General features: G+C 57.5%; 6 protein-coding genes across 15 annotated transcripts; 5 read left to right on the top strand and 1 right to left on the bottom strand.

Moving 5' to 3' along the window:
- The first annotated feature begins 4,881 nt into the window (after positions 1–4,881).
- On the top strand, positions 4,882–9,442 carry TUBB4A (tubulin beta 4A class IVa). Its single transcript, XM_042977953.1, has 4 exons — positions 4,882–5,014; positions 5,569–5,677; positions 5,791–5,901; positions 8,356–9,442. Exons 1-4 carry the CDS (start codon positions 4,958–4,960, stop codon positions 9,411–9,413), a joined length of 1,335 nt encoding a protein of 444 aa, XP_042833887.1. The 5' UTR covers positions 4,882–4,957; the 3' UTR covers positions 9,414–9,442.
- Positions 9,443–14,759: 5,317 nt separating this feature from the next.
- Positions 14,760–23,784, top strand: DENND1C (DENN domain containing 1C). Of its 3 annotated transcripts, none has more exons than XM_042977950.1 (24): positions 14,760–14,791; positions 15,030–15,138; positions 16,240–16,304; positions 16,386–16,429; positions 16,554–16,603; positions 16,835–16,954; positions 17,042–17,111; positions 17,292–17,366; positions 17,461–17,526; positions 17,622–17,675; positions 17,787–17,897; positions 18,642–18,742; positions 18,837–18,882; positions 19,010–19,111; positions 19,205–19,330; positions 20,165–20,269; positions 21,066–21,156; positions 21,248–21,288; positions 21,505–21,576; positions 22,182–22,226; positions 22,299–22,406; positions 22,596–22,663; positions 22,788–22,995; positions 23,106–23,784. In XM_042977950.1, exons 2-24 carry the CDS (start codon positions 15,122–15,124, stop codon positions 23,727–23,729), a joined length of 2,409 nt encoding a protein of 802 aa, XP_042833884.1. In that variant the 5' UTR covers positions 14,760–14,791; positions 15,030–15,121; the 3' UTR covers positions 23,730–23,784. The 3 variants fall into 3 exon arrangements, with proteins under 3 accessions (XP_042833884.1, XP_042833886.1, XP_042833885.1); XM_042977951.1 differs by lacking the exon at positions 14,760–14,791 and adding an exon at positions 14,804–14,828; XM_042977952.1 differs by lacking the exon at positions 15,030–15,138 and having other exon boundaries at positions 14,761–14,791.
- Positions 23,785–24,122: 338 nt separating this feature from the next.
- Positions 24,123–28,107, bottom strand: CRB3 (crumbs cell polarity complex component 3). 2 transcript variants are annotated; one of them, XM_042977272.1, is made up of 7 exons: positions 27,657–28,107; positions 27,224–27,319; positions 26,366–27,053; positions 25,955–26,130; positions 25,143–25,216; positions 24,700–24,843; positions 24,123–24,349 (listed from the first exon to the last, which is right to left on the bottom strand). In XM_042977272.1, exons 4-7 carry the CDS (start codon positions 26,034–26,036, stop codon positions 24,278–24,280), a joined length of 372 nt encoding a protein of 123 aa, XP_042833206.1. In that variant the 5' UTR covers positions 26,037–26,130; positions 26,366–27,053; positions 27,224–27,319; positions 27,657–28,107; the 3' UTR covers positions 24,123–24,277. The 2 variants fall into 2 exon arrangements, with proteins under 2 accessions (XP_042833206.1, XP_042833208.1); XM_042977274.1 differs by having other exon boundaries at positions 26,366–26,855.
- Positions 28,108–28,656: 549 nt separating this feature from the next.
- Positions 28,657–41,786, top strand: SLC25A23 (solute carrier family 25 member 23). 4 transcript variants are annotated; one of them, XM_042977948.1, is made up of 11 exons: positions 28,657–28,954; positions 30,072–30,198; positions 30,763–30,850; positions 31,145–31,256; positions 32,305–32,463; positions 32,554–32,706; positions 32,851–32,958; positions 33,956–34,123; positions 37,599–37,749; positions 38,741–38,921; positions 41,390–41,786. In XM_042977948.1, the coding sequence occupies exons 1-11, from the start codon at positions 28,799–28,801 to the stop codon at positions 41,433–41,435; spliced, it is 1,449 nt and encodes a 482-aa protein (XP_042833882.1). In that variant the 5' UTR covers positions 28,657–28,798; the 3' UTR covers positions 41,436–41,786. The 4 variants fall into 4 exon arrangements, with proteins under 4 accessions (XP_042833882.1, XP_042833880.1, XP_042833883.1 ...); XM_042977946.1 differs by lacking the exon at positions 41,390–41,786 and adding an exon at positions 39,282–40,616; XM_042977949.1 differs by lacking the exon at positions 41,390–41,786 and adding an exon at positions 39,183–39,373.
- Positions 41,787–43,480: 1,694 nt separating this feature from the next.
- On the top strand, positions 43,481–50,336 carry SLC25A41 (solute carrier family 25 member 41). 2 transcript variants are annotated; one of them, XM_007075135.3, is made up of 7 exons: positions 43,481–44,918; positions 45,158–45,313; positions 45,744–45,896; positions 46,075–46,182; positions 48,682–48,849; positions 48,941–49,088; positions 49,887–50,336. In XM_007075135.3, the coding sequence occupies exons 1-7, from the start codon at positions 44,718–44,720 to the stop codon at positions 50,057–50,059; spliced, it is 1,107 nt and encodes a 368-aa protein (XP_007075197.1). In that variant the 5' UTR covers positions 43,481–44,717; the 3' UTR covers positions 50,060–50,336. The 2 variants fall into 2 exon arrangements, with proteins under 2 accessions (XP_007075197.1, XP_042833879.1); XM_042977945.1 differs by having other exon boundaries at positions 44,897–44,918; positions 45,129–45,313.
- A 1,384-nt stretch (positions 50,337–51,720) lies between these two features.
- On the top strand, positions 51,721–62,979 carry LOC102969804 (KH-type splicing regulatory protein). 3 transcript variants are annotated; one of them, XM_042977939.1, is made up of 20 exons: positions 52,369–52,603; positions 53,678–53,774; positions 54,388–54,426; positions 54,785–54,824; positions 55,744–55,793; positions 56,040–56,111; positions 56,988–57,045; positions 57,341–57,515; positions 57,702–57,800; positions 58,130–58,228; positions 58,342–58,444; positions 59,132–59,232; positions 59,360–59,504; positions 59,592–59,752; positions 59,849–59,958; positions 60,342–60,430; positions 60,538–60,735; positions 60,840–60,917; positions 61,009–61,169; positions 62,329–62,979. In XM_042977939.1, the coding sequence occupies exons 1-20, from the start codon at positions 52,595–52,597 to the stop codon at positions 62,335–62,337; spliced, it is 1,893 nt and encodes a 630-aa protein (XP_042833873.1). In that variant the 5' UTR covers positions 52,369–52,594; the 3' UTR covers positions 62,338–62,979. The 3 variants fall into 3 exon arrangements, with proteins under 3 accessions (XP_042833872.1, XP_042833873.1, XP_042833871.1); XM_042977938.1 differs by lacking the exons at positions 52,369–52,603; positions 62,329–62,979 and adding an exon at positions 51,721–52,077 and having other exon boundaries at positions 61,009–61,778; XM_042977937.1 differs by lacking the exon at positions 62,329–62,979 and having other exon boundaries at positions 52,370–52,603; positions 61,009–61,778.
- The last annotated feature ends 1,950 nt before the right edge of the window (positions 62,980–64,929 follow it).

Genomic DNA, 64,929 nt, shown 5'->3' with positions numbered 1-64,929 from the left:
AACTATGAGAGCAGCTACATCGCCGACACCTGCACCAGGCACCCCGAGAATGTCCTCGATGCCAGGCGAGCGGGGGGGCATTGAGGGGAACCCAGGAAGCAGCCCCTGCCACACCCCAGCCCCATCTGAGGTCAGCAGGTGTCAGCCCTCCTCCGCCCCTCCCCCACCAGTCTCCCAGAAAATCCTTCTATTCTGAGCACGCCTCCTCGGGGATGTACTCCAAGGCGTATCTGGCGGCGAGTGTTAGTGGGAGGCGGGCCATCCACCGGGCAAGGCCAGAGAATGCTCCGTTGTCCCCCACCCCCACCAGCGCCAGGCACGGCTTCCACAGAGCTGGTGTATGCCCCTGGACTTGGGAGGGCTAGAACGGGGAGGGCCTATCTCCTCTTAAGGCTCATTCAGCATCCCTGTCCTGCAACAGCAATTTCCAGAACTCTCCGTCTCCCCCTCTCTGCAGCTGGAGAGGGCCCGTGCCAGGCTGGGTTCATGCCCAGGGCTGGACTCCGCCAGGGGCAGGGGGAAGGGAATTCGGGCCCAGTGGAGGTGGAGGTCTAAGGTCTGGGCGGAGGGGTGACAGGAGGAGCTGGGGAGAAGGGAAACCTCCGGAAAGGAGTCAATGACCCAGGGGACAAAGAGAGCACAGACTTGGGTGGTGGCATGAGATCTCGCACAGCGGAGCCAGCCCACAGCACTCAGGGAGCATGGTGGGCAGACACAATGGCACAGACAGAGGCCAGGCCACGGAGCACATGACAGTCACACGGCTCACACCAGCTACCGGTCACACCGGCAACATTTTCCTCCTGAAAGACGCCCATTCGACTGACAGCCTTCCCCTCCCCCCCTTTTTTTAAAGACCAAGTAACAAAATAACTACCACCTCCCACAGTGATAAAAGATCAGGGGCTCGGGACCCGGAATGTATGGACTTTATTCCCAGCCTCAACTGTGTGTGAAATCCTCAACCTCCCAGGGCCTCCATTTCCCCACCTGTGAAATGGGCATATAAACAGCATCTGCCTCCTAGGGTTGTGGTTTCACGAGCTAAAGCACAAATGAGCTGACACACTCAAAGCACTTAGAACAGGATCTGGCTAAAATATCACCATTATCATTAATAATAGGCAAAACAGACTCCACCCCCGCCCCGAGGTGGACTGGGAGTCGGGGTGCGTGTCAATGCCTTGAGACTCACAGATGGGGTGGCAGTGTGGCCCCCACACGGTGGACAGATCACACACAATTAGAAGGCAGGCCTTTCCTGGGTTTTGCAGACCTCAGAAAGGGTGGTCCGTTTAGTGAGCGGAATGTTCTGGGTCTCTGGGAATGCCCCCCACCTCACGAGTATTCCCCAAGTGCTGATGCCTGATTTCTCCTGAAATGCCCAGCAGCCGCTTCCCTGTGCTTGCCGCTCATTCCGAGGTAGCAACTTCACCTGGTGTTTAAAAATGGGATTTTGGGGCGCCTGGGTGGCTCAGTCGGTTAAGCCGCCAACTTCGGCTCAGGTCATGATCTCGCGGTCCGTGAGTTCAAGCCCCGCGTCGGGCTCTGTGCTGACAGCTCAGAGTCTGGAGCCTGTTTCAGATTCTGTGTCTCCCTCTCTCTCTGACCCTCCCCCATTCATGCTCTGTCTCTCTCTGTCTCAAAAATAAATAAACGTTAAAAAAAAAATTTAAAAAAAATGGGATTTTGCTTTCTGTTTTCCGTTGCAAAATCAGGAGCCCATCCTCTGCTCTTTCGGGGCTCCCCGATGACGCCAACCCGGTTTCAATCGGGGCTGTGACCCCCCGCAAGAGGTGGGGGTACTGTGAGCTTCCCCACAGGGTCTCACCAGACTGCATGGGAAACCCTCTCTTTGGCATCCTACATGTCTCCCAACACGGGCGTGTGGCTCACAGCATAGAGCTAGCTCGCTTACAGTGCTGGTTTCGGGGGCGGGGTGGGGGGGGGGGGCAGAGCCAATAGCCTCTTTAGAGGCTGAAATCCATGTCCATACGAACCTGGCAAGATAGAATGTCCTGCCTCACACTATGGCTGCCCAGGGCCGGGCAGGCAGATGGGTGCAAAACTGCAGCCACAGTGGGGAGCCCTTCTGCATACCCACTCCTGGGGCTTGAGACCCTGCGCAGCTGCCCCCAGCTCTGTGGGCAGACCCGCTCCTGAAGACAAAACAAAAAGCAAAAAACACAGGCTCTTAACAGCCCGTCATCCAGCTCCTTTTCTTGTCCCTGGCTCTGTTCACTGGCCACATCCGGATCTTGGACTCTCGGCACCACCAGCATAAATCTGGCCTTCGGATTCCCGCAGGGAGAGCCTCGATGGCTTTCTGGGTGGTAGGCGAAAGCATGCTACCAGGGAGGGGCGGCTTGCCTGGGCGCCTGGCACGTTTCACCTCCCAGGGCGGGGCAGCCATGGGATACAAGTGACATCAGCCCAACCCCCTCTGCCTTCATCCCTGCAGGCTTTCTTCGTCTCTGGCCTCTTCACATCTCAGGCATTGCCAGCCAGGTCCCAGCAACCCCAGGGGCTGGAAGACCACCCTGACTCTCCATTCTCTTCCCCCTTGCCCTCCCTCTGCTCTCCTGAGGACCACCAGGGAGGCCCTGATGCACACATAGAGGACACCATAGAGCCCATACTCTCTAGAGACCGTCCCTTCCCAGGTACACTTCCCAGCAGGACGCCCTGCTCTCTGGAGCTCAATCCATGACCCAGATCAGCCCTGCCCTGGCGGAGTGACCCAGGGCATCCATTTTTCTGGGGCTGAGCCCCAAGTCAGCCCCTCCCAGCAGGGCCACTTCCATTTTTATATTGTTTATGACTCTTGCTATATGAAAAAATTACAAAATGCCAACACGGAGTTTTCGAGACATGTTAACATGGGTCAGTGGAAATCCATGTCTCAGGGGTCAGTGATGACACACTGGGTCATAACCTCAAAAGTCTAAATCAGGGTTTCTCCACTTTGGCGTTATTGACATTTGGAGTTTGGATAATTCTTTGCATTGTAGAGTGTTGGGTGGCATCCCTGGGCTCCACCCACTGGATGCCAGTAGCACCCCCAGGTCGTGATAAGCAAAAATGTCTCCAGACATTGGGAAGCGTCCCCTGGGGGAGCACAGCACCGCAGCTGAGACCCCCTGGGTTACAGGATCCCACTGACACCGCCCCTAAGAAATTCTGCCTTCATAATCATCTGATCTACTGTGAGCCCTGCACACATTTAAATACAAAACTTGGGGGAGGGGTAGGCAAGAGGAAGTGACCCACAGATGCAGGGGGGGGGGTGTCACCCTGGTTTAAACCATAAAACAGCTGTCTAACCCATCAGAAACCTATTGTGTCTAATGAGAGCTCGGGGGTCTCCATTTTTTCCCCCAATTAATAACACAAGGTTTCTCAGGCCTATTGCCATTTGGTGCCAGATCATTCTTGAGGCGGGGGGGGGGGGGGGGGGGGGGGGGGGGATTAAACTGTGCCTTGTAGAATGTTTGGCAGCATTCACCACTAGATGGCAGGACCACACACACCCCCTGTCTGGACCTGACATGGCCAAGTGTCCCCCTGTTGAGAACCACGGGTCAAAACCAGAAGCCACGGCAAATGTGAGGTCCCAGCCACGTAGCCAACCTGACTAACCACCCCCATTCCCCCCCGCCCCAATAGCTGGAGGCCACGGGGGATGCAGAGGAGGTGAGGAGGAGGCTTCCGCCCATGGCACAGCTAGAGGTCAGCAGAAGGTGGCCCCAAGGGGTCTGGCCTCCACTGGAGGGTCAGCACAGAAAGAATTGTCCAGCCCCTGATAATAATTGTAATACCAACAGCTACAATGTATTGTTTACTCTGTGCAGAGAAAGTCGGGCCTGGCTTGTTAACTGGGCCATCTCATCAGACCCTCCCCATGGCCCTAGAGGGCAGGCATTGACCGCCCCATCTTGCAGATAAGGAAATTCAGCCAAAGACAAGCAAAGTGACCGTGCAAGGTCATTCAGCTAACAAGAAATGCCAAGGTAAGGCAAAGAGAGGTGCCTATTGGGGGGGGGGGGGCGGCAAGGCAGCCCCAGGGGCTATCTATCCATCCCATGTATAATCTAGCTGTAAACCTTCCTCCTTGAGGTTCAACCCCAGGCAAGGCTGGAGCTGGCCGCACCTGCCAAGGACCCAAAGCCCAACAGAGGTGTCCAGGGGGAGCGCACTGTCCCCCACAACCTCCATCAGCGTCCACAAGCATCCCCAGCCAAACATGGAAGAAAAATCGTGGTGTCACTTACTATGCGGCTCCAGGACAAGTCCTCCAGGAACCGCCCGCCCCCCGCCCCCCAAAACAGACCGCAGCTCCGGAGCCCCCAGCTCGCCCCACTAGGGGTCCTCTCGGTTGTCGCAAGGGTTCTGGCAAAGGAGACCTACACGGAAGGAGGAGGCAGGCTACGGATGAGAAACTGAGGCAGGGCCGCCCGGGGCGGGGGGTGGGGGGGGGGTTGGGGGGGGGTGGAGGATGGGGGAGTGACGGGATCGATCCGCAGCTCATTTACTCGGCGCTCTCCCTTCCCCGCCCCATCCCCGCAAGACCCCGGTCGCCAGGCCCGGCTGGGAGCCGGGTGGAGCGGGTGGGGGAGGTAATGTTTAGGTGGAGCTCGAGGGGCCTCACCCCACGGCCCGCGGCGGGGGCGCACGGGGCCCCGGCGTGCCCCAGCCTGGGCCCCCGGAGGTCTCCCAGCCGCTGGGGAGGGAGATCCCTCCACCCCCGCACCCTCCGTCCCGGGGCGGGACCAGGGGGCGGGGCGGGCCGGTGACCGGCCGTGACGCGGGCCCCGCCCGCTCATATAGAGGCGCCCCGGGGGCGCAGGGACCTTGCTTCGCCGCCGCCGCCGCCGCCGCCGCCGCGTCCACCTCCCGTCCCGCCGCCGCAGCTCCCAGCGCCAGCGCCGCCGCCGCGTCCACCATCAGCACCAGCGCCATGCGGGAAATCGTGCACCTGCAGGCCGGCCAGTGCGGCAACCAGATCGGAGCCAAGGTGCGCGGGCGCTGGGGCCCCGGAGGCGGCCGAGAGGAGCCGAGCAGGTCCACGGGCTCCGCAGAGCTCCCCCACCTGGGGCCTCTCGGAGGGACGGGGTCCTCGGGAGGCCAGCACCCCGGGGACGGTTAGGGGAGGGGGGGGGCGGGGGCAGGGCCAGGCTGGGAACAAAGAGGCCTGTGGGGGTGGGGCCCAGCCTTCCGTCCGCTGGCCACAGCTGGCTGCACAGCTGGCCCACTGTCCTCTCCACGCGCACAAAGGGACCCTGCCCCTCCCCGCACGCTGCAGCCTGGGCGAGCTGACACCGGCAGGCTCGGCCGAGGTGGTGACTCGGCTCCACCCCCGCCCCCACGTCTCCCTTCTTGCTGCCTCATGCCTGCCCTCCCCACCGTGCCTCTAGGTCCCCCCTTCGCCTTGCTGGGGGACAGGTGGCAGCTAGGAAGGCGGTTGGAGGTCGTGGGCCCGGAGAGGCAGGGACAGGTCTGGCCGCCCGCTTCCCCGCCCTCTGCCCTAACCCGTCCCCGCCCCCCCCTCCACCCCCGCCATCCCTCTAGTTTTGGGAGGTGATCAGTGATGAGCACGGCATCGACCCCACCGGCACATACCACGGAGACAGTGACCTGCAGCTGGAGAGAATCAACGTGTACTACAACGAGGCCACAGGTAGGGGCCCCGGGGCACCTACGGAAGTGGGGGTGGGGAGGCTGGGAGGGGGCAGGATGCTGGTTCCTGGCACTCCGGCAACCCCCAGCCGCCCTCCATCTGCTTCCCTGCAGGAGGAAATTATGTTCCCAGAGCCGTGCTGGTGGACCTGGAGCCGGGCACCATGGACTCTGTCCGCTCTGGCCCCTTCGGCCAGATCTTCCGGCCCGACAACTTTGTTTTTGGTGAGTTCCAGGCACAGGAAGCCCCCTTGCTCCTTTGACTTCCAAATGCTTGGTGAAAAATCCCCCCACGTAGCTCGGGAGACTCTGGTGGCCACGGGGTCCCACGGCCCCGCGGGGGAGGCGAACAGGGCAGTCAGGGTTGTGATGGAGGACACACAGGCCACCGTGAGAGCCCAGGACGGGCATCTGATAGGGAGGAGGGTGGAGAGGCTTCCTGGAGGAGGTGGCATTTTAATTTAACAGCATGGACTGGAGCCAGACTGCCTGGGTGAAAATGCCAGTTCTGCCATTTCACGCATTCAACAAATAACTTACTGAGCACCTACGGCATACCGGGCCCTGCCGTTACCCCAGAAGAACAAAGCAGACGAGATTCTCTACCCTATCGGAGCCGACCTCCCAGGGAAGGGATGTGCAACAGAGAAGCTAAATAAGTACAACTCAGCCACTGATTGAAAGTCAGCTGGGTGACTGTAGACAGGCTCCTTCAGCTCTCTGTGCCTCAGTCTCCACATCTTTAAAGCAGAGATTATAAAAAAGACCTACTCATCATCACGATCGTGAGGCTTAAAGCCGTGAATATGCAGAGAGCACTCCGAACCGTATCTAACAGAGAGGAAAAAGCACATAAGCATTTGTACTTTTCATTATCACGGTCACTGTTAATACCTGCAGCCTAAAATATGAGTAGGACCCAGACCAACCAGGAGGCATTGAAGGGAGGAAAGATGTGCAAGACCGAGGGAACAGCACATGTGAAGAGAGCAGACACATTTGTGGCGCTCAGGTTCCCGGGGCACACACGCTCCGTGAACATCCTTCAGTGACACCGTTCTAGTGCCTCCCAGGTCAGGCTGGCTGCACACACCCGCCCACCTGGCCTCAGACCCCGGGGCTCCACCCTCTCCCCCAGCACCCCGGGGAACCTCTCTTCCTCAGAGCAGGGTGGTTCATAGAGTCTGAAGTCTACGCCTTGACAGGACAGGCTGTGTGACCTTGGACAAGCGACTTCCCCTCTCTGGTCTGTGTGATGATTCAGCAAGATAACGATGCTCCCGTGTGGGTATGGCATACAATACGTCCTCGGGATATGGCTGTGGAAGGACTAAATAATGTTGACCAAAGGGTGTGAGGGAGTCTAGGATAACTATGGGTGGCTCCATCGGGACCAATAGATTTGAAGGCTTCTGGGAGCCTGGGTGGGGAGGCAGTGGTAAAAGTGTGGAGTCAGGAGACAGACTGCCTGGCAATCCCGTTTCTCTCTGAGGAGGTGACATGGCACAAAGACCTGAAAGAAAAGTCAGCTATGTGAGTACCGGGGGGGTAAGGGCATCCCAGGCAGAATGAACAGCAGGCGCAAAGGTCCTGGGGCAGCACCAGGCCTGGTGTGCTGGAGGAACTGCGAGGAGCCCGATGTGGTTAGAGCACAATGGACGAGGGAGAGAGAGGGAGGAGGCGAGTGCAGGCACGAGACAGGGTAGGGGCAGGTTGTTCAGGGCTCTGTGGGCTGCAGGGAAGACCTGGGCTTGTACCCCAGGTACAAGTGGGAGCCCTGGAGGGTTGTGGGTAGGAGAGGGTGGGACATGATTCAGGTGCTCACAGACGCCCTCTGGCTGCTGGCAGGAGAACAGACTGTTCTGTAGAGGGTGGGAACCAGTCCAGAACAGGGTTGATGAGGTCAGACCAGGGTGGAGTCAAAGGAGGGAATGAGAAGAAATGTTAACCTTTTCACAAAAATACCGGCCCATCCACTAATACTAATCCTTGCCCTCCTGGAGGTCACATTTCCCGGTGAGATTACAGACAATGAACATGAGTAACAAGAACACATAAGTTTGTCAGTGCTTCGGGGGGGGGGGGGGGGGAAGGCAAGGAAGAGGAATAAGAAATGGGAGGAAAGCCTCAGAGAGAGTGACAAAGCCCTGAAGGAGGTGAGAGAGCCATGTGGGTACCTGCGGGAAGACCATTTCGGGCAGAGGGAATGCATGTGCAAAGGCCCCGGGGCAGGACTGGGCCTGGAGTGTTGGAGGAACAGCAAGGAGGACCCTCTGGTTGGAGAAGAGTGAGCCAGAAAAGAGGAGAGAGGGGAGGTGAGGGAGAGGGGCTCGTAGGTCCTGCAGGGCCCTGTGGGCCGAGTGGGGGCGGAGAGGCTTGGGCTTTTATTCAAAGACCTAGCTGGTTTTTGAGCTTAAAGCAGGAGGCTTCTGGGCCAAAGCGGGACATGAATGGCTTCCGGCTTTCCCAGGATCCCCTCTGGCTGCTGGATGAGAAGCCAGCAAGGATGGAGGCAGACCGCAAGAACGACCCACAGTAACGCTAACACAATAATAATTTCATTGCTGTTATTCGACTCCTAGGATGGCCGGGGTGAGGGGGAGCTCTCCCCGTAACCCCCCTGCGCGCTCTCCACCCCCACCCTCACCCCCACCCCGTCCCGTCCCCTTCCCTCCGCAGGCCAGTCGGGAGCCGGCAACAACTGGGCCAAGGGCCATTACACGGAGGGCGCCGAGCTGGTGGACGCCGTCCTGGACGTGGTGCGCAAGGAGGCCGAGAGTTGTGACTGCCTGCAGGGCTTCCAGCTGACCCACTCGCTGGGCGGGGGCACGGGGTCCGGGATGGGCACCCTCCTCATCAGCAAGATCCGCGAGGAGTTCCCCGACCGGATCATGAACACCTTCAGCGTGGTGCCGTCGCCCAAGGTGTCGGACACGGTGGTGGAACCCTACAACGCCACGCTGTCGGTGCACCAGCTGGTGGAGAACACGGACGAGACGTACTGCATCGACAACGAGGCCCTGTACGACATCTGCTTCCGCACCCTGAAGCTGACCACGCCCACCTACGGCGACCTCAACCACCTGGTGTCGGCCACCATGAGCGGCGTCACCACCTGCCTGCGCTTCCCGGGCCAGCTGAACGCCGACCTGCGCAAGCTGGCCGTGAACATGGTGCCCTTCCCGCGCCTGCACTTCTTCATGCCGGGCTTCGCGCCGCTCACCAGCCGCGGCAGCCAGCAGTACCGCGCGCTCACGGTGCCCGAGCTCACGCAGCAGATGTTCGACGCCAAGAACATGATGGCCGCGTGCGACCCGCGCCACGGCCGCTACCTGACGGTGGCCGCCGTGTTCCGCGGCCGCATGTCCATGAAGGAGGTGGACGAGCAGATGCTGAGCGTGCAGAGCAAGAACAGCAGCTACTTCGTCGAGTGGATCCCCAACAACGTCAAGACCGCCGTGTGCGACATCCCGCCGCGCGGCCTCAAGATGGCCGCCACCTTCATCGGCAACAGCACGGCCATCCAGGAGCTGTTCAAGCGCATCTCGGAGCAGTTCACGGCCATGTTCCGGCGCAAGGCCTTCCTGCACTGGTACACGGGCGAGGGCATGGACGAGATGGAGTTCACCGAGGCCGAGAGCAACATGAACGACCTGGTGTCCGAGTACCAGCAGTACCAGGACGCCACGGCCGAGGAGGGCGAGTTCGAGGAGGAGGCGGAGGAGGAGGTGGCCTAGGCCCCGCCCCCGCCCGCCGGCCTCGCCCCGCCTCTGGGCCCGCCCCTCCGAGCCTCGCGCTTCCCGCTTGACCTTTGACCCGCGGGCGCCGGCTGACCCCCGTCCGCCCCCCCCCCCCCCGCCCCAGCTCTTCTAACGTGGACGCACGCACCCCCTCGTGAGCCCCACCGTTAACTCCGGGAGCCTCCCCTCGCGCGGACCTCTCCCTCACCTTTGACCTCCCCCACGGACCCCACCGTGCTCCCAGTTTACTCTCCACCCCTCTGGCCTTGCCCCGCCTCCCCGAGGCCTGCCTCGTCTCCCTCTGGCTCCCGCCCCTCCCCTCTCTCCCCGCCCCTCCCTCCCCTCGGCTCTAGCCAACCTTGGTTTGCCAGGGTGGTGGGGGGCTGGCGGCCGCCGCCCGAGGAAGAAGCCCTGGAGCATGTGAGCAAAAGGCGTTGCGCCCTCAAGCCTCCCCGGCCTCCTCCCCTCTGCTTCACCCGCAATAAATAAACTGGTGGCCTGCCAGGTGTCTGCCCGGTGCGTTGTATCATCTCCCTGCGGGAGGGTCAGCAAGGGAGCTTTATGGGGTGGACCTGGGTGCTGAAGGGACATCTGATCTGGGGGTGCTGGGGAGGGCGGCAGAGATTTCAGAGAGGGACAGAGCAGGCCGTATCGCTAACTAACTGTGTGGTGTTGAGTAAGCCGCCTGTGGTCTCAGCCTCCATTTGTTCAGATGGGGTGGGTAGACGGAGGGCGTCAGTACCCTTCCATAGTCAGCTGGGGCATCCTCACAGCATGGTGGCAGGTTCCCCGTGAGCAGACATCCCAGGAGAGCAGGGCAGACTACGTTGCCTTTTTCTGACCCAGCTGCAGAAGTCACATAGCGCGCTCTGGACTCCTGATCGATGGGGTCACAAAGGCCCACCCAGGTTCAAGGGGGTAGGATGTAGACTCCACCCCCTTGAGGGTAGAGAAGAAAGATTCCAGAAGGGCATGTGGGATGGGAGACATCTCTGTGACCATCTTTGGAAACTGTGATTTGCTGCACACAGTCGTCCCCAACGTCCCATGGCCATCAAGCAGTGAGGTTGGGGTTCTAGACACATTAAGTCTAGAACTCTGATTCCCCTTTGTCAGCCAGAGCTCAGGACAAGGACCATCATAGGCGTATTAAGCAGAAAGGGATTTAATACAAGGATTTGGGGGCTTCCGGCACTGTTAGAGGGACTAAGAGAGCGGACCACAGGCCAGTATTTCTTAAACGTCAGTGTGCCGAAGAAACCGGCAAGGGGTGCCAGACTGGCTCAGTCGGTAGAGCATACCGCCCTTGGCCTCAGGCTTGTCAGTTCAAGCCCGAAGCTGGGTGTAAAGCTTACATTAAAAAAAATAATGGGGGGGCACCTGGGTGGCTCAGTTAGGCGTCCAAATCTTGATTTCAGCTCCTGTCATAATCTCGTGGTTCATGAGTTCAAGCCCCACTTCGGGCTCTGGGCTGACTGTATGGAGACTTCTTGGGATATTCTCTCTCTCCCTCTCTCTCTGCCCCTTCCCTGCTTTCACACTCTCTCTCTCAAAATAAATTTTTAAAAAATAATGAAAAGTAAAAGAAAAAGAAAGGAAGGAAGAAGGAAGAAAGAAAAAGAAAGAAAGAAAGAAAGAAAGAAAGAAAGAAAGAAAGAAAGAAAGAGAAAGAAAGAAAGGGAGAAAGAAAGAAAGAAAGAAAGAAAGAAAGAGAGAGAGAAAGAAAGAAAGAATCAATGAATCACCAGGAAAACTTGGCCAGAGCACAGCTTCCTGGGTCCCACCCTAGACTTCCTGGTTTAATAGGTTTTGGGGAGTAGGGCCCAAGACTTTACATTTTTTAAGATTTTATTTTTAAATAACCTCTACACCCAACATGGGGCTCAAACCCACAACCAAGAGTTGCACGCTCCACCAACTAAGCCAGCCAGGTGCCTCAGCCCTTGCATTTTTAAAAAATATTTTTAAAGTTTAGTTTACTTATTTCAAGGAGAGAGAGAGAGAGAGATCATGGGAGGAGCAGAGAGAGTGGGAAAGAGAGAGAGAGAGAGAGAGAGAGAGAGAGAGAGAATCCCAAGCAGGCTCCGCACTGTCAGCTCAGAGCCCGCGGTGGGGTTTGAACTCATGAACCACGAGATCATGACCAGAACTGAAATCGAGAGTGTCTAACCGACTGAGCCACTCAGGCGCCCCCAGACCTTGCATTTCTAACAAGCTCCCAGGTGATGCTGGGTGAGGCTACTGCCTCTGAGGCCACGTTCTGAGTAGCCCTGGAACAGGTCAGAACACCACAGAGCTGAGCCACCGGGGAACTGCTTCCTCTGCTCGGTGGGAAAGGCACCGCCACCAGAATTAGAGAATCCAAGCACACCTCCCAACGCCGCACAACGCTGGAAATAGGTACAAACGCACAGAGTTCTGCTTTCACTTCTGCCTTGCAAATCTCTCGTGAGCATTTCTGGTTAGCAGAACCTCATGTGCTTCCAGAACCAGAGCGGCAAAGAAGTCTAGGAAATGCTTTGGTTTGTTGTGGGGTTTTGTGTTTTTGTGTCTTTTTGTTTGTTAATTTTCTGGCTTCTGCAATACCGAGGGAGGCAAACCAGGAGGAAGAGAAAGAAGGAGGAGAGTTGCTGAGAGCCAATCAGCTACGTCCACCGCACTCTGTGCTAGGCCACCTGGCCCGGACTGGGGTTCCAGACCCCTGCCTAACCGGGTCCCACTGCAGCCTCGAGGAAGAAGTGTAGGGAACACAGCCTGGATCCCCGTCCCCAGCAACCCGCATTTCAGCCAGCAGAGCCCAGAGCTGGGTGGTAGAGCAGAAAGAAAATGGACGGACCAGGCAGTGAACGTGGCTCTCTTTACCCTCTCAAACCTAATGTGGCCACAAAAGAACTCCCCGTTCTGCTCCCAAAGCATCCCCTTCTCTGACAAATGGCACCGGGCAGTTGCTCAGACCCCAAATCTGAATCAGCCTTGATTCCCCGTTTCCTGCGCCCAACAGGCTCTTCCTATCTCTTGCCGAGTCTGGTTGCCTCCGTCTCCAAAAGACACCCCAGATTTGACCCCTTCTCTCCACTTAGCTGGACCCTGGTCTCAGCCTCCATTATTGTGCATCCAGACAACCCCCCTCCCAATCGCTTCCCTGGACCCCCTGCTGCCACCCCTGTCCCCTTAAAGTGTGTTCTTCATCCACAGCAGCCAGAGAGGAGCCTTTATATGCAAATAGCATGTGCGAAGCCTGTCCCTCCCTTGTTGAAAACCTTGCCACGACTCTCCTCACACTCAGACTGAAACTCAAACTCTCACGTTGCTCTCCACCGCCCCCCTGCTGACTACCTCTCCATCATCCTCCCCCTCACTCAACTAAGTTGAAACTGCAGTGACCTTCTTTTTGTGGTCAATCAAATCAAGCTCGATTCAACCTCAGGGCCTTTGCACATGCTATTCTGCTACTTTGGTCTGCAGGCTTCAGTTCAAATGTCACTTCTCAGAGCGGCCTTCCCTGGCGAATCTAAAATTAACACCCAGTCACTCTCCATCAACTATCTTGTTTCATTTACTCCTCATGCCTATTGCTAACTCCAATGATCTCATCTATTTATACACTTGTTTCTTTTGTCTGTCCTCTTCCTTGCCTACTGGAATGTGAACTTCTTGAAGACAGGAATCTTGTCTACCCTGGTCACCACATGCCCAGAAGAGCCTGATACAACACAGACCCTCAGTAATTCTTTGTTGAATGAATGAGCAACTCCACTGTACATGTCCTGATTTCTCCATTTTAATAAATCTTTTTAACGTTTATTTATTTTTGAGAGAGACAGAGCATGAGCAGGGGAGGGGCAGAGAGAGAGGGAGACACAGAATTCAAAGCCGGCTGCAGGCTCTGAGCTGTCAGCACAGATCCAGACACAGGGCTCAAACCCACAAACCGTGAGATCATGACCTGAGCCGAAGTTGGACACTTGACTGACTGAGTCACCCAGGTGTCCCGTGATTTCCTCATTTTAGAGTGGGAAAATGAAGGCCCAAAGAATAGAGAAGGTGCCTTCTCAGACTGTCCCCAGTGAGGCCCCTCTCGCCTATTCATGCCCCCGTGTGATCCCCTCCACTGAGGGTGGGCTGGACCTGGTGATGGCTTCTTGACCTATCGTCTTTGATATGTCAAAGATGATGGGATGTCACTTCTAAGACGAAGTTACAGAAGACTGACTTCTGCCTTGATACGTTCTGTGGTCTTCTCAGCCTGCTTGCTGTGGTGAAGGAAGCAGCATGTTGGGAAGGTCCGTGTGGCAAAGAACCGAGGGCAGCCTCCAGCCAGCAGCCAGCGAGGACCTGAGACCCTCAGTCCCACACTCCACAGTGAACTGAATCCTGCCAACAGCCACCAAGTGAGCTTCCACGCAGACCATTTGCCGCCTGGTCCTTCGGATGAGACCACAGCCCAGGGGGCATGTTGCTACAGCTGAGAGATCCTGCAGTAGAGGACCCAGCTGAGCTGTGCCCAGAATCTGGGCCCCCACAGAAACTGCCAGATGACAAACGTGTTCTTTTATGCCGTTCGCTTTAGGGTGACTTGTTGCACGGCAATAGATGATTAATACAGAGAGGTCAACACTCAGCTGAACTTCCTCCCAGACTCCAGGCCTTAGATCATTAGGGCTTCTATAACAGAATGCCATAAACTGGGTGGCTTATAAACAATACACATTTGCTTCTTGCAATTTTCAGGACTGGAAGTCCAACATCAAGGCACCGGCAGACTTCGTGTCCAGTTGAGGACCCACTCCCTGGCTCACAGAGACTGCGGTCTCTTCACCGTGTCCTCCCGTGGCAGAAGGGGGGAGGGGGCTTTCTGGGGTCTCATAAGGTCGTCGATCCCACTCATGAGGGCTCTGGCCCCATGGCTCAATCGTCTCCCATTGGTCCCACCTCCTAATACCATCACCCTGGTGGCGGGGGTAGGATTTAATATGTAAATTTTGGGTGGACACAAACATTCAGTCTCTAGCAATGTCTAAGACTGTGCAAGAGAGAGACGGATGCCAAGTAATCTGCACCATCCATCTGCAGTCCTGGTTGTGGTCCAGCCTCCCTGGAGAGAAAGGGGGGCATGAAGCTCTCTGTTCAGTCTCATCTCCACTTGTGTCTTGGCTGGAGACCTTAGAGGTGTGTGTGTGTGTGTGTGTGTGTGTGTGTGTGGCCTGCCTCTACCTGTGTTCTGAGTGCTGTCTCTCCACCTCCCTGGCTCCCCCTACGTTCACTCTCCAGCCTGGCTCCCTCTGGTGGTCCTAAAGGGAATGGCTGATGCAGAAAGACCAAAGGAAAGTTGAGCAAAGTTGAGTTGAGCGAAGAGGAAGCATTTCAGGCAAATTGTGAGTCTTTGGCTGCCACAGACAGAGGGAGGCCTGGGTATGATGTCAGGGGTCAGAGGTGCCCTGGCCTGGCAGGACAGTGCTGGGGGTCCGGCCTCCGAGCCCACCACCCATGCCCACCCATCCCTGGGAGGGCTAGGAGACAGGATGCCTGGGTCTCTCACAATGGGTGGGGGCGGGAGCCTCCCTCCTGGGACGTCACCCGTCACCCGTTAAACTTCCTCTCCCGGCCACACAGGAAGCTGAGCCGGCTCAGGGCCCAGCCCTACGCAAGCACAGGCCCCCCAGGACCCCTAGGGCAAGGGCCCCACCGGCGGCCCCGCAGGGACCATGGGATCCAGAGCTGAGTAAGAGCTACACCCTCCCCCACTCTCTGGACCAAGATTCCCAGAGCAGGCCCCTGCTGGGGCCAAGGGGAGCCAGGCTGGGGCAGGCCCGGGAGGGGTTGTGAGCCACAGGGGCAGGTGGCTGGGACTGGGGCATGTCTCTCAGACCCTCTTCCCTCTCTCTTTCTCCTTCCGGCTCCGGGTGACTAAGTTTGCAACTCTGAGCAGGCACCTCTTGGTGTATCAGAGTGAAGAGGAACATGGCTTCCGGGGGTCAGCAGGGAGCGGGGGTTGGGGGTGAGGGAAGACTGTGTGGGGTCCATGTGCCTGGGTGCTCGTGTGGGACCATGGCAGCATGAGAGTGAAGTGCTGGGGGGTTCCCGTGTCGGGGGCTCTGTGTGCCTATAGTCAGTCCCCATCCCTGTGCTGTCTCCCTTCTTGTCTCCCTGTCCCTGTCCCTGAGCCCAGGACCCAGCATCCTCTGTGGGGTGGGGGGTGGGGGGGCAAGCGAAGGCAGTAAAGAGTGCGGGGCCCCCAGGGGCACAAGGGCATGCTGCCCTCCTTCCTCGGATGACAAATTTGGGGTCAGCCCTTGGGCCACCATGAAGTCTCCCAGCCAGAGACGCATGGGCAGGGTCTCTTGGTCTCCAGACCACAGAGATGCTCACACATTTACCCAGCCACACTCACAGCCACGCAAGAAGTTGTGGATGCTATTTGTCCCCACGCTGGCTTGGTCACACACACTCATCGACCGGACACCGACACTGGTCAGTCTCATCCTTCCAGGAAAACACAGGAGAGAATCACAAACACACACACCCCTGCATGTTCACCCAAGTCATGGGCACACACACCTGTGTGCTCACCCAAGTCACACAGCACATAAACACAAGTCACAGGCTCACACACATCATGTCCACACATGCACACAAGTCACACTCGGTGCTTCACGCTTCTCAGTCACGCACACACAATCAATACTATTGTTCGCACAGCATCACACCACCTACTCACTGTCACAAACCATTGAGGTCACACACACAGGTACAGAGTTGCAGACACAACCACAGACACAGAAGGAAGCCCCTGGACCCACTAAAGCCCATTCCTGCCCCACAGAGGGGGTCCACCTGCCGTGTTTGATTGGTTCTTCGAAGCAGCCCGCCCTGCCTCCCTGCAAGAAGGTGAGTTGGGGGCATCGGGTGGGGGTGGGGACTTGGAGGGCAGGTCTGGAGGCCTGAACTTAGAAGCCCGCTCTCCCACAGATCCCCCCATCCTGCGGCAGTTTCCCCCAGACTTCAGGGACCAGGTACGCTGGCTGGTTCTTGGCTCCCCTGGGCCCAGGGCCAGTCCCCCCCACGGAAGAGATTGTCTGGGCCAGGGGTGGGGCCTAACCCGAATGGCCAAGCAGTGTGCCCTCTCTCCATCCCCAGGAAGCTATGCAGATGGTGCCTAAATTCTGCTTCCCTTTTGATGTGGAAAGGTATGGAAGGAAGCTTACTTGCAGGAACCCAAGGACTCAGACTTCTCAGGGACCCCCAGGATTCAAACACCCAGGGACCCAGGGACTCAGGGACCCTGACAACTAAGGATCTATACACCCAGAGCCCCAGACTGGTGGACACAGCAGTAGGAGTGTTGTTGGTGCTGGGGTGGGGGGCGTGGTTCAGGGACCTGGGACCCTTGGGTCTCTGAGAGCCCTTCCCACCTCCAGGGAGCCCCCCAGCCCAGCTGTACAACATTTCACCTTTGCCCTCACCGACCTGAGCGGAACCCGCAGATTTGGTTTCTGCCACTTACGGGCTGGTGCCCACAGTTGCCTGTGCATCCTCAGGTGTGAGATTTGGGGCTCTGGGGGGGTGGGGGTGGGAAGGGCCTTGGCCTGAGGGCACTTCGTGGAACATACGCGCCCTCTCCACAGCCATCTGCCTTGGTTTGAGGTGTTTTACAAGCTACTGAACACAGTGGGTGACCTCCTGGCCCAGGACCAAGTGAGACCAGCCTCCCTCTTCTTCCCGTGGGAGTCCCAGCCTCTACCCTCCCAAGCCCTCCACCAGGCTCAGAATTCCCAGGCCTGACCTGAGCCCCTCAGCTCCTCCCAGACCACCTAGCCCCAGTCAATCCTCAACCCACCCACCCACCCCCAGCTCAGACACTCCACCCCCACCCAGGTCTCTGAGGTAGAGGAACTTCTTCTAAATCTGCTGCAGCAGCCCCTGCCCGGGACCCAGGCCTCCGTGGAGCTGGTGAGTAGCCCCCAATCCCTGGGCGCCCAAGGTTAGGTGGGTGGGGAGGCTGTACCCCAGCCCCGAGGACCACGCAGCTACACCTCTCTCCCAGGGCAGCGGAGTGACAATCTCCAGTGCACAAAGCATCCTGCCCCCTGCCCCTGGGAACAGCAGGCCGGTGAGCAGAACTGGGGACCCCGTTGGGTTGGGCCCCCAGGCAAGGCCAACCCCTGACTGATCGGTGTCCCCGCTCATCCCCCCCCCCCCCACCAGCTCTCCTGCTTCGTAGCCCCCGACTCTGGCCGCCTGCCATCCATTCCTGAGAACGTGAGTGGACACCTGGGAGGGAGTTCTGGGGGCGGGGAGAGGTCCCGAAACCCGGAGGGGGCTGTCACATCTTGTGGTCCCTCGCGACCAGCGCTTCTCTCTGATCCTCAGAGGAACCTAACGGAGCTGGTGGTGGCGGTGACAGACGAGAACATCGTGGGGCTGTTCGCCGCGCTCCTGGCGGAGAGAAGGGTCCTTCTCACCGCCAGCAAGCTGAGCACCGTGAGGCGGGGCCAGCCGGGCCGGGGGTGGGGCTTCGCCCCTGGGGCCGTGACCACGGGACGGATTCCCAGTCTAATTCCTCTGGGCGAGACCTGAGGCGAAGGCCTGGCTCTGCCCCTCTGAGCCTCAGGATGGAGTGGAATCTTGGCTCCGCCCTTAGCGGGGGGAATCGGCGTGGGCTGAGCTGTAGCGCCCCCTCTTTGGTCCAGACCCCACCCACTATGGGCCAGAACAAGGCTGGGTCCGCCCCTCTGGAGGGTGCCGTCGGGGAGGTGGGGGGGGGCTCTAAATTGCAGTTGGGTCTCTAGGAGGAGGACCCGGGTGGGGGAAGGGGGGCGGTGAGGAACGCCGGCTCCTCCCCTAGGGGCGGAACTAAGGAAGCTGAATTCTAGCCCCGCCTCTTTGTGGGTGGAGTTAGTGGGCTGTTCTACCACTGCGGAGAGAGCTCCCCGAGGGTTGTATATTAGCCCCGCCCCCTAGAGGGAGCGCCTGAGACCCGCTGAGTCCTGGCTCCACCGGCTCCAAGCCCTGTAATTTGCCGAATTCTTGGCCGTCACAGGATTCCTAAAGGGATTTGAGTTTTCACCTCTCACGCAGTAGGGGGTGGGCAAGGGGCGAGGAGGGGGAGAGAGGGACAGGAGACTGGGGACGTGGGGCATGGAGCCGGGAGAGCCACCGTCCCAAAGAGGTTCCTTGAAGCTGGGGGTCCAGGCCCTGAGTCCACGGCCCCCCACCTGTCCCCAGCTGACTTCGTGCGTCCACGCGTCCTGCGCCCTCCTGTACCCCATGCACTGGGAGCACGTGCTGATCCCCACGCTGCCGCCGCATCTGCTGGACTACTGCTGGTGAGGGGCGGGGGCCGGGCTTGGGGAAGAGGCCTGGGGTCCTGGGGACCCCTGGGCGGCGCCTGCATGACCCTGTCCCCTCGGTCGTCTGCAGTGCGCCCATGCCCTACCTCATCGGAGTGCACTCCAGTCTCGCCGAGGTGAGTGAGAGCGGACCTGGACCGCAGCGGCCTGCGGGATTCCCCTCTTTTGGACCCCCAAATAACTGCCCCCGCCAGAGATCCTCAGGCCCTGAGCGGCCGTCCCCACCCTCACTCCCCAATGCAGAGAGTGCGAGAGAAAGCCCTGGAGGAAGTCGTGATGATGAACGTGGACTCCAATACCTTAGAGACGCCCTTCGACGACGTGCAAGCGTTGCCCCCAGACGTGGTCAGTGTTACCCCCTTCTCTGCTCCCCCCACCCCGCGTGGTGGAGGGGAGGCCCCACACCCGCCGGCTCACAGCTGCCCCCTTGTCCTCCAGGTGTCCCTGCTGAGGCTGCGGCTAAGGAAGGTTGCCCTGGCGCCCGGGGAAGGGGTGTCCCGTCTCTTTCTCAAAGCCCAGGCCCTGCTCTTCGGGGGATACCGCGATGCGCTCGTCTGCAGCCCGGTGAGCAGCGGGTAGGCCGAGGGAGAGGCCTCGTGGGTCCTGAAGGATTAATAATAATAATAATAATAATAAATGCCTAGCCTTTATGGAGCACTTACTCTGTGCCTCTGTTTGCCCATCTGTAAAATGGGATCCCACTAGCACCCACACAAAAGGGTCAGGTGAGTCAGTGAATGGGCATATGCAAAATGTTTGGGTAGTGCCTAGCACATCGTGAGCACTCAATAAATGCTAGGTTTTTCTGTTACTATGATCTCACTTAATGCTCACAACAGTGTGATAAGCTAGATACCATTATGGTCCCATTTTACTTATGAGGAAACCAAGGCTTGGAGAAGTCCCATAGCAGGTGAGTGTTGAAGCCAGGACTTCAGGATCTGCTGACTCTCAAACTTCCCCACCCCCGTTTTCACAACTATTCTAAAAATTGGGGGGGGGGGAGTCTATCGTGTGAGCATCTGACATTCCTGTTGGCTCTGCCTTTACAACACATCCCAAATCTGCCCATTTCTCCCCTCCTCTGTCTCCACCCTGCTCTGGCCCCCATGATTGCTCGCCTGGATTAGGACTTTCATCTCCCTCGAGTTCTCTCTCAAGGGGCTCCCACCCTCGCCCCCTACTGTCTGTCCTCCCCCATGGTGAGCACCTGAGTCAGGTCCCGCCCTCCTCCTCCTCAAAGGCTCCCACCTCCCTGCGGCCCATGAGACCTGCGCAAGATCAGGCACACAGTAGGCGCTCAACCTTGCTACATAGATATGTGAGCCAATAAGGGAGACAGTTGGGGTCCAGGAGAGCCACGGGAAGATCAGGTCACGGGTCTTTTTTTTTTTCTAGGGTCAGCCTGTGACCTTCAGTGAGGAGGCCTTCTTGGCCCAGAAGCCGGGGGCGCCCCTGCAGGCCTTCCATCGGAGGGCTGTGCACCTGCAGCTGTTCAAACAGGTGCGCCAGAACCCTGAGGGCGGGGCTGGGGCCGGGGGCGGGGCTAAGTAGGGGCTGGGGAGGACAACCCTGGGTCCCTGGGAGCGAGCCGGACCCCGAGGGGCGGATGCCTGGGTTCCATGGGCGAGACTAGAGTTGGTCCAGCGGGGGGTCCCGCCCTCAGGGTCCCCGGGTGGGGGAGGCATGACTGAACTGTGTCGCTAAAGATGGGAGCCCCTGACTCCTGGGCTCCCGAGGGATGAGATCTACTCCCAGGTTCCTGGGGAGATTGGGGTGGGACTAAATTCCTGGGTCCCTGAGGATGGAGCATCCAGGGTCAGGGGTGGGTGGGTGTACTTGCGGGACTCTGAAGGAGGCGTGTCCTGAGTGCGCCCTCCCCTTGCCGGAGAGGAGGTGGGCGGGGACTCCTGGGTTATCGGGACGTGGAGGAGAAGCGGAGCCGGATTTCTGGGGTTCTTGGGAGGTGGGCTGGACTCCAGGGTCCATCAGTGTAGGGATGGGTTCTCGGGTCCCTGAAAGTGGGGTCAACTTGGAGGGAGGCCTGTCGAGAGTGTCAGAGTCCCACTTCCGGATCCCTATGAGGGGCGGGGTCTGGTCCCTGACTGGTCCTGACTTGGTGCGGGGTGGGGGGAGGTTTCCTGGCTTCCTGAGGCGCCTCCAGACTCCTGGGTCCCGGAGGCGAGTCCCTTGGAGGGGCCAGGGATGGCTTCCACATATGCAGGGCCAGCAGAATCCTGGGTCCTCCAATTCAAAAGTGGCGGAGGCAGCCCTTTTCTGACCCTTCCCCCACCCCCAGTTCATCGAAGGCCGACTGGAGAAGCTGAACACAGGAGAGGGCTTCTCAGATCTCTTTGAGCAGGAGATCACCTGCAGTGGGGCCTCCTCAGGTGAGCCCTGTGTCTAGCCCGGAGCCCCGCCCCACCAGCACCCCCGCCTGAGCCCGCCAGCCAGCCGTGACCACCCCTCTCCTCACTGCAGGCGCTCTGTACTCCTACCAGCTCTGGGCAGACAACCTAAAGGTAGAACACCGCACTCTTAGTGTTTATTATGGGATTAACTTAGCCCTGTAACAGTCCCCAGGGAGGGTCACCGTTATGCTCATTTATAGACAGAAGAAATGGAGACTCAGCTAGGGAGAGGGGCTCGTCCAGCCTCACACAGCTGGGGTGATGAGGTGGAGTCTGGGGTAACCCCAGAGGCCCAAGTCTCTCTCCCTTGCCATTCTGTCTCCCCAGAAAGGTGGCGGTGCTCTCCTGCATTCGGTCAAGGCCAAGACTCAACCAGCTGTCAAAAACATGTACCGCTCGGTGAGGCTACACGACACAGGCCACCGCCCGGGGGTCACGAAGACCAGGGGACAAGGCACATGTCAACCCCTCGTGGGGACAGGACATTTTAACCTCACGTGTAAAGTGCAAACATGTTTTTTTTATCAGAAGCAAGCCGGCAGTTAAATAAGTCTTCGCGTTTTTATTTTCCAGTTACCTACTCATTTCTGCCAGGATCATTTCTTCCCCATTTAAAACTGACAACCAAGATTCATTGGCGAACATCTTTTGTCCTCAGACGCTACGGTCCCAGCCTCTGCCCTTGTGTTTCTTTTTCTCCCGAGCCCCGAAGTTCCCTGTGGCCAACCTCTGCCGCAGCAAATTGTCCCTTGGGTCTTATCTGTTGCTTGTCTTTTGAATGCTGTTCTGTGTTTGCCACTCTCCGTTTCGTTCAGTGGTTATGTCCTCTGGGAATTCTTTCCTACTAGGCAAGGGGTGAGTCTGTGTTGACTTCTCAGGTGGTCCGTGTAGCACAAACGTGAACAGATGGCAGGACAGTGATCCTAGGGGACGGAGAGCCGAGCTCTTGACTGCCCAGGTTCAAAGCACTGCGGAGTCTAATTCTCTTTGTGGCTCCTCCGTAGGCCAAGAGCGGCTTGAAGGGTGTGCAGAGCCTTCTGATGTACAAGGTAAGGCCGGTGGCCAACGGCCGGGGCAGTGGAGAAGGGCTCACCCACCCGGCTCACCCACCCTCTTCCTAGGATGGGGACTCTCGCCGGCAAAGGGGGGGCTCCCTGAGAGCCCCGTCCCTCACCAGCCGCTCAGATCGCCTGCAACAGCGCCTGCCTATCACCCAGCACTTTGGAAAGGTAAGTGCGTCTCCCCCAGCACCCTGCGACACCAACGCCACCTTGTCCTTCTCCCATTCTTCTCTGTCTACACCCAGACTTCTTGCTCGCATGCTCACCTACCCCAGTGTTCGGGGCCCACTTACCACACACCCTCCTCCAGAAACTTGTAGTTCCTGAGGACCCACCCTCCAAATCTGTCCTTCGCAGAACCGGCCCCTTCGCCCCAGCAGGAGACGGCGACTAGAAGAGAGACCTTCTGAGTCCCTGGAGGAAGGGTGAGACTCAAAGGCAGGGGGAGGGGGCAGGGAGGCCAGGTCCCTAAACTCCAGAACCTCCAGAGCAGTCCCATTAGGACTAGGGGTCTTGGGCAGACATCTGGGGCTGCCCATCCTTACCCAGGACACCTGCTCTGAGCCCTGAGGAGGCCCAGGACCCATGGGCAGAGGAAGCTCTGGACAGCAGCTTCCTGGGGTCTGGAGAAGAACTAGATTTGCTGGCCGAGATTCTGGACAGTCTGAGCCTGGGAGCCAGCAGGACAGGTAGCCTGCGGCCCAGCCAGAGCTTGGACTGCTGTCACAGAGAGGACACAGACAGCTGCTTCAGCTTGGTGAGAGCCCCAGCCCCCGTCCAACCCCCCTGCCCAAAGTCTATCAGACTTGTCAGCCTTCTCCAGCATCTGAAGGCCAGCAACTTGCCCGTTTCCCTACCCCCACCCAGCCTGACATAGCAGAAAGACCAAGATGGCAACCAGAAGATGAGAAACTTCCAGAGCCCCAGCCCCTGTCCCTGCCTGCTGACATGCCATCTCAGCAAACCCTCCAGTCTTCAGATGCCGCGACCTCCTCAAAGGACCCTATTTCCCAGCCAGCCTTGGAGGCCAGCCAAGAAACCATCCTCCCGTCGCTGTCTCCACCAGCTTCTGCAGACCCCAGCAGCCGAGGGGACCCCGAGTCCAGTCTTCTCATCCTACATCTCTCCCCTCCCCACAAGGCAGCTGAAGACCCCAGAGCTCAGGAGAGCCCCTGCTCTCAGCTGTCCACAGCACCCACCCAGTCCAGCCCTCCAGAAAGCCCCCAACTTCTGGTCCCCACAAAGCCCAACTTGGATATTACCTGGACATCCCAACCCCTTGAGCCCCTTGATTCTTCCTCAGATCCTGGTTCCCCAGAGAACCCCAGGCCCCAGCCATCTGAGGTCATGCTGGCAGAACATGCTCATTTCCAGTGCCCCAAGGGGCCAGGAGCCCCCAGACCCCCTGCTGCACCTGACAGTGACTGGCAGGAGTCCCAGGGTAGGAGCCGGCCCAGAGTCGCTGAGCTTAAAAAGTGTTTTGAAGGTTAAGAATCAGGGTCCCAGAGGAGACCCTGGTCCTTCAATAAAGCCACATGAGCCCAAAGCTGGTTTTCCTGGTGAGTTTATCTGGGGGCCCTCTCTGTGCTCAGAAACGTACCCCATCCACCACCTTCCTCCTCCTCCTCCAGCTGGCTCCCAGGTGCAGCAGGAAGCCCCTCCCTTCCAGGAAGCCCCCCCTGGATTCTTGCACCCTTACAATTCATCTCTCAACAGCCTATGAGCCCTGAGTTTGTCCTCTCCATCTAGACTGACTCTTGTCCCACCGGCTTAAAAAAAAAAAAAAAAAGGTTTTATTATATCTCACTATGGGATTTATGTATATATGTGTATGTATATATATATATATATATATATATATATATATATAAAATGTAAGCAGCACCACCCTCCCTTCCCCTCAGGGGCAGAGTCTTTGAAGCACCTTCCTCCCTTCTATTCTTAAGCACTAGGTAGGTTTGACTGCCCAGAGAGGGCTCTGCCTTCCCCCAAGGTCACACAGTGAGAGAGAGAGAGAGAGAGAGAGATGGAAAAGGGACCTAGATGGGCAGGCAGCCCCGCACTGTCTCCTTGGAGTCCTGGGGAGCCCGGGCCTCGGCTGCGTGGGAGAACTGGAAGGAAAGGAGAGGGGATTTGTTGGGCCTGTGTGGCAGCGGGCCAGACAGCCGAGCGAAGATGGTGAAGCAAGCGGGGAGGCGGGCCCCCAGCCCCGGCACCCCCCAGTTGCAGGCAGTCAAGCAAAGGGGGCATGCTTCACCGAGCCCACCAGGCAGGTGCCCCGTGGCCCCCCAAGTCCTCCTGAACCATCAGAGGCTGTTTTCTCGGTGGCGGCTGCTGTGTGTGAGCGAGCGCCGGGCAGTCCTGGACAGCGGTGGAGGCGGCAACGGGGCCCCGGCATTCAGATGAGCCGCTCCTCGGGCGGCAGCTTGAGGTTGGGGGGCGGCGGCACGCGGGCACCCACCTGCTCCTCGCTGCTGGGCCGGTAGGTGCCCTGTGTCTGCCGCTTCTCCCGAAGTTTTCGAACCAGCAGCACCAGCCCCACGGCCAGGAGCGAGGCAGCCAGGAGGGAGAAGACCACAATGATGGCGGTGATGGCCTCCTGAGACTGCAGGAGGGGGGACAGGTGTGCTCACCTGAGCCAGGGGACCCTGTGCACCCTCACCTGAGAAACATCCAGGGCTCCCAAAGCCCCCCCTCCTCCCCAAGCCTGTCACTTCCGGTGGTGTGGTTCCTCCACCCAGGATTCCCATGTCCCATCTGTCCCATCTGGGGCTCCCAGGCTCCCACCTGCCATGTTTGGGATCCCCCCCCCTCCCAAGCACCCGCCACCTCTGGGTCCCTCCACCTGCTACATGTGGGACTCCTGAATAACACCCCGCTGCCCTCCTCCCACATGTAACTCACCAGCGCCCCATGGGAGCCGGAGCCCGGGTCAGAGGGTGTGATGGTGCTGTTGTCATTTACGGGGGGGTCCAGCGCTGCGGGGAGGGACAAATTATTCCTCATCTATCCTTCCCATCTTAGCACAACTGCACCTCCCTCGGGCATCCCTCGGCTAGAACTCTGCTGAGTCTTCATTCTGGTAGAGACTGTGGGTGCCCTGCCTGCAAGGGCCCGCCGGGTTGATGTTGCCCCGAACCCAGCAGAGCCCCGCAGCGAGTAAGCAGCCTACAGCAGTTGGCAGTTTGTGCTGAGTTGGGGTCTGCTATAATGGATGGTGTCTGGAGCCTGACCCTGCCCCCCCCCCCCCCCCCCCCCCACCTCTCCGGCCCTCCCTCTGCCCTTAAGGATCTGGGTGGATCTGCGTTTCCCTGGAGTGTCTGACTCACACCTCCCCCCAGGCTCTCGAAACTGAAATAGAAGGACTGAATGGCTGAGTCCACACCTCTGGCCAGCCTGGTGAACCCGGGATCAGAGCTCCAGGCAGGTCTCCTCCTGGCTCCCAGTCTGCCCAACACACCTCAGCCATACTGAGACTCAGGTATTGAGGCTCCTGTCCCCCAGATCACAATCCCCCCTTCCTCAGGAACTCAGGAATTCTACACCGACGGCGACAGCCCAAGGAAACCCCTGGCACTGATCGCCCCAAGGAAACCCCTGGCACTGATCGCCTCTCAAGGTATCCCATGCCCGCTCCCCAGTTCCTGACCTCTCCGGGTCCCAGGTAACCCGCGCTTCTAAGCCCCGCCCCGTGCGCGCCCCGGGCCGGTACCTACTTTGCCCCCAGGCCCGGCCCCAGCAGGCGGGCAGCAGCTGCAGGCCGAGCGCCAGAAGCAGCCCCAGGCCGGGGCTCGCCATGGGCCGGGCGACGGGCTGGTGGCACCGGGAACCGGGCTTCTCCTGCGCGCTGCTTCTACCGCATCTCGGGCCGGGGGTACCTGCGACCCGGCACCTGGGGCGGGAGAAAGAGAAAGGCCGGGGGTGGGGTGGGGGAGGGGGCTGGGCTCGGGCGCAGGCCCAGGGGAGGGGTGACCCGCCCAGGGCACCCCGGAGTCCTGCCCCGCCCCCGCCGCCAGAGGTCAGAGATTAAAGATTAACTCGAAGCGGCGCGTTCCCGGGCTGGGGAAAGGGAAGAGGAAAGTGGGGGGAAGGGGCGGCAGGCCAAGGCGAGCGTCCTACCTCCCTACCTGGCCCAGGCGTCTTCGACCTTGCTCCGGTGCCCGGTCCGAGTACCTGGCTCGAACCCTCGGTGCGTCGGTCGGTAGCTCGGTCGGACTCCTCCAGCTCCTCCCGTTCACGTGACCCGGAAAGTTTAGTCACTCACCTGGGAGAGGAGCGCACTTCCGGCTCGTGCACCTGAGCCCAGATGGGAGGGCGGAGCCAAACGGGGGTGGGGCCGCGCCAGGGACGCACCTGTAACGGGAACCCAATTCTACAACAGCAAGGAGTAAGTAGGGGCGGAAGCGAGCTAGGGTAAGAGGGACCTGCCACCTGTGTTGCGGGCACACCTGTGGGAGACGTCTGCATTGAGCCACATCTCTGGAGTGTAGACGAACGGAAGCATACCTGTGTGGGAAACGGCTGTGTAGAACACGCCTGCGTTATAACACCTGACCGCGGCCGTCTGGGTTAGGGTACGTTTGTTTTGGAAACGCATCTGCATGGCTCCCCTATGAACTGAACAACGCTTGTATGAAAAATTCCTGCGTAGAAATGTATCGGAAAGAGCTGCACGAGACACACACCTTATAGGACCCAGTGACACGGAAACGTGCCCATATGGGTGTATACTTGACTGCAACATGCCTTTGGGGGGGGCGGGTGGAGGGGAGCTGTATGATGCATTCTTGAGTGGATTTCTGTTGAGAAACATACCTGTGAAATGGAGGGTATAGGCTGTATGGGGGGTATCTGCATAGAATTGAGAAGTGAGAAAAAAACCTGAGAACATCTGCATGAGACAAGTCACATTAAAGCAGATGGCGGGGCGCGCGGGGCGGGGGGGGGGCGCGGCGGGACAAAGGCTTCTGTGTATTGAGGCCCACCTGCTAGGGATGTTTCCGTGAGAAAACACCTGTTGGGGGCATTTCTGTGGGAAAACATCTGTATTCCCCATGTTGAAGGGCACCTGCAAGGACCACCTAGGAAGAAAATATCTGTGAGGGGACCTTCAAGAAGAGGCTCCTTTGTCTGGGACGCACCTATTTGAGCACTGGCTGGGCAGGACTAAATGGGTCCTCATGGCTGTATTTTTGGATAAAGGACGATGATGATAAGACCACCACCTCCTGGGAACTCTAGGGTGAAGAGTAGCGGCTAAGGGGAAATTAATCACTTTTAGAGTATAGAGCGATGGCTAAGAATTCCAGGTCTAGTTAAATCCCTGCTTTGCCCTGTAGTGGGCATGTGGACTGGGGAGAGCAGTTTAACCTCTGTTTCCTCATCTGTGAAGTGGGAAAGTCAGTCCCACCCACCTACCTTATAGAGTTTTGGCGAGGACGACGCGAGAGGTGAGTAAAAAGGCCTTGGGTTGTGCAACGCCGTGAGTCAATGTTAGCTATTATTATTTTTCGCCAGTGTGTTTCTGGCCGCCCCTCCCCCTAATGGTGACTCGAGAAACTGCGCCCAAAAGTAGTGGGAGGGACTTTCGGCAGGTGCAGCGAGCGCGACAGGCGGATGCCGCGCCTCCAGCGTTCGGCTTCCCGGTCTCCATCGGCACTCGAGCCTGGGATACTGAGAGGCCCAGGTTGGTCTGGAGAGAGCAGTCAGCCAAGCGACCGGATCCTGCCGCGGCCCCTTTAAGACGGCCAGGCCAGCCAGAAGTCGCGGGGGCCCAAGACAGCACCAGTTCAGCGCGGAAGCCCCGCCCAGGTGGGGCGGGCGGGCGCAGCTCCAGCATTTCTGGCCAATAGGAAACCGACTCTGCAGCCGCGCCGCCAGTTGATCTTCCGTTTCCCAGTCTAAGTGGGACACAGAAAGGAGGCTCGCGGGAGGGATGTAAAGCTTGCGGGGGAAAGCACCGCCTCTTGATTTTCTGTTTCTGCGGCCGAGTGGGGGATGTGAAATGAGCGGGCGGGCAGATGGAGGGCTGGATGGCCTCGGGTTGGTTCTTGAGCACGTCTGGGTTGAAAACGAGTACTTTGGCGCCTAAAGAGGATTAGTAGGGGAGGGAGGTCAAGTGGAAAGGGATTACGAAACCAAATCCCTGATATCTCTCTACTTCGCCCTTTGGGGCAGAGGGTAAACTGAGGCACGCAAGGCAGAACTCTGAAAGCAGAATTGAGACCATTGATCTCTCCAGCCCCTCTCCCCAGAATGAACCCTGGTGCTTCCTAGGCTGTGCAATATCAGAGCACCCCCGACACGCCGCCCCACACCCGCAGCTCCGCCTCCGGCCCCCTCCCCCCCCATGCGGGTCGGGGGAGGAGACGCCAATTCCGGCGCGGGCGGCGACGGTTAGCAGTCACCGGCTCCTGCAAGTGCCAGAGCCAGGCGGGCAGCGCGGAGGCTGCGGTGGCCGTGGCCGCGGAGCTGGCCCTGCGGGGCCCCGGGGGGGAGGGGGAGCCGCGAAGCCCCCGCTGAGGCCGCCGCTGCCGGGCCTCCCCTCCCCTCCGGGCGCCATGCGGGGGGGCCCGGGCGATGCGGAGCGGCGACAGCGCTGGGGTCGCCTCTTCGAGGAGCTGGATAGTAACAAGGACGGCCGCGTGGACGTGCACGAGTTGCGCCAGGGACTGGCTCGGCTGGGCGGGGGCGACCCGAACCGCGACACCCAACAGGTACCCCCGCGGGACCCCAGCCTGGCGCGCGGCGCTCGGGCCCGGCCGGCGCCCGGTAACCCGAGCCCCTGAATGGAGCGCCGCCGCTGCCTGGGAGTGCCTGTGGCTGCACTCCAGGGCCGGTGCCCAGCCTGAGCGTCTCTGCCCCCGTACCCCTGCCCACCGTGTCTGGGCCTAACGGGTTCGCCCCAGACCGAGCCAAGGAGGCCCCAGGCCTGCAGTTCGGCTGCCAGCACCCGGTCCCCACCCCCGTCGCCGGTGCTTCGCGGGTGGGGGATGGCTGCCAGCGAATGGAGCCCGTCCGATTTCCTGTCCACTGCCTTGGACACGCCCTCCTCTGAACTCTCCACCTGTCCCAAGACCTACCCTGCTCCCGCCTCAGGAGACACACCCTTCCCGTCCGCCCTCCCCTCCTCTGGGCACCCGCTGCCCCCCACCCCACCCCCAGCAAGCCGCCCAGCCTCTCAATGTTTACATTTCCCGACCTGCCCATTCCAATAAGCCTGGCTTAATGCCCCAGGCTATCCCAGCCGGGGATCCTGCCGGCCAACAGCCTTAGCTGGGGGTGTAGGAAAGCAGGAACCTGCCCCCAGACCTATGCAGGTGTCCCTGACACCTGTAGCCCCAGCTGCCACTGGAGTGTCTCCACAGCATCTTGAGGCCTCCAGTACAAGCCTCCGCTTCCCAGGTGGGAGGACAGAGGCCCAGTGGGCTCTCAGCTTGGATCTACCCCACATTGCCCAGAGCCGTCTCTAAAGGGAGCTCCCGGAACAGCCATATGGACAGGTTTTTGGGTTGTTGTTGTTTTTTTAAGAGACAGCTGGGAGGACAGGCTTTCAGAGACAAGAGCCCAAGGCTACCTACCACTTCCCGGCTCTGTAACCTTGAAAAAGTTACTCGACCTTGGAGAGCCTCAGTTTGTTTGCCAGGAAAACTGGACAACTGCTTTCCACCCCACCGCTCAACTGTGGCTTGGGCATGTTGCTGAGAAGTGAGCCGGCGCCTTCCCCTGCTTTAGGTTCTGGGGGGGCTCTGAGTTCCCTGGCCATAAGCTTGCCGTGCCCCCTGCAGATGGGCAGCGGCCATCTGGAGCTCCCTCATCCCTCCCCCCTGCCAGGGCAGTTCCCCTGAGGGTGACACTGACCCACGCGGTGGGCTGGACCTGGAGGAGTTTAGCCGCTACCTGCAGGAGCGAGAACAGCGCTTGCTCCTTCTGTTCCACAGCCTGGACCGGAATCAGGATGGTAAGGCCCAGGGATGGGCTGCAGGGGCCCTGGAGACACCGACGGGGTTAGAACTGGCAGCGCTAGGAGGAGGGGGGAGGGCCGCTTCTCCCTGATGACTCACAGGCTATTTTGGGAGCTAGGTGGTTGGGCCCATGGGCCCATCCTACCTCCTTTCCCTTCTGGGATGCGACCCCTATTATTACCCTTATGTTTCTAAGGGACAAAGATGCCCCATATTGCTTCTGGATTCCCTAGGAGGCGTAGGCACCCCCCATCCTTCTGGATCCCTAATGTTGCCTCTCAATCTCCTATGGCATAAGGACCCCCATAGTTATCCTGGATTCATTCTTTCATTCATTCATGGAACAGAGGAACCCGCCCCCCAACATTTCTCAGTTCTACCTCTCTGATCCCAATGGGTCAGTGACACCCCACCCCACCCTGCTGCAAATCTCACCCTGGGTTCCTGGATCCTCTGGTCTTGCTAGAGCATCCCATTCTGAGCTGTACTGCACCTGGGCTCCAGGGTTCCCCCCCACCACCCCCCACACACACCCTTTTCTACCTCTGGCCCCCTCCCAGGTCATATTGACGTGTCTGAGATCCAGCAAAGTTTCCGAGCTCTGGGTATTTCCATCTCTCTGGAGCAAGCAGAGAAAATTCTGCACAGGTGAGTAGCTGGGGTTCCAGAATCGCAGGTAACTCAGGTCCCCGGGACCCCTCGGCCACCTTGAACCTCTAGGCCCCAGGCCCGATCCCAGGGCAGGTGGAGCTGAGAGGCGGGCTTGGGAGTCAGGCAAATCCTGGGCCACTCTCTTCACTTCTCTGAGCCTCAGTTTTCCCCTTTGCAAAATGGCCAGCTCTCGGTGCACAGGAAGTCAGTCTACCCCCAAACCAACCGAACCCCATCCGACCCCCTCCAGCCCCGGCATTGATTCTGTCCCACCTTGCCCCACATCCGCAGCATGGACCGTGACGGCACAATGACCATCGACTGGCAGGAGTGGCGCGACCACTTCCTGTTGCATTCGCTGGAGAATGTGGAGGATGTGGTCTATTTCTGGAAACATTCGACGGTGAGGTGGGGGCAGCTTTCCCAGCTTGGTGGCCGGGCCTTACTCTGGTTTCCCCAGGGCACGGAGGGGCTGGGTCAGGAGCCTTGAGAAGGAGGAGCTGCTGGGAACGGTCAAGGGATGAGAAAGTCCAGTCCTCTCTTCCTCTGATCAGTGCTCAGGGGACTAGGGACCCGCTGCGGGGAGGTCTGGAGCCCTTCAGACCTGACTTTGGGGCCATGGGGGCAGACTGTGGGAGGTGGGAGCACGGGGAAGGAAGAGCTCACCAGGTGGGTCACCCAGCCCCCAGCTTCCACCCACAGCTCTCCTTCTACTGGTTTCTGTTTGCCTCAGTAAACGGTTCTATTGCCGAAGGGACTCACAAGAAAGCCACCTTCTTTGGAGGGTTCACTGAGATCCACTGGAAGGTGGGAGAGGAAGTGCTCTAGGTTGCCAGCTTCTAGTTGGGAATCTCTGAGTGATGCTTCCAGTAGGATCTGATGGCATCTGGAGGGGAATCCACACGTGAGATCCGGGGAGATCCTGTTGGGAGATCCAGAGATTCCCACGCTGGGGATCCATGAGGGGGCTTGGTTGGGATGTCTATAAGTGAATTCTAGGGGAGGGCTGATCCCTGGGGGGCAGATTCTCCATGGGATCTCTTGAGGCCCTGGGAGGGATCCACTAGTCTCCTTACGTGGCAGGTCCCTGATGGGATCTCATGTGGCCCTGGAGGGATCTTGTGGAATCCTTGTGTGGGAGATCCTTGGGTGGGATCCCTCAAAGGGGTCTGATTGGCTCTGGGAGGAATCTTTGTGTGTAGATGCTTGAGTAGATTCCTTTGGTGGGATCTGGTGGAGGTGCCCAGGAGGGGTGTTAGGATCCTGTGTGGGATCAGGCTGGATGTTTTGGTAGGATCTGGTAGGGGTCCAAGAGGGATCGCCTGGGCTCTCCAAGTGCGATGCACTGGCAGACTCTCTGGGTGTCCTGGGCTTCGTGAGGGAGTTACCGTTTAGGGCTGAGTCGCATCTCCCTGCCCCCTGGCGTGACAGCCCAGTCCCTGCGTCCTTAGGTCTTGGACATCGGCGAGTGCCTGACTGTTCCTGATGAGTTTTCAGAGCAGGAGAAGCTAAGCGGCATGTGGTGGAAGCAGCTGGTGGCGGGTGCGGTGGCAGGTGCTGTGTCGCGGACGGGCACAGCCCCTCTGGACCGCCTCAAGGTCTTCATGCAGGTGAGGGGCCCTGGAAAGAGCCCCCCTCCCCCGTGCCAGGCCTGGGGCCCCCAGAAGGGGACCGCAAAGCCACCTTGTCTCCCCACGTAGGTCCACGCCTCCAAGACCAACAAGCTGAACATCCTGGGGGGCCTAAAGAACATGATCCGAGAGGGGGGCATGCGCTCCCTGTGGCGCGGGAATGGGATTAACGTGCTTAAGATCGCACCCGAGTCGGCTATCAAGTTCATGGCCTATGAGCAGGTGGGGGCAGGCGTGAGAGGCGTCAGCCAGACGCGAGGGCTAGTGGGATTGGCCTGGGGGTGGGGGTGGGGAGGGGCATCGGCTCCCCTGTGTGGTGCCCGCAGCAGGAGGACCTGAGATCCTGCCCACCTCTCCCACCTCCAGATCAAGCGGGCCATTCGAGGGCAGCAGGAGTCACTGCACGTGCAAGAGCGCTTTGTGGCCGGCTCCCTAGCTGGCGCCACAGCCCAAACCATCATTTACCCCATGGAGGTGAGAAGGAGGGACCCCGGGAGAGGCCCCGTGGCAGGGTGGGAGGCTCGCAATAACCATGTCACTCTGCGGTGTGGTAGACGTTGGAATTACAACTTTGCCTCTCCCGGCTTCGGACTGTAGCTCATTGGAGCAATGCTGTTTCATGGGTAGTCTGTGTGGGCGTCGGCCACTGAGATGTGTCTCCTGGGGATGGTCGCGTTGGTCATAACTGTTTAGGCAGCAGCCGTGGGTTCCAGCCGCTCACAGCCACGCCTCTTCTAAGGATACTGATTTCCAGGATGTTTGTTCCCAGGGGAATCATCTCTAGATGAAACTGTTTTCAGAGAAATCGTTTCAGGTTTCAGGTTGTGCAGTGTATCAGGATTGCAGTGTATCATGGAAAACTCAAATCACATAAATGAAGTCTGAGGTAAGCAGTTCAGGGCAGGTATGGTGAGTTCAAAGTGTTAGAGACCCAAGTTCCTTCCCTCTATCTTCTTCCAGCACTTCAGAATGTAGCACCCACCTCATGGACCAAAGTGGCTGCTTGTGCTCCAGTCATCACATCCATATTGCAGTCAAGAAGGAAGAATAGACAAAGGAAAGAACACCTCCCTGCCTTTAAGGATACTTTCTGAGAGTCACACATACCTGTTTTCCTGCTGTTTCGTTAGCTAGGACTTAGTCACATGGCCATACATCTAGGGAAAATGAGAAATGTAGTCTTTATTTCTGGTGGCTCTGTGCTTGCTGAAAATTATAGCTTCTATTATTAAGGGGGAAAGGGAGCAAGATATTGGGAGACAGAAGTGGCCATCATATGTAACTCTGAGAGGTGTCAACATTTTTAGGTATAGGGATTTGGGGATGACGGAAGATTCTAGAGTAAGTGGTTTGTTAAATTCCAGTATTGCCAGGGTACATCCTTCCAGAAGTAGCTATTTCTACGTGTCTTCGTTCCTGGATGTGGTGTGTCTGGAGGCAGTTTTTCCAGGGATAACCGGGTTCTCTCCAGGTGCTGAAGACGCGGCTGACCTTGCGCCGGACGGGCCAGTACAAGGGGCTGCTGGACTGTGCGTGGCGGATCCTGGAGCGAGAGGGGCCCCGAGCCTTCTACCGAGGCTACCTGCCCAACGTGCTGGGCATCATCCCCTACGCAGGCATCGACCTGGCCGTCTATGAGGTCTGTGGGTAGCCCGCCCCTCCCTCCTTTTTTCTCCCCTCTGAGATTTGCCCACGGGACACCGTCTTCCCATGGGCCGACTCAGTCGACCTCCAAAACTAGGGAGAAGCGCCATGGGCCCTGGGGAACCCCTTCAGCCATCGGACTCCCGACTCTTGCATTTACCACCGTGAGAATTCTCATCACTTCCCTTTACAGTTCAGCCTTCCTGAGTCTCGGGACACGGGAAGTTCAGGGACCACGGTAGCTCACAGACTCACGGGAGCAGGTGAAGATGAGCTTGAAAGATGCCCACCTCCCCAAAGCACGTATCGGACCCAGCCGATGCCTTCTTCAGGGCCTGCCCGTTTCGGCATCAGCTGTCATCGTAAAAACTACACATCTCAGTGCCTTTATCAAGAGACGCAGGAACAGGGAGTTTTTGGTTTTTGCTTTTTCTCTTCCAGAGACCTTGTTCATTACTTTTTACCTTCTTCTGGTGGGATCACCAGGTTCCTCGGTAGCACAGCCCCAGTTGTCCCCAGGCATCCCCCAAAGTCTTTGTATTCGGGACAAGGCCAGCCTCACAGGCAGGTGACCAGGGCAGTTGCCAAGGGCCCCATGTTCAGAGGGCCCTGCCCTTGGTTTAATGCTCTGCTGTTGCTGTCTTGAAATTCCTAATCAGCTTTGGACAAGGGACCTCACGTAATTTTAATATGCTTCGGACCTTGCGAATTATGTGGTTGGTCCTGACCTACAACACTCCACACCTGCCATCCATACTTGATGTCCCCAGCACCCAGCATCTATGCCGCCAAATGAGACAAGGCCATCCCCCATTCACTCACCTGTTTGTTGATTCGTTCATCCATTCATTTATTCACTGGTTCACTCAGCAACTACTTACTAGACATCCCAAAGCACTGGGCATTGTGCTGATTGATGCAGATACAGCATTAAATAACACCATGTTTGCTTTCCTGGGGCACCCACTCCAGTGAACAAGGAAGTCAGCCAACCAGCGAACAAGCAGTTTCAGATCCCGCTAAGTTCTCAGAAGATGACAAAACAGGATGTGTAATTGAAAGTAACAGTGGGCAGGGGGTGGGGGGGTCTAGGCTCGCCTCTGAGAGGTGATGTGGGAGGGAGTGTGAACAAGGCAGAGAGTGTAGGTCCAGAGGCAGGCCTGTGGGAGGAGTGGAAGTCTTGAGTGGCTCGAAGGAACCACAGATTCAGCAAGAGCTCAATGACATGGCTGGTTTTTCCTAAGTGCAATACAAAGCCATCGAGGGCTGTGTGCAGAAATGAGACATAACTTTATTTGATCCATTCTTCACCAGCAAAAGGGAGCTGGGAGGTCTAAGGAGTTTGAGAAGCGTTGTGCCCTCTTGGAGTTTCAAACTCGTCATTAGTCCTTTAAAGGCTCTGACAAGTGTACAGAGCAGTGATTTCACTGTTTGGGGGTTTTTTGTTTGTTTTGTTTTGTTTTTTAGCCCAGTGCGGGCCATGCCTATGCAGTCACCAGAACTTCTTTTCAACAGAACAGCCCTTAAAACACTCATTAAACACCAGTTTGGCAAATGCTGCTCCAGAATTGCAAAGGCAATAATGGTGAACAGTTGCTTCCAATGTGCTCACTCCATGCTCCGGCCAGACATCACGCATCTATCTATCACAGCCCCGCGGCCAGACATCACGAATCAATCACAGCCCCGAGGCCAGACATCACGCATCTATCTATCACAGCACCGAGTCCCTCTCAACACACTTCCGGGCAGCCATTCCCAAGGGGTTAGAATTGACATAGGAAATGAAACTGAGGAGCCATCCCAGTCCCAGAGTATGAAAGAAGGTTCTCGCAGAGGCTCCAATAAGGGATTGGCTGCCCCTAAAGACAGAGCGCCCCACTCTGGACTCAGGTGTGGCTCTGAATGTTGATTCCCACCTGTCTCTTGTGGCTCTGGGTAAGCAGCTTCCCTGGGTCCTCAGTTTTGCATCCATTAAATGGAGACGACAGTGGTATTTGTCTTAGTTTGAGGTCTTCCAGAAGCAGGGATGTGAGAGCAAGTAGTTTGGTGGGAAGGTAAGGCGACCAAAACAAGGAGCATGAGCTCCCTAGGGCCGCCTAACCTCAAACTGGGGGGCAACAGACATTTATCGTCACAGCTCTGGAGGTCGGAGTCTAAACTTGACTCGGCAGGGCCATGCTCCCTCTGAAAGCTTAGAGGGAAATCCTTCCTTGCTTCTTCCAGCTTCCGGTGGTTGCCGGCAACCCTTGCTGCTTCTCTGCTTGTAGACCCATCCATCCGATCTCGGCCTCTGTCTCCGTGTGGCTGTCTTCCCCGCTGCTACGCGTCTCCATCTCTGTGTCTCCTCTTCTTAGAAGGACATCAGTCATTTTGACTATGGGGCCACCCTACTCCAGGATGGCCTCACCCCAACCCATCACACCTGCAAAGACTCTCTTTGCAAACAAGGTCACAATCTGAGATCCTGGGGGTTAGGACTCCAACATACCTTTTGGGAGGACATAATTGAGCCTGTTAGCAAGCAAGCTATCGTGGCGGGCAGGTGGAGCTCAATCCTGGCGGGGGGCTCTGCAGGCACCTGCATAGAACACGCCCCAGCAGAGACGCAAGGGAGTTGGGGTATTGATACACCCAGTCAGTTGTCTGAAGCTCGCTTCTGGGGGTGCTGGTTCCCCAGCACTTCCCGCCTATTCTGGGTGCTCAGCACAGCCTTGCCCGGGTCCAGTGAGAGTCCTCGGGCAGAACCGTGGATACTGGCAGCTGGGAGTCAACAGATTTGGGTCGAAATGGTAAGGGATAAGAACGGGGCGTCCACCTTGGCGAGGGTGTTAGTTTTCTATGGCTGCTGAATCAAATGACCACAGACTTAGTGGTTTAAAACAGTGCACATTTATGACAGTGCTTTTTTTTTAAATTAAAAACATGTTTTAAGTTTAATTATTTTGAGAGAGACAGAGAGAGAACACAAGCAGGGGAGACGGACAGAGGATCCAAAGCAGGCTATGAGTTGTCAGCACAGAGCCCGACGCGGGGCTCAAACTCACAAACCGTGAGATCATGACCTGAGCCGAAGTCGGACGCTCTACCGACTGAGCCACCCAGGTGCCCCTGCTCTCTTATAAGGAGCCTCATGATGACACTGGACCTAGCTGGATATTCTAGCATCGTGCCCCCTTAACTTAATCACATCTGCAAAGTCCCTCCTGCCACGGGAGGTACCATATTCCCAGGTTCCAGGGACAAGGCATGGACAGTAGGGGCAGGGGCCATCCTTCCACATACCATAGAGGCTGAGGACTGAGTGGCAGGGTGCAGGTACAGTGCTGTGGGGCACCTAGGAGGCACCGCTAGGCTAGTACCCGCTGCTGTCAGGGGTGGTGGGGGGGGCGCTGCAGAAGCCAGCCAGCAGGGGGTCTGCGGTGTTACCAGTTCCAATCCAATCCCGCTCCCTTCTCTGCCCCTGCCAGACGCTGAAGAACCGATGGCTCCAGCAGTATAGCCATGACTCGGCCGACCCAGGCATCCTCGTGCTCCTGGCCTGTGGCACCGTCTCCAGCACCTGTGGCCAGATAGCCAGTTACCCCCTGGCCCTGGTCCGGACCCGCATGCAGGCCCAAGGTGAGGCCTGGGTGGGAGGATGGGGCGGGGAGAGCCTCACAACTTGGGCCCCTCCCCCTCATCCCCAGCTCCTGCAGTCCCGGGTAGGCGGAGTCCCAGGCTGGGATCTTCCTGGACTTGGATGGCCTTCACTAAAGTCCCTACCTTTCTCTGGGCCTCAGTGTACCCATTTGTGACACTGGAACAGGGGCCCTTCAGCCGAAGGAGGAGAGCAGGTGCAGCCGTTCCTGGAAGAGTGCCCTAGCAATCTTAGCTGGGAGGGCTGCTCGTTTGAGCTCCAATTTGCAAGGCTGGATTACGGGCAGGGGGGAAGCTCAGGTCAAGGAGGGGTGGGGCCAGGCTGGCTATGGGTGTTTTGTTTTCCTCTGTAGTTTTCTTTTAGGAGTTTCTCCCCCCAACACACACACACACACACACACACACACACCCCACATTCCTGGATCTGTTTGGGGAGTTTCCTTGGGAATTTTAGCGTTTGTATTTTGTGATTTTTCTCTGGGGGTGTATCAGTGCATAAACCTGGGTTCTCACCCTCTGACAGCTCCCAGGCTGGAAGGGAAGCAAGATGCTGAATAAATCGTTTCACACTTCAGTATGGATTTAGGGTTGAGCAAAGGAGAAGGGAAAGAGCCACACTTAGACTGGGGTACCCAGGAGGGCTCCCCTAAAGAGCCTGCTTTGGAATGGAGGCTGGAAGGCAGAGTGAGCGTCAGCTGGGAGAAGAGGCAGGGAGATGAGTTCCAGGAAGGGGAGGACGCCTGTGCCCTCTCCCACCACACACACACATACCCCTTCTCTGTTTCTAATCATCCCCCAACTTGGGCCCTCGAGATCCGGGTGGAACGGTGAACAGCCATCTCTAGAGTGGTAGGTCTCACTGCTAATCTATCCCCCTCCCTCCTGCTGCAGCGGCCAAAAGCCCAGTCCTGGGAGTAGGAGGGGGCAGTGAGAGGGGCCCTTTGGCCTTACCCGGCCTCCCCACCCCTCCCAGCCTCCATCGAGGGCGCCCCCCAGCTCTCCATGCTGGGTCTGTTCCGTCACATCCTGTCCCAAGATGGCGTGTGGGGCCTCTACCGGGGCATTGCCCCCAACTTCATGAAGGTTATCCCGGCTGTGAGCATCTCCTATGTGGTCTACGAGAACATGAAGCAGGCCCTGGGGGTCACGTCCAGGTGAGGGACCCGGAGCCTGCCCCACCCAATCACGAACCCCCCCACACCTCGGCCACTGGAGACTGGTGGCCCAGCCAATGGACCCCAGGGCCCCCGCACCAAATCACAGGATCTCTACACCTAATCCACTGGGTCCTACTCCCCACGTCTCAGCTTCCGCCCCCTCCCCACCCCCGCACACACACTGGGTCCTGGGCCTCCATGTCTTAACCAGGGGATCCCCTACAACCCAACTAACGGATCCTGGTAACCCAACCACAGGAGCACATACCGCCATATCTAAACACCCAGACCCCAGCCCCCTCAGGCCCCAGATCCAGCACCGGGTCCTAGATCCCCAAACCCGCTGGCGGATCCCAGATCCCCATGCTTCCAGCCCTGGATCTCCAAGCTCGCCCACTGGATTCTGGATACCAAGAAGCCTCAGCCACCGGATCCCAGATCCCCTCACCCCAGCTACTGGATTCCTGAATTCCTTTGCCTTGACACTGAGTCCCGGATCCCTCTGCTTTGACTACTGGATTCCATACATTTCAACCACTACACCCTCAACCCCCAACCACCGGATCTCGGATTCCCAAGCCCTGACCGGCTGGATCCTGGCTTCTAAATCCACAATGTGAGAGCCCAACGGCAGAGCGCGTGGGTCCCGGCGACTGCAGCTGTTGGGCCCCAACCCCTTCACCACAGGCACTGGATGCTGAAACCTCACCCATAGGAAGGAGACCCCGACCCTTCCAAGCACTGGATCCCAGCCCCTTAACCCCTGGATTCTGACCGGAATCCTCCCAAGGCACTGGGTCCTGAGTGCTCAGACTCTAAGCCTAGATAGATCCCAATAGGCCAATCACAGCGTCCTGGATCCCACGCGCCCCCCGTCGCAGACACACCCCAGAGCCCAGGGCCCTCCCCCCTCCCTGTGACACAAAGCCCATGGTCTAAGGAGCCTGCGGGAAGCCCAGGTCCTGGCCTCCTTCTTGGGACTTGTCCAAAGTCCTGACCCATCTAAACGCTGGCAGCACAGGAAGGAGAGGTCCCTCCCACACCCTAGAAAGAGGCTGGACACCCCCATCACCTACCCAGCATGGCTACGCCTCTGGCCCCTGGGGAAACTGCTCCCCCGAAATGCTCTGCAGTGTCCTCCATCCCCTTCCCACCTTTAGGCTAACGATAACCCCCAGTCACTCTTTCTTGGGGGCTGGCAAGGGGGCAGTCTGAGGCTGGGGACACATTAAGGGGACCCCCCCAAACCCACCCTAGCACTGCCAGCCTCTCCCCAGGCTTCAGGGTTGGGAGCCAGGAGGAAGTCTACCCAGACTAGCCTTCCCTGGAGCCCAGCATCTGCTTTTGCAAAACGAACAAGCCAAATCCCCAAACTCAGTCTACGTCTATTTTTCTACCAGAGAGGAGCAGACATTCCTTCCCCCTGAAATAACCCAAGCCCCCCCCCCCAGCACCCCCACTATCTTGTACATTCTGCACTTTATAGTTGGATTCTGAGCTTAGCATAACTGGGGACCCCCTCCCTTCACTCCTCCCAAGTCTTTGGGGAACCCCATTAGAGGACTGCGAAAGAGTTGTTTCAGGGGGCTGGAGGACCCCCCCCACCTCCCCTTCCCACCTACACCGTGTCTCACCTCCCTGCCTGTGTGTGTTATTTCCAAGGAAAGAGCAAAAGGATACACTTTCTAAGCTCTTTCGTTGTGGTTTTTGCTGAAAAGGGGTGGGTGGATGGGGGACCGCTTCAAACTACCCAGCAGGGGAGGGACATGGGCCGTCCTCCGTCACACACAGTTCCAGGAGACCAGGAAGTGACTCCCTCTTTAAGCCTCAGTTTCCATAGCTGTAAAGTGGGGGCAGTGAGAAATCCACATTCATGAGCACTTTGGATTTTTCCAGTACTCTAATTACACAAGGGTATTCGTTTGCCCAGGGCTGTAAATTACCACCAACTGGGGCCTTAAAATGGCAAATGCTTTAGATTGAAATATTTTTTTATTGTGGTAAAATACACGTAAAATTTACCATCTTAACCATTTTTTAAAATATGTGTTTGTTCTGAGAGAGAGAGAGAGAGAGAGAGAGAGAGAGAATCCCAAGCTGGCTCAGTGCTGTCAGTGGAGAACCGGACGCACGGCTCGAACTCACAAACCCCAAGATCATGACCTGAGCCGAAATCGAGTCAGAGGCTCAAGTGACTGAGTTGGTGCCCCTCGTCCTAACCAGTTTGAAGTATACAGCTCAGTCAAGCACATTACATGGTTGGGCAGCCACCCCCACAACCCATCTCCAGAACTTTCCATCTCCCCAGACTGAGACCCCGTCCCCATGAAGCACTGACTCCTCACCCCTGGCTCCCACCATCCCCTCTCTGTTTCTGTGGACAGGGCTCCTCTAGGGACCTCCTGTGAGGGAGGTCATGAAGTCCTTTTGTGACTGGCTTTTCTCACCGAGCACAATGTCCTCAGGGTCCATCCACGATGTAACAGGTGCCGGGATGTCCTTCCTTTTTAAGGCCGAACATTATTTCGTTGTATGGATGGACCACATCCTGTTCACCCTTCATCCAGCGAGAGACACTGGGTTGCTTCCACTTTGGGCTATATCGTGAATAAGAAACAACAGGAATTTATTGTCTGCCCCGTTCTGAAGTCTAGAAGTCTGAAATCAGAGGGTCAGGAGGGCCATGATCCCTCTGAAGAGACTTTAGGGGAGGATCCTTCTTGCCTCTTCCAGCTTTTGGCAGTCGCTGGCACTGTTCCTCGGCCTGTAGACTCAGTCCAATTGCTGCCTGTCTTTAAGTGACCAAACATGGGGCACCTGGGTGGCTCAATCGGTTAAGAGTCCAACTTCGGCTCGGATCGTGAGTTCGAGCCCCGCGTCAGGCTCTGTGCTGACAGCTCACGGCCTGGAGCCTGACTGGGATTCTGTGTCTCCCTCTCTCTCTGGCCCTCCCCCACTTGCACTCTGTCTCTGTCTCTCAAAAATAAACATTAAAAAATTTTTTTTAGTTACCAACCTTTTTCCTACGTGGACCATGATAGTCACCCTCCAAGATGTTCCCAGGGTGCCTGGGTGGCTCAGTCATTTAAGCATCCAACTTCAGCTCAGGTCATGATCTCGCAGTCCATGAGTTCGAGCCCCGCGTCGGGCTCTGTGCTGACAGCCCAGAGCCTGGAGCCGGCTTCGGAATCTTTGTCTCCCTCTCTCTCTGCCCCTCCCCCGCTCACGCTCTGTCTTTGTCTCTCAAAAATGAATATACGTTAAAAAAAAAAAAAAAGGAAAAACAAAAAACAAGCAAACCAAAAAAACCAAGATGTTCCCCAAGGATCTCTTCCTCCTAGAACTCACATTCTTGGGTAGTCCCCTCTCTCACTGAACCAAGGAGAGTCTGTATGACCAAGAGGATCCAAGAGCAGTGATAGTATGTTACTACCAAGAAGAGATTATAAAAGGCACTGCAGATACCATCTTCTCTGTGTTTTAAGCTGCTACAGTTGGGGTACTTTGTCATGCAGCTGTAGCTAACCGATACACGTACACATACACAGACATGATTTTCCACACACTCAACTAAGAAATGAAACCTGGCTGACTATGTTGTACTTTTACTTCCTTTAAATTATGTCCTGAGGATCAATGCCCAGAAGCAGGATCGCTGGGCCAAAGGCTAGGACTATTCCAGGATCATGCCACCAGAAAACTCGTATGCGATAGATGCAGCCACCAACAAGGAATGAGCATTACTAGTTTTGCTTCAGTCACACCAGCATCGAGTATTACCACTTTGATTTGATTGAATCGGGTCCGTTAACGTCTGTTTTCTCGTTCACGTTCCTGCATCCCATTACGCTGGTTGGGGCTTAGGAGGCCCCGCTGATATGCAGTGTGACACCAGAAAGACTGCTTTTCTCTTTCTATGTCTCCCCCAAAATAAGAGGTGTTTCAACTAACATCTTTAGAGGGAAAAGAACTTACATTTATTGAGCAAGCACTACACGCCATGGCTGTGTGCTAAGCTCTTGGATGTGTTATCTTCTTCACCTATTCACCATCTACTTGCCGGACCCTTACTTGGTGCCAGACCCGGTTTTGGACATGGGACACGGAAGTGAGTGAAACAGACAACCACCATTGCTCTCGTAGACCCCACATTCCAGTGGGGAGCGAGAAACAATAATAACACGCGTGAGTGAATATGTAACCATGTGGGAAACAAAGGTGCTACAGATACCAACAAAGGAGGGAAGGGGGATATGAAATCCTACAGGGCAGAGTTTAAATAGGGTGGTCAGAGGCAGCATCAGGGAGAAGGAGATGTTTGCATAAGGATTTAAAGACAGCGAGGGAGGCAGCATGGCGATGTCTAGGAAAACAGCATTCTAGGCAGAGAAGAGAGCCAGTGCAAGGGCCCTGGGGCAGCACCATGCCTGGCGTGTTGGAGGAAGAGGAAGGAGGCCCGTGGGGCTGAAGCAGAGTGGGCAAGGGGGAAAGAGGGAGGGAGGGAGGGCAGAGGGGGCGGGACAGGTTGTACAGGGTGTGGTGGGCCTCAGGGAGGACTTGGGCTTCTACCTGGGGTGGTGGGAGCCCTGGAGGGCTGTGGGCAGAGGGCAGGATGGGACTCAGGTGCTCACTGGTGTCCTCTGGTGGCCACTGTGGGGAGGACAGACTGGGGGGTGAGAGTGGGAGGGATCAGAGTGGGCATGACGGCACCTGTCCAGGGGACCCAACATGGGGCTGGACCAGCGTGGAGGCCCGAGACGTGGTTAGAAGCAGCCAGATTCTGGGTGTATGTTAAAGGTTAAGCCAGGATTTGCTGACAGCGTGTGCATGAGAGAGAGGGAGGAATCACGGATGACAACAAGATTTTTGAACCAAACCACTTGGAGGATGGGTGTTCTCTCCCTGAAGACTCCTTAGAGCCCATTGACTCCATGCGGTAGGGCTTAGCATTACTTCCGATTTACAAATGCAGAAACTGAAACTCAGAGAAGTAAAGCGAGTATCCCAAGGTCACACACAGCAAGAGTTGTCCTAGATGGGATTCAAACCCGGGCTGCCTCCAACCCTACGGCCTGCCTTATTTTGGGGACCAACGGTGTCTCTCCCTTCCAGAACTCCAGAACCTTCCCATTCTCCCTCACTTCTGTCTCCCATTGCCATGACAACGAAACCCAGTGCGTTAGTTTCCTCTGGCTGCTCTAACAAATGACCACAAACTTGGTGGCTTCAAACAACACGAGTCTATTGTTCTAGAGGTCAGAGGTCTGACATGAATCTCACGGGGCCAAAGTCAAGCTCCTTCCGGAGACTTCCAGGGGAGAATCTGCTTCCTGGCTTTTTCCAGCTTCGAGGAGGGTCTGCCCGCACTCGGGGACTGGCGGATGCCTCCCCCACCTGCAACGCCAGCGAAGCTCGGTCGAGTCCTTCTTACACTGAATCCTTTGAACACCGAAAGCTGTACTTTCCTCTTCACTGTTTAAGGACTCAGGAGGTCAGACCGGACCCGTGCAGTCGATCCAGAATAACCTCTCTGTCTCATCAGCCGGTTGGTTAGCGACCCTAATTCCTTCGGCAAATTTACTTTCCCCTTTGCCGTGTAACATGACAAGTTCGTGGGTTCAGAGGGATTTGGACGTGGGCATTTTGTGGGGGACACCCTCATTCTGCCCACCATATCCAGTGAGGTCACAAGGGCCTCTGTGACCTCATCATGCTCTGGTGCCCAAATTGACAAGGTGGCTCTCCCACATGGTTGCTGGGTTTTGAATCTGGGCGTCCTAACCCTCCAGCTGCATGGGAGCCCAACCCGAGGGGGCTCAGAAGCCCTGCTTGAGGGTCCAGACCCTGTTTAAGAGGGTCAAGGCCTTACTCACCAAAGCCCCACCTCCAAGCCCCCCCCCGCCCCCCTCCCGGAACCCGGGCTGTACACACGTGTATGGGTATGTGTTTGGGCACGTCGGTGAAAATGACCTGGAGCATCTCCCATCACAGCAGGTGAGTTTGGGAACTGTAGGTCTACCAGCACCCCCGCCCCCCACAGCCTGGCCGCTGGGCCACAAGGCCATGCCGCCTGCCCCCTCTGCATGACCCACTCCCCTCCGAGCGGACCTGCAGCCCCACCTTGAAGCAGTGGGGACCGGGGTGGGCCTTTCACCTGGAGGGCTTTCTGGAGATTCGAGGAAAGAGCTCCAACCTGGCTCATAGTGTGGGTGGGAGCTGGGTCTGCCCTGCAGGTGCTGGACACAGGAGAGCAGCTGATGGTCCCCGTGGATGTCCTCGAAGTGGATAGCGAGGGGGCCCTCTGGAAGTTTCTGCTCTCAGGAGCCATGGCAGGCGCGGTATCCCGCACTGGCACGGCCCCTCTGGACCGAGCCAAGGTGTACATGCAGGTGCGCGTAGAGTGCGGCGTGGGAGCCCTCGGCGTGGGGGTGGACGGAGGTGGAGAGGAGAGAGCGAGAGGGAGAGAGACGATGGAGGGCAGGTTGGGGGTGCGGGTGGGGCCGGGACGAGGGTTGGAGTCAGGAGAGAGAAGAGCGAGGGTAGAACGGGAGCCAATGTGGAGGCGGCACGCAGGTTGAACTGGGGGTAAGGGAATCGGGGATAGGGTCTTCGGATGGCCTTGAAGGCAAACTGGGCCTGGCGAGGAGAGGAAGATGAGGAGATGGGCCTCCGGGTGTGTGTGCTGCGTCGCAGAACTGTGGGGCTGGCCAGGGACAGAGTGGGGACGGGATGGGGTTGAGCTCCAAGCTGGGATGGAGGGGGAGATGAGGGCGGGGGGGAGGGTGCTCCTCACAGGGCCGGGGGCCTCCCTCCCCGCAGGTCTACTCCTCCAAGACTAACTTCATGAACCTGCTGGGGGGGCTCCGAAGCATGGTCCAGGAGGGGGGCTTCCGCTCCTTGTGGCGGGGCAATGGCATCAACGTCCTCAAGATTGCCCCCGAGTATGCCATCAAGTTCTCTGTCTTTGAACAGGTGGGCGGGGACAGCCTGCTTTCTCCAGCCCCACCCTTCGACCCACACCCGACTGACACCCCTCACAAGCCCAGATCCCTACCCAAGACACACCTGCACCCTCTGGCCCCAGACCCAGGGTGGGTTCCAGCTAGGAAGATGGTGAGCGGTTCTCTCCTGCTCCTCTCTCCTCCCCCAGTGTAAGAATTACTTCTGCGGAGTGCACGGGTCCCCACCCATTCAGGAACGGCTCCTTGCCGGCTCCCTAGCTGTGGCCACCTCCCAGACGCTCATCAACCCCATGGAGGTAAGAGAATACCTCGTGGAAGAAGAAACAAGGTGAAAACCAGCTGCCAGTGGCTACTTTTCCTCCTTCTTATCTCCCTCTTCCCCTCCTCCTCATCTTCTCCTTCCTAGGAGGTGTGTGTCAAACCCTTATTCCAGATGCTTCCCACATCTATTTACTGGACGGGTCCCCTCCTTTTCTCTTCAATGCCCCAAGATGCCACCTGTGTAATTTACTAAACTGTGTGTGTTTGGGTGTAATTTTGGCTTTCGTCTCCTTGCTCAGGAGGGTCTGTCCACACACTCATGTCTTTTTTCTTTCTTTGGGTGGGTGGGTGACAATTAAGATTTTATTTTTGTACAGCAGTTTTAGATTTACAGAAAAATTGAGCAGGAAGTACAGAGGTCCCTTATACCTCTCTCCACATGTACAAAGTTTCTGCTATTAACATCGCCCCCGGGGTGGTACATTTGTTGCAATCAATGAGCTGATATAGATACATTATTACTAAAGCCCTTAGTTGCCATTAGGTTTGCTCCTTGTATGTTCTATGAGTTTGTACAAATGTATAATGACATGTATCTGCCACTACAGGGTCATACAGAGTAGTTCCACTGCCCGAAAGATCCTCTGTGTTCCACTGACTCACCCCTTCCTGCTTCCCTCCTGAATCCCTGGAAACCACCAATCATTTTACTGCCGATATAGTTTTGCCTCCATTTCTTTATTTTATTAACTTAAGTGATCTCTACACCCAACGTGGGTCTTAAACTCACGACCCTGCGATCAAGAGTTGCGTGCTCCCCCCAAATGAGCCAGCCAGGCACCCCTGTAGTTTTATCTACTGTCTTTAATTTTTGAGGCTTGATCTTATGCTTTCTCACCACTGCCCCATCCTTTCTCTTCTTTATCAGGTCATTCCCGTTGGGTCTCCCATATAAACTTTAGGAGTAACTTGTCTAGTTCAGAAAACAAAGTCACCTATTGGTATTTTTTAGCAATGGAAAACATTTCCATTTGTTCACATCTCCTTTTATGTGCTTTAACGGTCTTTAAAAAAAAAATTTTTTTTTCCATATAATTCTTGCCCTTGACTAGTTAAATTTCCTCCAGGATATTTGTGTGCTGTTGCTACCTAACAAACTGCCACAGACTCAGTGGCCTCAAATGATACAGATTTATTATGTTTCTCTGTGGGTCATACCTGGGCCCTGGCTATTCGGGTCTTCTTCTTCTTTTTTTTTTTCCTAATGTTTTTATTTTTATTTTTGAGAGACACACACAGCACAAGTTGGGGAGGGGCAGAGACAGAGCCATCCAGGCGCCCAGCTAGTCGGGTTTTCTGCTCAGGGTCCCATCAGGCTGAAATCAAGGTGCTGGTTGGGCAACAATGAACCCATGAGAGGCCTGGGTCTTCGGACAAGATTGCTGGTCGTTGGCAGGACTCAGTTCTTGTTTCTTTCCTTTCCTTTTTCTTTTCTTTCTTTCTTTCCTTCTTTTTTTTTAGAGAGAGAGCTCGCAAGTGCACAAGTGGGGGAGGGGCAGAGAGAGAGAGAGACCTAGAATCTGAAGCAGGCTCCAGGCTCCGAGCTCTCAGCACAGAGCCCGACATGGGGCTCGAACTCATGAACTGTGAGATCATAAACTGAACCAAAGTCAGAGGCTTAACCAACTGAGGTACCCAGCACCCCGGCAGGATTCAGTTTCTTATGGTTGTAGGACTGAGGTCCTCAGCTCCCAGAGGCCACCCACTGTTCCCTGCCATGTGGTCCTCTCCACAGCAGCCTGCTTGTTTAAGACGAACTGAAGAGTGTCTGGGATGCTCCCAAATCTCTCCGATTTCTTCTGTCTCTGGCAGCAGACTCTTTTAAAAGGCTCGCCTGATTTGGTCAGGCCCACCCAGCACCATTTGTGTCATTTCACTTAAAGCCAACTGCTTAAGGACCTCCATTACATCTGCAAAATCCCTTCATTTTCATCATGTCATGTAACTTGTCAAGGGGAGTGATACCCAATCCTATTTACAAGTCTAGCACATTATCAAGGTCGGGGGGGGGTGCGGGGGGGGCATACACATCAGGGGGTGGGAACCTCTTGAGGACCACCTTAGAATCCTGCCTACTGCACTTGGTGTGCAATTGTGGAGTGGCCAGTATTTTGATGTCGGGGCATTTCATACAAATCCCAACGTCTGGCTCCTCTTGGAAAACTGGCAAATCTGGCCACCTGGGCTCTGCATTCCCATGGCATGATGTCTGGCTGCCGCTAGGGGTAAGCGGCCGCAGCCTCCACTCAGTCCACATCGCTTCCGTTAGCCTCCCGACCTCCGTCAGCACTTGAGCTTCTGAACCCTGGCTCAAGATCATACACGGGCCGAGGGGTCGGATGGCTCTGGGTTTGAAACTCAGCTCTGTGCACTTTTGAGCTTCAGCTTCTTCAGCTGTAGGATGGAGACAACAGCCGCTGCTGAGGGTCAATGAGCACATTCAGGTAAGCCACCTCCCTCCTCCCGCTCCCCAGGTGCTGAAGACGCGGCTGACCCTGCGCCGGACCGGCCAGTACAAGGGGCTGCTGGACTGTGCAAGGCAGATCCTGGAGCGGGAGGGCACCCGTGCCCTGTACCGCGGCTACCTGCCCAACATGCTTGGGATCATCCCCTATGCCTGCACCGACCTGGCCGTCTACGAGGTGTGGGTCCCCCACCCCGGGGCGGGGAGGGCCAGGAGTGGTATGAACCCAGGCCCGTCGTGAACGTCCTCCTGACTCCTTTCTTTTGCAGATGCTCAGGTGTTTCTGGCTGAAGTCAGGCAGGGACATGGAGAATCCTAGTGGCCTGGTCAGTTTGTCATCTGTGACGCTGTCCACGACCTGTGGCCAGATGGCCAGTTACCCGCTGACTCTGGTGCGCACCAGGATGCAGGCCCAAGGTCAGACTAGCGCCACTAGCCACTGGACATGCCCCTCCCCTCGGCCTTGACTCTGAACTTTCTCATCCCCTGAAACTGACTCCCAAACTCTCCACATCTGATCCTGGCCAACTTTGCTGACCTCTGAGCCCACCAAGACTCACCCCCAAATCTGATCCCGGCCCTGAAATTAACCTACAAACCACTAAAACGAACATTTTAGTTCACTTAGTTCAACTGACCCCCACAAATGTCCCCAAACACGACCCAGGCCCCCATACTGGCCTCCAGTCATAGTTTCCCCAAAATGTCCCCCAACTTCTTCAAAACAGACCCAGCTCTTATTGGCTCCAAAAGTCAAAATTCCTGAAGTTCCTAAATTTGCTAAATCTGACTCTTAGATGTCCCAATGTCATAGGAAGATGTCATAACCACTGCCCCCACTAACCTGGATACTCCCCAAATGTGGCTTCCCCAAATGGACGCCCAGCCCCTGAACCAATCCACAAACATCCAAACAGGTCCTCAGTTCACTACCCTAATCTTAAAAATATCCCCAAACTACCCCTTAGCACACTTGCCAAGTCTCCGGGAGATCTCAGAAGCTCCCTCCCAAATAAGCCTGAATGTTTTTCAGGCTGCTCCTAAAAACAAATCCTTAAAACTCCCACTCTCCCCAAACTGACCAATTTCCTCTAAAAGTCTTCCAGACTCCTTCCCAACTGACCCCCACACCTCTGGCCCTGGCTTCACCCACCCCGCAACATTCTAGCCCCCCAGGAGACTGGATCAACTCTAAGCTTTCCCCTGTTTCCACAGACACCGTGAAGGGATCAAACCCCACCATGTGTGGAATCTTCCGGCGGATCCTGGCCCAGCAGGGTTGGCCTGGGCTGTACCGAGGCATGACTCCCACCTTACTGAAGGTGTTGCCAGCAGGTGGCATCAGCTATGTGGTGTATGAGGCCATGAAGAAAACCCTGGGCGTATAGACAGTGTCTGGTCGACACACCCTGGGCAGAAATGGACAGGAGGGTCCAGTGTCCCCTGGCCCAAAGAGCCCTCCAGGCTGAGGCCCGAGGGGGGTGGGGCAGTTTTTGTCAGGAGAAGCAGTCTGGGGGCCTGGGTCAGAAGATTCTTGGGGACCCCTCCCCAGGGTGCAGGCTGGGACTAGTCTGGACTCCAATTTGGCCCATTATGGCTTGTCCTGGCTTCAGGGTGACATGGTGGACAAGGAGACTATCTGAAATAAAGACACGGTTTCTGCTGGATGGGTCTGGGAGACCTGGGTCCAAGAGAGGAGCTGGGTGTCTGGAATCTCTGGGTCTAGGAGGGGACTAGGAATCCTTGGTACCAGGAGATGAGTTGGGGACCTGGAATACCCTAGGTCTAAGAGGGAGCTGGTCGCTTCAGATATCTGGGTCCAAAAGTGGAAGCCAGGTACCTGGGATCCCGGGGGCCCGGAGTGGGGGCTGGATATCTTGGACCCCTTGTACCTGAATAGGAATTGTAAAGCTACCGGATACCTGGGTTCAGGAGAGAAATTGAGTACCTAGGACGGGTGCTTGTAGCTCAGATCCCAGACCTTATGTGAAGCGGGTGTGGGGTGTGGCATTAGGGTCCTAGGAGAGAACCAACGGCTCTAGACCCTTGCATTCTGGACGGGAACTGGTTTCACTGAATCCTGGAAGAGAAGTGGGGGCTCCAGAATCCTGGGTGTTGAAGTGAAGGGATACAGGGGATCCCTGGGTTCCCTCCTACTCTCGGGCCACCCCACCCCCGGAAGCACCGATCTCCAAGACCTCGAGCAGGCCATGTGTTCGGCCTACCCAGTCAGGCTCCAGGGGCGCTAACTCAGACGTCAGGCCCGAATTCCCGCAGCCGGTCGGCACTGCCCACGTCGACTGCCATTCACTCCCGCTACCGCCAATCGCCTCTCGTCGTCTGGGTGGCCGGCTCCGCCCCAATGCAGCTGCGCTTCCACTGGCTCCCACCAAAACTGGGCACCTTTACTGCCTTCACTGCCATTTGTCTGCAGCGGTGTCTGTCACCTTGCACCGCCCCCACCACCCAGCCATTGGCTTAGAAATCAAGGCTAGAAAAGGATTCTGGTTAACGGGGAAAGCAATCCTGTCCAAACCTAAGCTCGTCACCCAGGACTCGTCAGGAATTGGGTTAAATCGACTGCCAATCTTGACAAGAACCGCCTCCTGCGTGTACTCATTGGCTTGCGTGCACGATTATCTCACCTGGCGCCCGCCCAGCCTGTTGAAAGGGGCCTTTCGTCAGTCCCCTCCTTCCCGTCCACTTGACTCTCTGGAGCCGTCAATCCGGCTCTGAAGTCGCCCCGTAGTTCTGGAACTCCCGCTTCATTGGGCCTCCTGCCCTTTCGGGTCTCCTCGATTTGCCCGCCCAGGACCGGCAGCCGGCAGCCCACTGCCTACGAGAGCTGTCGGTCACGCGGCGCCTCCCGCCCACTGCCTCTCGCGGCACTCCGATTGGCCGCTCGCCTCCGGAGCCCGCGATTGGTGTCCCAGGAGCGGCGGCCGCCTCCCATTGGCCTGGCTGCGCCGTCCGTCACGCCGGCGGCGGGAGGGGGCGTCCCTCTCCCCCCTCGTCGTCTTCCCAGCCGCTGGGTTCCCAGAGTGCTCCGCGGCCGTGTGGAGCGAGGCCTTGTTCCCGCGTTGAGCCGCCGCCGCCGCCGCCTCCTCCTCAGCTTCAGCCTCCGCGCCAGGCCCGGCCCCGCCGCGCCATGTCGGACTACAGCACAGGAGGACCCCCGCCCGGGCCGCCGCCGCCCGCCGGCGGCGGCGGGGGAGCCGGGGGAGCGGGAGGCGCCGGGGGAGGCCCTCCGCCGGGCCCGCCGGGCGCGGGGGACCGGGGCGGCGGCGGCCCCGGCGGCGGCGGCCCGGGCGGGGGTTCGGCCGGGGGTCCCTCCCAGCCGCCCGGCGGGGGAGGCCCGGGGATCCGCAAGGACGCCTTCGCCGACGCCGTGCAGCGGGCCCGCCAGGTGAGGAGGCCGCGGGCCTGAGGGGCGCGCGCGGGCGGGGGAGGGGGCGGGGTCACGCGCGCGCGCGCGGGGTCGCGGGTGGGGGGGGGCGCGAGGCCGCCGCGGGGTCACGTGGGGCGGTAGGCGGGGGCCAGGGCCGCTCGGGGTGTCTCCAGTGGCCCCCAGCGGGTGACCCCCTGCAGGGGCATGGGGCGTCCGGGGGGTCGCCAGGAGTGGCCCCTGCATGTTCAAGGGGCTCCGGAAAGCGGGGACTCACTTGGGGAGCCCTTCTCTTAGGACACCCGAGGGCGTGCTCCCCTCTCCTGGAAGCAAAGTGTCCACCTTCCCCGGGGGACGGTCTTGGCGTTGCCCTCATCTCGCCATCAGGGTAGAGGGCCCCGTTTGCCCCCAGCCCAGTCGCATTTTTGTCTGCTCCCCGGGCAGAAGGGACTTCGAGAGGAAAACAGCTCTTCCTCTTCAGCCTGGAAAGTGGAAGAGGGACCCTTCTGCTATCAGAGCGGCCGAGCACTTAGGCGAAATGGGGAGGGTAGGCATAGGGGCTGGCTCTTTTTGATGCTTCCGGTGCCTTGAAAGCGTGGTCTGCCTCTTTTGGAAAGGGGGGAGGGTCCCACCTCTGTGTTTTGAGGCGTGATGGTAACGTGGAGGTGTCACATGCTGGTGTGACTGACCTCCCCGGCTCCATTTGCGGCCTCCCCACGTCCTGGAGGGAAGGAGGCCTGTAGAATGGGAGAACTTTGCCGCCCTCCCGGGAAGCCGACCAGCGGGGGGCCGACTGAGTGCATTCCCGCAAGAGTGCTTTCCCTGGGTTGTTCAGTGCCTCCAGGGCAGAGTGGGAGGTCCCGTTAGGTGAACGCCCTGTTCCCCGCCCAGTGTGGTCTGTGGCTTTCTCACCTATGAGATGGGACAGGTAGGGTTCTAATGTGCACTTAATCTGGACGCCCACCCAAGTGCTTTAACTGAGAAGCAGTTACAACGGGGAGAGTTAATAGGAAAAAGTCTTCATCCTAAGAGCTTTGGCCCCCAAGTGTTTAAAAAAAAAAAAAATGGGGAGAGGTGGAAGATAGATCCTCAGCTTAGCTCATGGTTTGTGTTTCTTTGGAAAACTTGTGATAATCCCACAAACGGACTCTGGTTTTAAATTTGTTGGACCAGGCTTGTTTGAAGTTGTTCTTCACGTGTCTAAAATGTAACATGTGTGCCCCAAGAGGGTCTTTTGTTTTGGTGGAACGAAGGTTTCAGATGCCTTTAAGCAAAAACGTCCTTACAGTTTGTTCAACAGATACAAAGATTTTGAGGGTGAGGGAGATAAAGGAAAGTTGTGCTCTTTAACATCTCAGAAGAGTGGGGCTACAGTCACACGTTCTGGTTCCCTGGTTCCCTCGTGGAGGCAACCTGGGGACTCTCTCGAGAGCAGATCAGTGTGGCTTGCCCGTCGGATCACGAGCAGCGTAGGTACAAATCTCATCCAGAAAGGGAGTTTTGAAATTCCTGGATGACTCTCGAACGCTGAGTCCTTGGGTAGGTTCCGAGAAGTTGAGCCGAGCACCAGGGAAGGTTGGGTTTTGGTGGTAATCTTGTGTGCTTACAATTTTGTTTCTAGATCGCAGCCAAAATTGGAGGCGACGCTGCTACCACAGTGAATAACAGCACTCCTGATTTTGGTTTTGGGGGCCAAAAGAGGCAGTTAGAAGATGGAGGTAACTGTAACTACCTGCTGGGAGGAAGGCCTGGGGGTGGCCTTTGTTTGGCTCAGAGTCAGGGGGAAGCCCACTGCCATTTGGTCTTTTAAAACCTCAGCCGTCCCAGCTTTGTTCGTTCTTTTTGTTCGGGCTGCCTTTCTGGGGTATCAGGTGGCTGAGAGGAGCAGATTGTGACTAGGTCCAAGTTGTAAGTTCTCAAGATTGTTCCTCCCCTTCTGGTAGGCTTGGGAAGTGCTCACGGTTTTATCGAGGCCCCACAGAAGTGCAGTGTGGCTGGCCCTAGGGCATGCAGCACTGCCCACGGCAGCCAAAGTGATCAGTGTGGGGATCAACCCAAACCGGACTTTCACCCCAGCCCTCCTTGCCCCTGGACTCGAGTGTTGCCGTCCTTGTTCCCATTCGGAAGGACTGTTTCACCCTTAGTGCTGGTGGTGGGACTGATGGAAGTCTGTCCCTCTTCTGGGGTTGGTCCCTGCTACTCTCCTGTCTGGGCTCTGGGGGTGGGGGTGGGGGAGGGGGGGTTGTTTGCCAGGCCGTGTGGCACCAGCATCAGATTTGAGGCAGCTGTGGGTGGGTGGGTGCAGCATCTGACATCCTCTCTCTTTCACAGACCAACCGGAGAGCAAGAAACTGGCTTCCCAGGGAGACTGTAAGTCCATTGGATGATGCAGGCAGAGGGCAGTGTCAGGGTCTTAAGAGATTTTTAGGAGTCGGGAGCTGGAAGCTCTAGGCAGAGGGCATCTGTCCTTTGTGGAGGCTCTGGGTATTCATCATCTGGGGTCCATGAGCTCTAGGGATCCCAGAGCCCCCAGAGATTGAGGCAGGGACAGTCAGTGGGTGTGCTGATGTGAGGTGGGCTTATCACACTTGAGCGCTCAGGAAGGCTCAGAAGCACTCTAGTAAGTTCCAGCCACTCCTCACGCAGGCAGGAGTGCCGGGGGGCCAGCAGTGTTCAGGGTCCCAAGGAGGAGCCAGGCCAATCTTTGCTTTGGGTTTTCTCTCTGCAGCCATCAGTTCTCAACTTGGACCCATCCATCCTCCCCCCAGGTAAGTCACGATTTGGAGAACGCTTGTTTCCTCGTCTGTCAGCTGTCTTCTGGCCTTCCTTGCTGATGTGGGGAGAGCTGTGTCGGGGGGTACACCGTTTTACGGCCTCGTCCCCACTGCTACTTGGCCAGAGAGAGGCCCAGGAGGCAGAGGAGCAGCATTTGCTCCTATGTTGGTCTGTGTGTAGGGCCTAGGGAGGGGAGGGGAGCATGTGGCCATGATGAAGGAGGGGGTGGTCTCTGTGCACTGTGGTGAGACCCTCAGCAGACAGCCATCTTCCCAGAAGGGCGGGGGGCTGGCCGTGGGTTTCTTGTCCGCCTTCTGCAAATGTTTGAGCCCTGAGAGCTGATGGGGCTTGGGGTTCTTAACTTTTTTGCCCCCCAGAACGAGTCCAGTGGATCTGACATAGAATTGTTCGTGAAGGACCACGTTGTTTCACTTTTTAATTACGTAAAATATAGTAAGGGCTTACTAGAGAAAGGACGTGAAAAAGATACAGATCTTTTTTCTTTTGAGTCTAGAGACTCAAAATTCTGTATCGGAATTCTGTAAATGGTCTGAGTGTTTGCTCTTGTCCCGAATCAGTGGAACAGCACTAGTTCAGGGGTCACGCTGACCTCAACCAAGCCTCTCACGGTCCGAATGGGGAAGATGAGTCCTCGAGAGGTTGAGTGGCTTGCTGTGGGGAGAGGGGGTCCTGTACTCTCTTAGGGTTCTGCTTAGGCCCGCCCTTGGTGGGAAGCAGGGCCAGAGGCTGGAAGCACCAAGGACCCTGCAGGTTAGGAGCTGTGGCCTAGGAACAGGTTAGGAGCTCTGGCTTCCAGCGGCCTTTTCTGCTGGAGACTCTCCCGTCTCTTCCATTCCCCTCCCCCTGTCTTCTTTCCCACTTGAGACTGATTGTTACCATCTGTCTTTGCAGGACTTCAATGACAGAAGAGTACAGGGTCCCAGATGGCATGGTGGGACTAAGTGAGTGGGTCACTGTGGGATGCCCATCACGCCCTGTCAGGGACCGCGCCCTGGGAGCCCCTGTTGGCCCAGAGCCTTTGGTCTGAGCAGGCCTCCTGTGGTCCGCTCCGCTCTCACCTGTCCACTCTGGGCAGGGAGGATGGTGGAACTCTCTGGGGAGGGGAGGCCAGGAACCCCTGCCACAGTCTTCTCAGCGCTAGGGTACCCTTACCAATCCTTTCTATTTTTTCCTTTTTCTCCACCTAGTCATTGGCAGAGGAGGTGAACAGATTAACAAAATCCAGCAGGATTCAGGCTGCAAAGTCCAGATCTCTCCAGGTAGGAGAGCCAGACTTGTGTCACGACGGGCATGGGGGGTTGGGCTGGACTCCGACAGGACAGAAGTGAAATGGGTTGGTGTTCACCGAGTGCTTTCTGTGTGCCGGGCTCAGAGCAGGGTCTCCACTCGTACAGCACAGTGCCCTGCGGTGTGGCTGCAACTTTGGTTTCTTCCATTGTACGCTTGCAGGGGGAGGGCTGAGGTGGAGAGTCGAAAATTGAATATAGGAAGTCTTGTTCTAGGGGCGTCTGGGTGGCTCCGTTGATAAAGCGTCTGACTCTTGATCTTAGCTCAGGTCTTGATCTCAGGGTCGGGAGTACAAGCCCCGCATTGGGCTCCATGCTGGGTTTGGAGCCTACTTTAAAAAAAAAAAAAAAGTCTTGATTTAGATCCTGCTCTAAGCGATTAGTTAAGTCACCATCTGAACTAAGCACCTGGTGGAAAATCAGTGAGAACGTGTGAAGCAGGGAGGTGCATTCAAGGGAATGACTTTGAGGCCAGGCCTAGATTTGAAGGCCAGGCAAGGACTGCTGTGCAGGGGTGTCTGAGGACTTGCTCTAACGTAGTGGCCTTCATAGGCCGTGGAGAGTGCATGTGTGGTCCTCAACGGTGGCAGAAGTGGCCTAGGTTCAGGACACCTCCTTCCATCTCGTCTTTGTCCCTGAAAGATCTGTCGCCTTTCCTGGACTGTGAGCTTCCTGACCTTGGTCTTGCATAGAGCAGCCTCCCGGGTGTTTGGCAAGGTAGTGGTTTGTCAGGCCACTGAATGGTGGCAGAAGTGGCCACTGGTAGTGCAACTTTCGTCATCTCCATAGAAAGCCTTTCTCCGGTGTCCACAGACTCAGAAAGGCATTGACCCTGTCTCTTTTCTCCAGACAGCGGTGGCCTACCAGAGCGCAGCGTATCCTTGACAGGAGCCCCGGAGTCTGTCCAGTAAGTCCCTTGCTGGGCCCTTGTGATGAGGGGAGCAAGCAGAAGGTCTCTCCATCCTTTGGAAAGTTGGGGGCGTCGCCCTCGCCAGGGACTGTACTGATTTTCGATTCCCCTGACTCCGAAGATCTGGGAAAACAACCCGAATGGCCCCAGCCCTAGCCCTGGGGATGGACCCTCTTCCTCGTCGTCATTTGCCAGACACGCGTGTCGGACTCACCTTCTTCCCTTTGAGCTGGACGGGGCTGTCAGGCCAGTACTCTCTCAGGTGTCTCAGTCCCAGTCTTCTCCTTCCCAGGAAAGCAAAGATGATGCTGGATGACATCGTCTCTCGGGGTCGTGGGGGCCCCCCAGGACAGTTCCACGACAATGCCAACGGGGGCCAGAACGGCACTGTACAGGAGATCATGATCCCCGCAGGGAAGGCTGGCCTGGTCATCGGCAAAGGTGGCGAGACCATTAAGCAGCTGCAGGTGAGGGCTGGGACGGAAGCTCCTCCTGTCCCAGGAAAGTCTCCTTCCTGCATCTGCGTGTGCATACCCCACCGGCTGCTTTGCCAGAGCCTCTTACCCTTGTGGTCATATCTGCCCCACCCACGTGCACTAGCCCCAGAAAGTCCTTTGAAAGCCCAGCACTGACTATCCACATTGGTTGTGAAGGAACGAGCTGGAGTGAAGATGATTTTAATTCAAGATGGCTCCCAGAACACGAACGTGGACAAGCCTCTTCGCATCATTGGGGATCCTTACAAAGTGCAGGTGAGAACCCCGGGGTGTTGGGGCACCTGGAGAAGTGAGTGACAGATGGGGCTCGGGATTTGATTGAAAGGGGAAGCAGTATTCGAGAGCGCTCTCATGCTGAGCTGTCCCTCCCAGTGCTGGACACAAGTAAGAGGACTAAACTCTGATCTTTCATTTTCCTATCTGGAAAATGGGGGTTGCTGGCCATCCTTCCTCCTCCCTCTCTCGGGACGGCAGGGCAGGAGCTCAGCGGGGCGCTGATGGGCTCAGCCTCGACCCATGGGCCCTTGGGTGGTGGGACGCCGGGGGAGTGGTGTTGGAGTAGAGCGTGCCCTGTGTGTTTGCAGCAAGCCTGCGAGATGGTGATGGACATCCTCCGGGAGCGTGACCAGGGTGGCTTTGGGGACCGGAACGAGTACGGATCCCGGATTGGCGGGGGCATTGACGTGAGTGCGGGCCTACCCCGATGATGGAGGGCCATGGGCTGGGTGTGGTGGGTGGAGGGCGCCACAGCTGCGGGGACAGGACCCAGCTGGACCCTCCTCTACCCCTCCCTCAGGTGCCGGTGCCCAGGCATTCTGTCGGGGTGGTTATTGGCCGGAGCGGAGAGATGATCAAGAAGATCCAGAATGATGCTGGTGTGCGGATACAGTTTAAGCAAGGTCAGGGGCTTCGCCGAGTAGATGAGCTGGCTGGAGGGCGACTGTGTCCACCAGCTGTGTCCTAGGGAGTCTTCCGAGAGTCCGCTGAGATGCCTTGGCACCGCGGTGTGAACCTTGTTGAGTTTGGGACCTCCTTGTGGTGCCTCCTTCGCCACAGCGGAAGAGGGCACAGCCATGTGAGACAGTTGCTGAGGGGCACACTTCCCAACACACTTCCCAAGTCCAAAGGCGATGTCTTCTGTCACCAGATCTGTCCCTTTTCCTCTTCCCTACCACGTAGCCCATCCTGACTGGGGGCGGCCTGGACCAGATCAGATCACTGCCCCAGCTCAGTCTCCCAAGTGGCAGGCCTGTGGGGAGGAAGGATTGCTCTGTTGCCTTTCAGAGGTCTGTTGTCCTTTTTAGCTCAGTAAAAGGTACCTATTAGTCCCGGGGTGCCCCAAACAGGAAGAAGCCTCGGCTGCCACCCTGTCCTAAGTGGTCGGTTTTCTCATCTGGAAATGTGGGCCCACCGGCATCTCCCGCCCGCTCCTCAATACTTGGGAGTGTGGTGAGCGGCAGTTTGAGCCCGAGATATTTCTGACACCTGGCTTGGCACGATGTCTATCTCGCAGAGGCGGTGTTATGGGGGCTTGGTGTTGTGCTTTTCCTTAAAATCCATCTCTGTTCTGTGGGTGCCGGCTTCAGATGATGGGACAGGTCCCGAGAAGATAGCTCACATAATGGGGCCCCCAGACCGGTGTGAGCACGCAGCACGGATCATCAATGATCTCCTCCAGAGCCTCAGGGTAGGTGGCACCGGGGTGTGCGGCCAGCAGCTGGTGGGTGCAGCGGGGGGCTGGCCCGGCCCCACCAGAGGAGTCCAGGGGCCAGGCTGGCTTTCTGTGTTCACTCCCTCTCCTCCCTGTCTTGCAGAGTGGACCCCCAGGCCCTCCAGGGGGTCCTGGCATGCCCCCGGGGGGCCGGGGGCGAGGAAGGGGCCAAGGCAACTGGGGCCCCCCTGGTGGAGAGATGACCTTCTCCATCCCCACTCACAAGTGTGGGCTGGTCATCGGCCGAGGTGAGTAGGCCCCACCTGCGCCCCACATGCACTCCACTCCTCTCCTGCCCTCTCCTGCCTGCCCTTCACTGCCTGTGGCTCCCACAGGTGGCGAAAATGTGAAAGCCATAAACCAGCAGACAGGCGCCTTTGTGGAGATCTCCCGGCAGCTGCCGCCCAACGGGGACCCCAATTTCAAATTGTTCATAATCCGGGGCTCACCCCAACAGATTGACCACGCCAAGCAGCTCATTGAGGAAAAGATTGAGGTGGGCTCGGGAGGGGTTCTTAGAGCCTGGACCCGGCTCCTGTTTCTCAACCGCCCCCCCTTCCTTCCACTGACCATCTGCTCCTCCTTCCTCCAGGGCCCCCTCTGCCCAGTTGGACCAGGCCCAGGGGGACCAGGCCCTGCTGGCCCCATGGGGCCCTTCAACCCCGGGCCTTTCAACCAGGGGCCACCTGGGGCTCCCCCGCAGTGAGTATTGGTCTCCGTCTCCTGGGATTTGGGGCTCAGGGGCTGCTGTGCTGGCAGGAAGAGCCACGGGCCCCATTTTCACTCACATCAAGATGTGCTAATAGTCTCGGCCCTAGGCAAGGCCCAGCCCAGCCTCCTGTTCCATAGACAGCACAGATGTTGACCGTAGTCTCCCACCTAATGGGCAAACTCATGGAGGTTGTATTTGGGGGACTTTCACATCCCAGAGCAGCACAGTGTGTCTCTTTTGGCATTGATCGTCTCGTCTTTTCCTGGGCGAGGAGCCTGTGGCCGGCCGGGCCTGGGCCCCTTTCCTGCCAGCCGGGCCTGCCCCCGTGGAGCGACAGTCCCGGCTCACCCGTCGCCCCTTCTCTGTCCTGCAGTGCGGGGGGGCCGCCTCCTCACCAGTACCCACCCCAGGGCTGGGGCAATACCTACCCCCAGTGGCAGCCACCTGCTCCTCACGACCCAAGTAAGTAGGCTGCCCAGATGCGGGGCAGGGCAGGGCGTGGCTGCCCAGGTGGGGAGGGCAGGGCTGGCCTCCCGCACCGCCCCTCAGCCCACCCCGCCCTCCCACAGATAAAGCTGCAGCCGCCGCAGACCCCAATGCCGCCTGGGCCGCCTACTACTCACACTACTACCAGCAGCCCCCAGGCCCCGTGCCCGGCCCTGCGCCAGCCCCCGCGGCCCCACCTGCCCAGGGCGAGCCCCCTCAGCCCCCACCCGCTGGCCAGTCGGACTACACTAAGGCCTGGGAAGAGTATTACAAGAAGATCGGTGAGTGTGCGGGCGGCCTCGGGGGCTCAGGCCGGAGGCTGGTGAGAGGCAGCCAGGTCCCGGTGCCGTCCGTCCTCTGACCTCCCGCCGCCTCCCTCCTGCAGGCCAGCAGCCCCAGCAGCCCGGAGCACCGCCACAACAGGACTACACGAAGGCCTGGGAGGAGTACTACAAGAAGCAGGGTGAGCTGCCGGGGGCTCTGGGGGCGGGGCAGCGCTGGGTCCAGGCCCTCCAGCTCCCGGCCTCACTCGCTCACCCTCTGCTTGCCCGCAGCTCAAGTGGCCACCGGAGGGGGTCCGGGAGCGCCCCCAGGCTCCCAGCCAGACTACAGTGCCGCCTGGGCTGAATATTACAGACAGCAGGCCGCTTACTACGGACAGACTCCAGGTCCCGGCGGCCCCCAGCCTCCACCCACACAGCAGGGACAGCAGCAGGCAAGTGGGAATTGCCACCCTCCTCCTCCTCCTTTTTCCTTCCAACCCCCGGCCACCGTCCATCCTGCCTTAGTGGGTAGCGCCGGAAATCCCTTCCCCTGCGGGGTGTGTCCTTGATGCCTGCAGCGGGGGCCGTGTGGCCAGAGGTCTCCGGGAGTCCCCACGAGCTGGGGAAGTGTGCGCTGGGTCCAGAGGTTAAACGAAGAGGCCTCCCTGCGCCGGCCCGCTTGTTCCTGTGTCACGCTGTCGCGATGCTGGGGGAGAGCGCGAAACCAATACAAGGTGGAACTGTTGAACTGGTGGGTAGTCCTGGGGGTGGGGGGGCAGGCCAGCGGCACAGACGTCGGTCGCCATCCTGGCTGCTCACTCGCTCACTCAAAATCTGGCCACTCGGGAAGAAAACGGATGTGTTTTCCCCTCTCCGCGTTACTTTTTTGGGTTTTGTTCCTGGCATTCTTTTATTTTTAACCCCACGGTCTTTCCCCCGTGTCCAAGTGACTGTGTGTTGCAGGCGGCCCCCGCGCGGGTCAGCCCTGGCTCTGCTGGGACTCGGGGAGCTTGCCAAGGGGGCCGGCCCCAGGGCGCCCCCCCCACCCCCCCCCCCCGCACCCCCTTCTCCACCCCCTTCCCCGGGCTCTGCCTCCTCCGCTCTCGCGCCTGCCTCTGTGTCCCGGTTTTGTCTGTGAAGTGGGCATGACGATCGCCGCCACCTTCCAACCTACCTCACAGGGGTGTTGTGGGGACACCGTGATCTCTGACATTGTCATGTTGTGATGCGCCGGAGCACCTGCCTTCCTGAGGACAGAGGGCCCCCCTCCCCCCTCCCAAACCCCAAGCGCGCTTCTCTCCCCACCCCCCCCCCCCCCCGCCCTGCTCTGTCTCTGCGGCCCCCCCACCCCGCTTCTCTCCTCCTGGTCTTTACGTCACTCTTCCTCCTCCTCCTCCTCCTCCTCCTCCTCCTCCTCCTCCTCCTCCTCCTCCATCAAGGAGCCAGTCTGACTTCGGCCGAGTTCCCCGGAGCACTTGCCTAGACAGTTACAGCTCGCCACAGGTTCAGGGGAGGGGCTTCCTGGCCCCCTCCTCGCCACCGTCCCCCCAGTCTCCCGCCCCTTCCTCCCCTCCCCGTAGTGACCGATTCCTATCTCTTCCCTCTCCGCAGGCTCAATGAATCGAATGAATGTGAACTTCTTCATCTGTGAAAATCTTTTATTATTTTTTTTCCATTTTGTTCTGTTTGGGGGCTTTTTTGTGTTCTTTTTTTTTTTTTTTTCCCTCGTTTGTTTGGCGAGAGAGCGATGGCTGCCGTGGGGGGTGCTGGGGGCGCCCTCGCTGTGAGTGGCTTGGAGGTCATGCCCTGGGCGATGCTGGGCTCTCACTCTCTCGCTCATTCTGTGTGTCTCATGCTTTTTTTCTTTCAAAATTGGGATCTTTCATGTTGAGCCAGCCATAGAAGATAGAATTAAATCTCTGCCAAAAAAAAAAAAAAAAATTTAAATATAAAAAACACAAAAAGCAAACAAAACCTATAAAATTATATATATATATATAAAAATCTCTATCCCTTCCTGAAACTGCCTCTTTCAGGGGAAAGCAATTCATTTTCTTCCTACCACCCTTGGCCCTCTTCGTGTTTTTAAAATAAACTTTTAAAAAGGAAAAAAAGTCACTCTTGCTATTTCTTTTTTTTAGTTAGAGTTGGAACATTCCTTGGACCAGGTGTTGCTATTTCAGGACCCCCCCTTCTCCCCCCTCAGTCGAGCCCCTCGGCCTCTGCTCCTCCTCTTTTCTCCCGCCTCGCTCGGCTCCCCTGCAGCCCCTCCCGCCGCCCCCTTCCCCCCCCCCCTCCCGGGACTGGTCTTGTGTTTCAACTGTTCAAGAGGACATTGAAACTGAAAACAAATTGAGAACAAAACAAAAAATTGTATGGCAGTTTTTACTTTTTATCGCTCGTTTTTAACTTCACAAATAAATGATAACAAAACCTCCCCGTGTCTGCTGGGTGCCGTCTCTTTCTCTCCTCTCTCCCCCTGTAGAGTTTTGAAGCAGATGTTTGTTCGTTCTTTATAGATGTTGTAAAAGCCTGATAATGGTGATTGGAAATTACAAGCTTTGTGTTGTGTTTTTTCTTTCTTTCTTTCTTTCTTTCTTTTTTTTTTTTTTTAAGAAAAAGAATTATAAGAAAAAAATAGTTTTCTGCAGGCGCATTGTGCTTTCCTAACCCCCTCCCCTTTTTTTGGTTAAATAAAGTGCTTTTTGTCTAAAAACTGCGTGCTGGCCGCAGTTGTGTTTGTAGAGGAAACAAGTTGAAGAGGAACAGGGGTTGGCCTCTAAGAGTGGGGTGTGGGCCCCCCGAAGACTGCCCTTCTTGGGTTGCCTTGCAGAAAGGGCAATAGCAGGTTGAGCCCCAGTTCCCTCTGGGAACATGGGGAGCAAGGCACCCGGGAGGGTCCCTGGGGACAGGCGTTTCCATGGATGCAGCCCGCCAGCACAGCGAACCCATGGCTGTGCCTCTCGGGAGTCCCACCCGCCTTGATGCGCACCTGGCTGGGTCCTAGTCTGTCGGCGTCCCCCCAGGTGGAAACCTGGCCTGTGAAGGGAAATGGCACAAGTTCCAGTGCTTGGTGTGCGGCCGTGGCCTCCCAAGGATGAGGACGGGAGATGGGAGAGTGAGCTGAGGGGCCATCTGAGCTGTCTGGCCCAGGGGTAACCATCTTGAGACCTACTAGATGGCCGTAGGATTCCTTTTGGGTGTGTAGTTGGATGCTAACACAGATCCGGTTTCCCATTCAGGATCCAGAGGCCTGGGCCCACAGGCCCCAAGGGCAGCGCCACTGGAGCCCTCAACAGCTCGCAGCCCCCCCAAGGCCTCATCCAGATTTGTTAGGAACCTACCCCTGTGGGTGGTGGCCCCCAGTCAGCCCACCCTTGTGCTGCCTTGGCCCAGAAAGGGGCTGTCAGTCTGGGGTCTCCTGGGGAGTCAGCTTGGGTTAAAGCCTGGCCTCCTGTCACCAGGTCTCTTCCCTCACAGGCCCTGCACCCCTTCTGAGCCCTGTGTGGGCTCTGGGATGAGGGGAGAGGCAGAGCCCCCAGCCCCTCCCGTCACTGCAGCCTTTCAATGACAGAGCGGCACCGGGCAAAATGTCTTCTCGAGCAGCTTCTGCCAAGATCTAGAAGAGGGGGAGCAAGAGGTCAGTTCTGAGTAGCAGCAGGGATCCTGTCCTCCAGCCCTCCACTGAGGCGGAAGCAGGTTAGCAGGCCTCTTCACTAAGAGCCCACAAAGAATCGGGAGGTGTGATGCCAGAGCCATGCGAGTGAGAGAAGAGGGAAATGGGTCAGTCAGGAGGGCTGCAACACAGCGTTCCGTATCACAGCTGGCCACTCGGCCACCCGAGCCCGGTGGAGACCCTGTCCCCTGGAGCAGGCCTCGGGAGGGAGGATGATGTGGGGAACTGCCTCCTCCAGGCTGCTGCCCTCGAATCCCACCCTCGGCGGTGAGAGCCGGTCGCACAGGGCACGCGGTTCATTTTAGCCTCTGCAGCACTCCTACCTTCCACCCGAGAGAAAAGCAGAGAAACTGGGTGGGTCACTTTAATAATTAAAATATCCCTGGGGTGCCTGGGTGGCTCTGTCGGTTGAGCTTCTGGCCTCAGCTCAGGTCACCATCTCACAGTCTGTGAGTTCAAGCTCTGCGTCCGGCTCTGTGCTGACAGTTCGGAGGCTGGAGCCTGCTTCGGGTTCTGTGTCTCCCTCTCTCTCTGCC

This window comes from Panthera tigris, chromosome A2 (assembly GCF_018350195.1).
Source record: "Panthera tigris isolate Pti1 chromosome A2, P.tigris_Pti1_mat1.1, whole genome shotgun sequence".
NCBI classification, from domain to species: Eukaryota; Metazoa; Chordata; class Mammalia; order Carnivora; family Felidae; genus Panthera; species Panthera tigris.
Note: the sequence above shows the minus strand (reverse complement) of the source record. Positions and strands in the feature narration are given on the sequence as shown.

What these genes read in the sequence shown, in the direction of transcription:
- TUBB4A (XM_042977953.1), top strand. Translation starts at nt 4,958, where the DNA reads ATGCGGGAAATCGTGCACCTGCAGGCCGGCCAGTGCGGCAACCAGATC. An exon ending in GTACTACAACGAGGCCACAG is followed by an intron (nt 5,678 to 5,790) that starts GTAGGGGCCCCG and finishes GCTTCCCTGCAG; the next exon opens with GAGGAAATTATGTTCCCAGA. An exon ending in GCCCGACAACTTTGTTTTTG is followed by an intron (nt 5,902 to 8,355) that starts GTGAGTTCCAGG and finishes TTCCCTCCGCAG; the next exon opens with GCCAGTCGGGAGCCGGCAAC.
- DENND1C (XM_042977950.1), top strand. An exon ending in CCCTGCCTCCCTGCAAGAAG is followed by an intron (nt 16,305 to 16,385) that starts GTGAGTTGGGGG and finishes GCTCTCCCACAG; the next exon opens with ATCCCCCCATCCTGCGGCAG. An exon ending in CCCCTGGGAACAGCAGGCCG is followed by an intron (nt 17,527 to 17,621) that starts GTGAGCAGAACT and finishes CCCCCCCACCAG; the next exon opens with CTCTCCTGCTTCGTAGCCCC.
- CRB3 (XM_042977272.1), bottom strand. Translation starts at nt 26,036, where the DNA reads ATGGCGAGCCCCGGCCTGGGGCTGCTTCTGGCGCTCGGCCTGCAGCTG. An exon ending in CCGGCTCCCATGGGGCGCTG is followed by an intron (nt 24,844 to 25,142) that starts GTGAGTTACATG and finishes CCCCTCCTGCAG; the next exon opens with TCTCAGGAGGCCATCACCGC. An exon ending in GGCCCAGCAGCGAGGAGCAG is followed by an intron (nt 24,350 to 24,699) that starts GTGGGTGCCCGC and finishes CTTTCCTTCCAG; the next exon opens with TTCTCCCACGCAGCCGAGGC.
- SLC25A23 (XM_042977946.1), top strand. Translation starts at nt 28,799, where the DNA reads ATGCGGGGGGGCCCGGGCGATGCGGAGCGGCGACAGCGCTGGGGTCGC. An exon ending in AGTTCATGGCCTATGAGCAG is followed by an intron (nt 32,707 to 32,850) that starts GTGGGGGCAGGC and finishes TCCCACCTCCAG; the next exon opens with ATCAAGCGGGCCATTCGAGG. An exon ending in TCGACCTGGCCGTCTATGAG is followed by an intron (nt 34,124 to 37,598) that starts GTCTGTGGGTAG and finishes TGCCCCTGCCAG; the next exon opens with ACGCTGAAGAACCGATGGCT.
- SLC25A41 (XM_007075135.3), top strand. Translation starts at nt 44,718, where the DNA reads ATGGGAGCCCAACCCGAGGGGGCTCAGAAGCCCTGCTTGAGGGTCCAG. An exon ending in GAGCCAAGGTGTACATGCAG is followed by an intron (nt 45,314 to 45,743) that starts GTGCGCGTAGAG and finishes CCCTCCCCGCAG; the next exon opens with GTCTACTCCTCCAAGACTAA. An exon ending in CGCTCATCAACCCCATGGAG is followed by an intron (nt 46,183 to 48,681) that starts GTAAGAGAATAC and finishes CCCGCTCCCCAG; the next exon opens with GTGCTGAAGACGCGGCTGAC.
- LOC102969804 (XM_042977938.1), top strand. Translation starts at nt 51,820, where the DNA reads ATGTCGGACTACAGCACAGGAGGACCCCCGCCCGGGCCGCCGCCGCCC. An exon ending in ACTGGCTTCCCAGGGAGACT is followed by an intron (nt 54,427 to 54,784) that starts GTAAGTCCATTG and finishes TTCTCTCTGCAG; the next exon opens with CCATCAGTTCTCAACTTGGA. An exon ending in CCACCTGGGGCTCCCCCGCA is followed by an intron (nt 59,959 to 60,341) that starts GTGAGTATTGGT and finishes TCTGTCCTGCAG; the next exon opens with TGCGGGGGGGCCGCCTCCTC.